Source organism: Syzygium oleosum, unplaced genomic scaffold (assembly GCF_021117445.2).
Source record: "Syzygium oleosum isolate NSW1041296 unplaced genomic scaffold, Sole_v2.1 Sole_v2.09, whole genome shotgun sequence".
In the NCBI taxonomy this organism is placed as follows: Eukaryota; Viridiplantae; Streptophyta; class Magnoliopsida; order Myrtales; family Myrtaceae; genus Syzygium; species Syzygium oleosum.
The window spans coordinates 4636202-4703685 of record NW_026607493.1 but is presented as its reverse complement, the minus strand read 5'-3'; the positions used below and the strand labels follow the sequence as shown (position 1 = coordinate 4703685).

The 67484-nt window shown below is 41.5% G+C and overlaps 13 protein-coding genes and 1 non-coding gene across 17 annotated transcripts; 6 read left to right on the top strand and 8 right to left on the bottom strand.

Annotated features, from left to right (window-relative positions):
- Positions 1–3165: 3165 nt before the first annotated feature.
- On the bottom strand, positions 3166–4721 carry LOC115673590 (NAC domain-containing protein 48-like). The gene is made up of 2 exons (XM_030595803.1): positions 4305–4721; positions 3166–3873 (listed from the first exon to the last, which is right to left on the bottom strand). Exons 1-2 carry the CDS (start codon positions 4719–4721, stop codon positions 3166–3168), a joined length of 1125 nt encoding a protein of 374 aa, XP_030451663.1.
- A 4208-nt stretch (positions 4722–8929) lies between these two features.
- LOC115673688 (pentatricopeptide repeat-containing protein At4g02820, mitochondrial) lies at positions 8930–11346 on the top strand. Its single transcript, XM_056314816.1, has 2 exons — positions 8930–9343; positions 9619–11346. The coding sequence occupies exons 1-2, from the start codon at positions 8954–8956 to the stop codon at positions 10846–10848; spliced, it is 1620 nt and encodes a 539-aa protein (XP_056170791.1). The 5' UTR covers positions 8930–8953; the 3' UTR covers positions 10849–11346.
- A 2000-nt stretch (positions 11347–13346) lies between these two features.
- LOC115673660 (uncharacterized) lies at positions 13347–16672 on the top strand. Its single transcript, XM_030595887.2, has 5 exons — positions 13347–13778; positions 13901–13984; positions 15197–15374; positions 16260–16349; positions 16466–16672. Exons 1-5 carry the CDS (start codon positions 13692–13694, stop codon positions 16627–16629), a joined length of 603 nt encoding a protein of 200 aa, XP_030451747.2. The 5' UTR covers positions 13347–13691; the 3' UTR covers positions 16630–16672.
- Positions 16673–17618: 946 nt separating this feature from the next.
- On the top strand, positions 17619–26022 carry LOC115673659 (preprotein translocase subunit SCY2, chloroplastic). 2 transcript variants are annotated; one of them, XM_030595886.2, is made up of 14 exons: positions 17619–17778; positions 18569–19087; positions 19373–19461; positions 20205–20284; positions 20387–20476; positions 20633–20724; positions 21714–21797; positions 22472–22613; positions 22952–23068; positions 23436–23565; positions 24341–24464; positions 24595–24701; positions 25163–25284; positions 25379–26022. In XM_030595886.2, exons 1-13 carry the CDS (start codon positions 17706–17708, stop codon positions 25250–25252), a joined length of 1737 nt encoding a protein of 578 aa, XP_030451746.1. In that variant the 5' UTR covers positions 17619–17705; the 3' UTR covers positions 25253–25284; positions 25379–26022. The 2 variants fall into 2 exon arrangements, with proteins under 2 accessions (XP_030451746.1, XP_056170905.1); XM_056314930.1 differs by having other exon boundaries at positions 25163–26022.
- A 608-nt stretch (positions 26023–26630) lies between these two features.
- On the top strand, positions 26631–32810 carry LOC115673693 (general transcription and DNA repair factor IIH helicase subunit XPD). 2 transcript variants are annotated; one of them, XM_030595941.2, is made up of 12 exons: positions 26631–27289; positions 27981–28261; positions 28911–28993; positions 29086–29489; positions 29930–30123; positions 30256–30436; positions 30565–30689; positions 30894–30983; positions 31082–31160; positions 31245–31321; positions 31690–31798; positions 32212–32810. In XM_030595941.2, the coding sequence occupies exons 1-12, from the start codon at positions 26756–26758 to the stop codon at positions 32329–32331; spliced, it is 2277 nt and encodes a 758-aa protein (XP_030451801.1). In that variant the 5' UTR covers positions 26631–26755; the 3' UTR covers positions 32332–32810. The 2 variants fall into 2 exon arrangements, with proteins under 2 accessions (XP_030451801.1, XP_056170614.1); XM_056314639.1 differs by lacking the exons at positions 31082–31160; positions 31245–31321.
- A 916-nt stretch (positions 32811–33726) lies between these two features.
- On the bottom strand, positions 33727–34149 carry LOC115673589 (antifungal protein ginkbilobin-like protein). The gene has a single exon (XM_030595801.2). The coding sequence runs from the start codon at positions 34147–34149 to the stop codon at positions 33727–33729; it is 423 nt and encodes a 140-aa protein (XP_030451661.2).
- An 805-nt stretch (positions 34150–34954) lies between these two features.
- Positions 34955–35027, bottom strand: TRNAF-GAA (transfer RNA phenylalanine (anticodon GAA)). The gene has a single exon. It is a non-coding gene; the product is annotated as a tRNA-Phe (tRNA).
- A 756-nt stretch (positions 35028–35783) lies between these two features.
- Positions 35784–38928, bottom strand: LOC115673695 (F-box protein At2g27310-like). 2 transcript variants are annotated; one of them, XM_030595943.2, is made up of 2 exons: positions 38667–38928; positions 35784–37070 (listed from the first exon to the last, which is right to left on the bottom strand). In XM_030595943.2, exon 2 carries the CDS (start codon positions 37054–37056, stop codon positions 35923–35925), a length of 1134 nt encoding a protein of 377 aa, XP_030451803.1. In that variant the 5' UTR covers positions 37057–37070; positions 38667–38928; the 3' UTR covers positions 35784–35922. The 2 variants fall into 2 exon arrangements, with proteins under 2 accessions (XP_030451803.1, XP_056170897.1); XM_056314922.1 differs by lacking the exon at positions 38667–38928 and adding an exon at positions 38630–38644.
- Positions 38929–42653: 3725 nt separating this feature from the next.
- LOC115673697 (outer envelope membrane protein 7-like) lies at positions 42654–43106 on the bottom strand. Its single transcript, XM_030595946.2, has one exon. The coding sequence runs from the start codon at positions 42987–42989 to the stop codon at positions 42774–42776; it is 216 nt and encodes a 71-aa protein (XP_030451806.1). The 5' UTR covers positions 42990–43106; the 3' UTR covers positions 42654–42773.
- A 693-nt stretch (positions 43107–43799) lies between these two features.
- Positions 43800–47541, bottom strand: LOC115673696 (small nuclear ribonucleoprotein SmD1a-like). Its single transcript, XM_030595945.2, has 4 exons — positions 47190–47541; positions 47006–47082; positions 44189–44380; positions 43800–44079 (listed from the first exon to the last, which is right to left on the bottom strand). Exons 1-4 carry the CDS (start codon positions 47201–47203, stop codon positions 44018–44020), a joined length of 345 nt encoding a protein of 114 aa, XP_030451805.1. The 5' UTR covers positions 47204–47541; the 3' UTR covers positions 43800–44017.
- A 728-nt stretch (positions 47542–48269) lies between these two features.
- On the bottom strand, positions 48270–49855 carry LOC115673694 (probable aspartic proteinase GIP2). The gene has a single exon (XM_030595942.2). It carries the CDS (start codon positions 49814–49816, stop codon positions 48497–48499), a length of 1320 nt encoding a protein of 439 aa, XP_030451802.2. The 5' UTR covers positions 49817–49855; the 3' UTR covers positions 48270–48496.
- A 2391-nt stretch (positions 49856–52246) lies between these two features.
- On the bottom strand, positions 52247–54301 carry LOC115673415 (gluconokinase). The gene is made up of 5 exons (XM_030595577.2): positions 54277–54301; positions 53764–53876; positions 53573–53615; positions 52949–53028; positions 52247–52870 (listed from the first exon to the last, which is right to left on the bottom strand). The coding sequence occupies exons 2-5, from the start codon at positions 53780–53782 to the stop codon at positions 52461–52463; spliced, it is 552 nt and encodes a 183-aa protein (XP_030451437.2). The 5' UTR covers positions 53783–53876; positions 54277–54301; the 3' UTR covers positions 52247–52460.
- Positions 54302–56813: 2512 nt separating this feature from the next.
- On the top strand, positions 56814–61009 carry LOC115673529 (uncharacterized). The gene is made up of 7 exons (XM_030595730.2): positions 56814–57121; positions 57257–57327; positions 58125–58233; positions 58881–58963; positions 59603–59761; positions 60237–60338; positions 60592–61009. The coding sequence occupies exons 1-7, from the start codon at positions 56842–56844 to the stop codon at positions 60742–60744; spliced, it is 957 nt and encodes a 318-aa protein (XP_030451590.2). The 5' UTR covers positions 56814–56841; the 3' UTR covers positions 60745–61009.
- Positions 61010–65156: 4147 nt separating this feature from the next.
- Positions 65157–66907, top strand: LOC115673528 (adenylate isopentenyltransferase 3, chloroplastic). The gene has a single exon (XM_030595728.2). It carries the CDS (start codon positions 65621–65623, stop codon positions 66632–66634), a length of 1014 nt encoding a protein of 337 aa, XP_030451588.1. The 5' UTR covers positions 65157–65620; the 3' UTR covers positions 66635–66907.
- Positions 66908–67484: the final 577 nt, after the last annotated feature.

Genomic DNA, 67484 nt, shown 5'->3' with positions numbered 1-67484 from the left:
TAGACTATGAAGCAACTTTTTCTCCAGTCTCTTCGAAAGATTCTTTCAGAGTGATCATGGCATTGGTAGCTCATTTCGATATGGAGTTACACCAGATGGATGTTAAAACTGCATTTCTCAATGGAGACCTTAATGAAGAAGTCTATATGATGCAACCCGAAGGTTTTGCGGCAAATGATTCAGGTACGCTTGTATGTAGACTGAAAAAGTCTATTTATGGTCTCAAGCAAGCTTCTAGACAATGGTACTTGAAGTTTCATAGTGTTGTCGCTTCATTTGGTTTTGTTGAGAACAGAGTAGATCAGTGTATATACTGCAAGGTCAGTGGGAGGAAATTCATTTTCCTTATACTCTATGTTGATGATATTGTGCTTGCAAGCAGTGACCTTGGTTTACTGCATGAGACAAAGTGGATGTTGTTAAAGAACTTTGATATGAAAGACCTTGGTGAGGCGTCTTTTGTCCTTGGTATTGAGATTCATAGGAATCGTTCTCGCCGACGATTGGGCTTATCTCAGAGGGCATATGTTGATCGTATCTTAGAAAGATTCAACATGCAACAATGCAAGCCAGGAATTGCTCCTGTCAGTAAGGGTGATAAGTTGAGTCTGTCACAATGTCCTCATTCAGATTTTGAGAAAGCCCAAATGAAGAATATACCTTATGCTAGTGCACTTGGGAGTATTATGTATGCTCAAGTATGTACTAGACCAGATATTGCTTTTGCAACAGGACTTCTAGGCAGATATCAGTCAAATCCAGGACACGATTATTGGGTTGCTGCCAAGAAGGTTTTGAGGTACTTAAAGAGGACAAAAGACTATATGCTGATTTACAAACATGTTCAGGACCTACAGCTAGTTGGGTATTCGGATTCAGACTTTGCTGGCTGTCAAGATGAAAAGAAGTCGACAACAGTTACATCTTTAAGTTAGCGGGAGGTACAAGATCATGGAAAAGTGAGAAACAGAAATCAATGACATCCTCTACCATGCAAGCAGAGTTTGTAACATGCTTTTCGGCCGCTACTCAAGCAATTTGGCTCCGGAACCTCATTAAGGAGTTGATCGTATTTGATTTTGTGGATAGGCCCATACAGCTGTATTGTGACAATAACTCTGCAGTGTTGTTCATTAACAACAACAGAGGTCTCAAGGGGTCTAAGCATATGGAGGTCAAGTACTTGACTATAAAGGAAAAAGTTCAGGATGGTGACATTGCAGTAGAGCACATTTCAACAGATGATATGATTGCAGATCCGCTAACTAAAGGCCTTCGCCCTTGTGTATTTGATCGACATATCATTAACATGGGCTTAGGAGTATCATGGGATACTGTTGATTAGTGGGAGCTGTTTAGTTTTATGTTGCTCTTATGAAGTTTGTATCTGATTTTGTTACATTTTGTAATATTTGAATATGTATCAACTCTTTTGCATTCAATGAGGTATTTGTGAATGTAGATTTATCAAGTTGAGTATACATATTTGATGAAAATCTCGAGGCATTGTGTAAACCTTGAGTACAGGCTATGGGGCATTCTTAGTATTAGCCTTAACGATATGTCTTGTTACACATAAAGTACAGTTAACTATCAAGGTAAGACATATGAAGGTTCGTTGGAACCATGAAGGATATTCTCTGGTGACACATTAGGTTTTGTGACACTTAAGGAGAGAGAATTTGGACTAACAAAGTGGACAACACATAAAGTATCACTCATTATGAGGTATTGTCCATTTGACACACTACCATATTGAATCCATATCAGTAAAGTTGAAAGCACTCGTGACCATGGAAGGCTCTGCGTGAGTACATGCAGTTACCGCCATGATTCGGTGTTCGAGATTTTATGGGATCGGATTGACTATTAAGAATAATCTCTAGACCAATATAAGGGTGCGCACACAGTTCTGTTTCAATTAATATCGCCCAAGTGGGAGAATGTAAGAATTTCCTAATGTGGGCTTCATTAATTGAAATTAACTGAATTAGTTTGGTCTAATAAAGGTAAGATATATGGGTTCTTAATAAGTCTAATATGGGGCTGGCTGGTGTGGGCCGAGTACGGCCCGGCCCGTAATGAGAGGGCCCGTGGTCGAAGACTACATAAATAGCGCTCAAGTCCCTCCCCTAACCCGATGATGCACAATTTGACTCACATACGGATTTAGAGAGAACTTTCTTCTCGTGAGTGGCAATCTCATTAGGCCAGTGCTCTAACGAAGGGATAGGGGAGAAGCATTTGAGTTCGTGTTCGGAAACCGTCGCAAATTCCGCGTCAAGTTCGATGGATTCCAAACCAGGTACACAAATCTACAATTTCTCCATTATCGTGTTTCGGTTTCTGATTATGGTGATCCTGGGCGTGCCATTTTCGTGGCCAACAAAGCATTCATGGAGATTAGTTAAGACTTCAGTCTCAAATTTCGAATATCCATTTTATATATAAAATACTTTAATTTGCAAACAAACTAGATTGAAAACCGTTAGCTACAAGAATAATTGGAGGTACATACGAAGATCGAGCCATTCACTCAGCCCTTAATTAATTCGGTTCTATAGGACTAAAGTCGCATTCGATCCAATCACCAAATTACATCATAGTAATTATTATAGGCAGACCATAAGCCTAATGCTATTTTATATACTTGGTCAATCATACATGTTAACCTAATTTTTTATCCTATGACAAAATATCCTGCAGGATGACCATAGTTCAAGCATCCCGCAGGATGACCATAGCTCAAGCATAAATGACAAATAAATTGTGCGATTCAGGTTTTTGGTTACATTATAGTAATTAATGTTAATCAGAAACAATAGCATACTTAATATCATATGCAGACGATAAGCTGTGAATATACTTGGTCAATCATACATGTTAACCTAATTTTTTCGATTGACAAATATCATGCAGGATCCATCATAGATTAAAGCATACGACACATAAGTTGCCTGATTCGGGGTATTTGATTTCAAAGTTAATCAGAAACAATAGCAAAGTTAAGTAAACACTCTTTAATACAATAACTTGCAAACCATCGTTTTCACATCACGACTAGTCAAAAAAGAATATTTACAAGGAACGCTCTACGGTAAACATCACTGATTATATTAAACCTAAAATTTGTATCTCTATAAGAAATTAGCACTGAATCACGATTCAGTATGTTAAAAGCTTTTCCAATTCATCATATAGATCGGACAATGCTAATTCTGGTCCGGTCGCCCATGGTTGTGCGGGAGTTGATGCCCCCACCGCCGGCATCAGAGGCGAGCCATAAAAACCAGCATCGTTAATGTTATCGTCTCGAGCATCGGCAGCTTGTGTCGATGAAGATGGAGGCACATCGACCTCTGTTGCGTTTTCTTCGAAGGTTATCTCGTAATGCATCGTCGGATCATCTTTATCGCCGATGCCGTCATGATTATTGTCTTGAGCATCAGCAGCTTGGATTGATGAAGACGGAGACGCATGTACCTTTGCCGTGCTTCCTTCAAAGGTTATCACATACGGCGTCCCCGGATAATCTTGACAAATGACCTCGTTCGGTGGTTGACGCATCGGCTCATTCCGGATTTGGTTCGATGGGGTACTACTAACCACAGATATAGGCATTGGCGGTGCGTACGACATTTGACGATGTGCGGCGTTGTCGAAGTGGACGGGATAATCGCACAATGCTAAATTCACGATTGGTGGCTTCAAACTACAGGCTCCGGAAACGACGGATGAATGTTGAGGGGAAATATAATCTTCCATTATTTTTACCTTTTTCCCTCGGCGATGTTCTTCAGTCGATCCGATCGTGATCACGTCCGAACCTTTTTTCTCCGCCATTTCGAGGTTTGTGATTGCACACACGACCAACTGCAAAAGGAAGATAAAAGTGAGAAAAGGTCAATTCAGATGTAAACAGAAATAGAGAAATTAATTAAACAAAATTTAGGGGAGGAAAGAGCTTAATGAAGAATCGTAATATGACAATAGTTGTGACCAAGATTGAAATAACAGAAAGAACAACGCCTAAAGAAAACGAAAAAGGGGTACAAGATCATTATATGAATGATTGTGTGGCAAAGCTTGAGTAAGTAATAACAGAAAATAACATGCAAAGGACGCACAGAAAACGGTATGAACAGGCAGTAATTGTTGACATTCTATGGTAATAATCCTCAAGAACAACATCATTCAACTCTATTTTCTGCCGAAAGGCATTCTTGAAAGTCTTGGAAAAAATTCATTCGATAAGTTCGTTAAATCCATTAACTACAGAAGATGAATCCGAGAAATTTATTTACCTCTTGACCCTTCATAGAGTACTCGTGCATGGTCCAATGTCCGTTCTTCGTCTTCTCGCTTCCGGTCGACGACTTAAAAGTGAACAGCTTGTTGTAACCGACGGTGTAGCCTCGATCGTCCACGATTTCTCGCTTATTCCCATTGCTCCAAGTCCCGGAACCGGCAGTCCTCTTCACCCTGGACTTGATCATCTTTAACCTAGTGAAGACGTAGAAACTTTCCTTCGAATTCGCGTCGAAGATCTCCCAAGGATCTTCGTCGCCGTAAATGTCGACCTCGGGCATGAATGGAGGAATGGCCTCCGATTGCCCTTCCACCTTCTTCGCGAGGTAATGGAAGAAGAGGTCGTCCTCGGACGGGCGAAACCGGTAACCGATCGGATACCCATCCATCGGTTTTATCTTCTTTCTCTCCATCTCCCTTCTCTCTCAAGAACTCTCTATACTCTGAATGACTGCGAATTGATTTGTGTGTGTATGTGATTGTTCTCGGCTTAGACCGGTAATGCTGATGCACTTAAATACACATGTGAGTTTCAATGGTGTATAAGATGGATACACGTAATGGATCTTGGACTTGAACCATCAAATATGTTGTATAATCTTTTTTCTTTCTTGTAAATCAATATTTTGAAAGGTGACGTGGCGCTTCTAGAGCACCGTTTCTACAATAATCTGCTTCGCAAGTTTGTTTGCGGTTGCCAATCCTAGAAAAAGAGGGATTCCTAATGCACTAGGCTTAAAAAACGTGCATTTAAATTTCAAAAATTAAAAAAGAAAGAACAGTGGCGGTGCATCCATCTTATGCACCATCAAAACTCTCATGTGTATTTAAGCGCATCAACATTACCGGTCTAAGCCAAAACCAATCACATACACACACAAATCAATTCGCAGTAATCCAGGGTATAGAGAGTTCTTGAGAGAGAGGAGAGATGGAGAGAAGGAAGATAAAGCCGATGGATGGGTATCCGATCGGTTACCGGTTTCGCCCGTCCGAGGACGACCTCTTATTCCATTACCTCGCGAAGAAGGTGGAAGGGCAATCGGAGGCCATCCCTCCATTCATGCCCGAGGTCGACATTTACGGCGACGATGATCCTTTGGGAGATCTTCGACGTGAATTCAAAGGAAAGCTTCTACATCTTCACTAGGTTGAAGATGATTAAGTCCAGGGTGAAGAGGACTGCCGGTTCCGGGACCTGGAGCAACGGGAATAAGCGAAAAATCGCGGACAATTGAGGCTACACCGTGGGTTACAACAAGCTGTTCACCTTTAAGTCATCGATCGACCGGGTGCGAGAAGACGAAGGACGGACATTGGATTACGCACGAGTACTCTATGAAGGGTCAAGAGGTATTCTAATTTCTCCGGTTAATCTTCTATAGTTAATGGCTTTAAGAGGGGATGTTAAAATAGGCCACGGCACTTGTCGGGTGGGATAGTCGTCTTTCGCATGTTATTTTGCATTGTTATTTTCTCAACCTTTGCCACACAACTGTTCATATAATAATTCTGTAACCCTTTTCACCTTTTCTTGGTTTATTTTCGCTATTTCAATTTCGATCTCAATGACGTTTTCTCTATTCATCTTTTGCATCGTTGTTTTGTGTTGTTTCAATCTTTGTCATAATTATTATCATACTACGAATCTTCATTAATCTCTTTGCTCCCCTAAATTTTTGTTAATTAATTTCTCTGTTTTTGGATCCATCTCAATGACCTTTTCTCACTTTCATCCTCTTTTTGCAGTTAGTCTTGTCTGTAATCACTAACCAAGAAAAGGCGGAGAAGAAGAGTTCGGATGTGATTGTGATCGGATCGACCGGAGAACATAGCCGAGCGAAAAAGATAATGACCGTCGACAATCATATTTCCCTTCAACAATCAGCCACTGTTTCCAAAGCCTCTACTTCGAAGCCGTCGGTCGTGAATTTATGGCCGTGCGACTGCCCCGTCCATATTGACAACTTAGCCCATCATCAAATGTCGTACGTGCTGCCGATGCCTATGTCAGTGGTTAGTAGCACCCCATCAAACCAAACCCGGAATTAATGCGCCAATGCGTCAACCACCGAACAAGATCATTCATCATGATTATCCGGTGACGCCATACGTGATATCCTTTGAAGGAAGCCCGACAAAGGTATATGCGCCTCCAGCTTCATCAATCCAAGCCGATGATGCTCAAGGCAATAATCATGACGGCATTGGCGATGAAGATAATCCGGTGATGCATTACGAGATAACCTTCGAAGAAAACGCAGCAGAGGTCGATGTGCCTCCGTCTTGGTCAGCACAAGCTGCCGATGCTCGAGACGATAACATTAACGATGTTGGTTTTTATGGCTCGCCTCTGACGGCGGCAACGGGGGCATCAACTCTGGTGCAACCATGGACGACCGGACTAGAATTAGCACCATCCGACCCATACGATGAATTGGGAAAGCTTTTAAGATTCTGATCATCAAGGGCGAGTTTCTTATGGAAGTACAAACTTTAGGTTTTAGATAATCAGTGATGTTTATTGTAGAATGTTCCTTGTAAATATTTTTATGACTAATCGGTGATATGAAGTAGACAGTTCGCAAGTTATCTTATTTAAGAGCGTACATTCAATTATATTATTTTTTTCTGATTAAATTTTATTATTATGATCTAAATAAAAACATGAACCAGACAATTTATTTGTCATATATGCTTGAACTATGGTGGTCCTGCTGAATATTTTGTCATAGGAAAAGAATTAGGTTAACATGCATGGTTGGCCAAGTATATAAATATCGTTAGGCTTATGGTGTGTTTATGATAATTACTATGATGTAATTTGGTGATTGGATCGGTAATTCTGTAAAACCGAATTTGACTACGAGCTGAGTGAACGACTCGATCTGCATATGTACCTCCAATTATTCTTCTAGTTAATGGTTTTCAATTTAGTTTGTTTGCAAATTAAACTATTTTATATATAAAACGGATATCCGAAATTCGAGACCGAAGTCCTGACTAATCTCCATAGATACTTGTCCTTTTGCGTGAATTGCATAAGCATTTAACTATAGGTGGCTGTCGTGGCCCTTAAGATTACTTTGAATTGTAAACGTTGTAATTTGTATGGAGGATCTCCTAGATCCATACTTAGGGCTTAATAAACTCGACAAACTCTTAGGGGTTGATTAACTTTTGAATTATACATTGGAAAGTTTCAAATCGATCCCGACACTGGTGTTTCATCTATAATATGGACTAAGTAGAAGAAGGAAATTAAGGACATGTATTATATTATATTAAAGATATTTAAGTTAAAGTCACAGTTTGTCTCACTTTTTGCTTTCTGGAATTACCCTGGCTATGTATGATAAAAATTCATCGATTAATCGCCACTTTCTTTCATGCGTATATAACCACTCCTTTTTCTCAATATTTTAACAAGTTCAATATGAATTTAGGGATATTTACTATATAAGTTTTTAAGCTATATTTCACATTCGACAGTTTTCATCTTATCCTTAAAATGGTGTCACTAACTAAATTTAACAAATAGAATTGATAATAGGGTGGTGTTATTTCCACCCCTTACTAAATCAACCTAATTTTCACCAAAAATACGAAATTGTCATTAATCATTTCAATTGCAATTTAAAGTGATGGTCTCGAATTATTTACATTTGTTTCTTTTTCTAAATTTTTTTTTTATTTCTACGTGTATCTAGTTGCCATTATTATGAATTTCATGTGTTTTATTTTTTTTTATTGTGGGTATCTTGTGTATATTAAAGGCACTATAATTTCTTTTATCTTTTCAAATTTTACTTCTCTAGAAATTTATTTTATGGAAAAGAGAAATTCTCAAGAAACCTAATGCTTTTCTATATTGTCGAGCAAATTTGTAAATGAATTATCAAGTAGAATCTATGAAAAGAATTATCATAGACAATTTTTTTAACACAATCACATGTTTATAAATTTTTACTTATGATGTGCACACCATCATCAAATCCTTTCTTATCATAATGTGTTTTCGTAAACACTTTATGTATGATATTGATTTTTGTCAATAAAAAATGATTGAGATTTCACTGGCACGTGAAATGTTTGATTATGACAACTAAATAATAAATAGAAATAGAAAAAATTGGAAAAAAAAAAGACGGAAGTACATAAATTTAGGCCACTACTTTAAATTTCAATTGAATGATTGAGGATAAATTTGTTCTTCAAATTTGATTTCGATACATCAATGTTCAATGAGTATCCATCTATAGGGAATTAAATTCAGACGAACTTTGTGTGTGTATCTATATGGTTTCTTTTTTGTTAATGATTTGGGTCCATGAGCGTTGAAACCTATCTACTTATTTTTTGTAATTTCTCCAAAATTTTTTGTATTTTATTTTCAAAATGAAAAGGGGCAGTCGCGGCCGAAGAATAAAAGTTAGAAGCATAATTTAAGTTGACCTCGAATTCGGATTGATACGCGAGAGATATTTTATTTTATTTTTTTTAAATCATGGAGGTAGACCTCGGGATTCGGGAACGGATCAAACCCGACCCGGTAATGGGGGTCCATTTCGATGACAGGATCCGATCCAAATGTACAAACACCACCGGACCCTTCCCAAACCCCAGAGAGCACAGAGCAGGAAGTATGCTGCTGCGCTCCATTCGCGCTTCGCTCCCCACCATCGTCCGCCGCTTCTCGGCGGAGGCGGCGGCGGCGGAGATCCCGGAGACCGCGTCTGCATCCGCCACAGCGGACACGACGGTCGCTCCGGAGGCGGCCTCCGCATCCGCCGCGGTGGACACGGCGGTGGTTCCGGTGGCGGAGTTTCCGGTGGAGGCCTCGGCGTCCACGGCCACGGACAAGGCGGCTGATAGCCCTGCGACCACGGTTGCCTCGGCCTCCACGGCGGCGAAGGTGTCGGAGGGGGCGGTTATTCGCCAACGGGATGAGGGAGGGCGCACGGACGACGAAACCCAGCTCCGTCGCACCATCTCAATGCTTCGCAAATTCAAGCGCTACGAGCGCGCTCTAGAGGTATGTGCTCTTCGTGTTCTCACTCTGCCTAATAGTGCTCTCTGATCTAACTCGGGCGAAAGTGAAAGTTCCTTAAGAGTTTTCAGGATCTTCTGCTACATATAGGACATGTAGATGTTTACGTCCTGGTATGGCTTCACAAAGTTGAGACTTGTCGAGCCTCTCAACCACGAATTCAAGCGCACAAATTTGATGTCGCAAGATGTGAATGCTCGTGTGCGTGTCTGTGTGTGTTATACGTACGCTTAATGTTTTCTATATTGTTCCCTTCGCAGTTATGTAAATGCATGACACTGCGGCAAGATGTGAAGTTGTTCCCGAGAGACTATACGGTCCACTTAGAATTAATTGATAAAGTTCACGGTCTAAGCAGTGCGGAGAAGTTCTTTGAGGATCTCCCTGCTGAGGAGAGATGTCCAAGTACCTGCAATGCTCTGCTCGGTCTCTACGCCCAGAAGCTTTTGCCTGACAAAGCTGAGGCCTTAATGGCAAGAATGTCAACTTGGGGTTTCTTGAAGAGCCCCGTTCCCTATAACCACATGATATCGCTGTATACCTCCAATGGACAACTGGAGAAGGTCCCTGGAGTGATTGAGGAGTTGAAAAGGACCGCTTCACCAGACACCATGACGTTTAATCTGTGGCTGAATGCGTGCAAGGAGCGAAATGATGTTGGAGCTGCTGAAAAGGTTTTCCGGGAGATGGAGAGTTCACAAATGCGTCCTAACTGGGTGACCTACAGTATTCTCGCCAAACTTTATATAAAGAATGCCGCTCTGGAAAAAGCATCACTCACGGTGAAGAAGATGGAGAGAAGGATTTCACTCGGAGATCGGGCTGCGTACTCATCCCTCCTTACTTTGCTCGCAGACATGGGAGCTAAAGACGGGGTTCATCGGATATGGAATAGGATGAGATCATGCATTCCAAAATTGAATGACAATGAATATGCTTGCATGATATCTGCGGTTGCAAAGTTTGGGGAAATGGAAGAAGCTGAGAAGCTGTACACCGAATGGGAGCGGGTTTCTAAACCTCGCAATCCTAGCATGGCAGACATACTTGTTGCTGCTTACGTAAACAATGGCGCAATGGAGAGAGCAGAGAACATCTACAAACGAGTTGTAAAGAATGGGGTCACTCCTCGTTACACTACTTGGAGGCATCTGACACGGGGTTATCTGAAAGAGAAGCAATTGGATAAAGCTCTTTATTATCTGTACATGGCTATTGCCGGTGTAGAAAAATGCGTTTTTGACCGAGAGTTAATTGTAGAAGTATTTAAGAACCTAGAGGAAAGTGGAAACGTCGTAGGTGCAGAGGAACTTCTTGTTGTTATGCGGAATGCTGGCCATGTCAATACCGAGGTCTATAATTCGCTTCTCCGGACTTATGCCAAAGCCAGTCTAAGGCCACTCTTTGTTGCGGAGCGGATGGAGAAAGATAATGTTCGGATGGATGATGAGACGTCAAAGCTTCTGTTAGGAGCTAGCAAATTGCACTGACCGCATCGAAAGTTTTCCTGAGACAGTTTGAGGATTATTCTGGAACGAATGGAGGAAATGTCCTCGTGTGTGAAGGTGGATGATCAAGGACCTTGATTATCATGGCAAATTGGATCGCATTTGCCATGTGATCGAATGTATATACAACCATTTCTTGGAATTACAAGAAATGTCTGGTCATCCGGCCTTTCGATTGCAAATAATCAAGGCAATGAACTGAGTTTCTCGGTTCAGAATCAAATATCACTTGGGTGAGCACCTTCATTTCAAAGTCGTCTTTCTATCGAGTCCTCTCCGATCTTTTAGAGCCTCCATCCATCCCTCGCGAGCAGCCCCGGTCACTGCTAGCCATATTTGCATTTTGCTTAGATTGACAAAAGCATTGGGAAGTTTTCTTTCTTTTTCTCTTTTCCTCCCTCTGTACCGGCCTCGAAGAAGAGAAAGGAGATAAACTTCAAATTTCATTAAATGCCAAACGAGACAGAGATCATTTGAATATGAACAGTTTATAGAGTGTCTGCAGATGGGCAAATTTCGGTAGACACTAGACGAAATAGCTCGAGTTGTTAGCTTTGTCGACCAGACGATCAAACTTAGGTATGTGTACTCAGTCGCGGACTGGTGGGGTCTTGCATTGGTTTTCTCTGCCCCACCTCTGTTTTTCAATATGCTGACTAGGTAAATGCCTCTGAAATCACGGTTGAGACGAGGGCCTCAGTTTCCGAGTTTTCCTGTGCAGATTGGGGTTTTAGCGGTGATATCGGCATTAAACAAACACCGAGATTCAAGAATCAGACATGGTACGATCATAAAACAAAGGACTACGTGTGATCAAGAAATCCGGTGAAAGTTCAAATCCTGAAAATCAATAAGTGTCCGAATATTTGAAGGAAAATTATTTTCGGAAATAATTTTCGGATGTGCTGAAAATAACAAGTTTAGATTGGGGGAAAATAACTTTCCTTGTTGACAGGCAGTTTGTTCTTCATTTAAATTGATCAAGCACCGGCCATTCATCATCCCTGGTCCCCTCCGGTTACTCAAGTGGTTACTAGCATTGGACGCAATGGACAGGCCTGTGTGCATCATCGGATTCCATATCGAACATCATCTTCATCTGTGAAACAAATGGAGGAAAGAGAGAGACCCTTGCAAGTATCAGCCTCAAACTTACTTCGAATCCCAATAATTGAATGTCGCAACTCACAAGAATCATAGGTATCGTAGTGGGATTAATAGGTGCGGTGTATTTTTGCAGTTAGTGTTTGCCAAGGCCACCTCTGTTTTCACATGCTTATATTATCTAAGTTTGAGAATAGTTTAGTGTGTTCTTTTCTACTTTCGCTTGCATATTCTGAAGCTACTTGATTCGGCAGAGTGGTTTGATGTAGAATCAGTTGATGAATGAAGACATTAGGTGAGTAACATTCCTTCTGGAACCAAAACTGAACAAAGTTTTCAGAGTGATTGCATAGACAGTAGACTAGCATCACCATTATATTCGGTTAAAGACAAGTCATTCACATTCGAATTAGGGTTATTTACATAGCATGATTTCCTAGTGGCACACCCTTTAGGAGGTTGCACTCGATAGAATTCAAGCTAGACATCTCATGGTTCACGGGGTAAATTGGTCGATAGTTTAATTCAAAATGCTACAAATAGGTTATTCGATTCTAGGGGATGGTTGATTTGATTGATAACTATAGCGAAATTGAAATTCACCTCACCAAACATGGGTTCTATCCACCTTTCAGATTCGGAGTCTTTCTTGTCTTCAGACAATTAGGTTGGGAGCCAAATGAGGGTACTGGGTCACCTTACTTTAGCAAAGAACGATAGGCTAGGTCCTTGAATATTTCATCATTCACCTCTATGAAACCTTCGAAGATCGAGGTTGGTGAGGCCGGTGAACGGTTAACACAAGAAGTTTTTCTATTTCAAGTCATGTTAGAAATTCAAGAATAATGGTAACCGCAGATTAATGTACAAGGGCTTACTTCAATGATTGAAAGTAGAAAAATCTATCTTCTGCAGGACACGTGTAGAAAACATATGAGATCTGAGGCACCCACTTCTCTCCTAAACTTGCTTAATGTGGTGAGCGCTGGTGGGGTGGTTAAGAAGAAAAGAGGCATTTATCAATGAATGCATCATCTCTCTGCGTACATCACATCTGCATCACCAAACCACTTTTCTATGATTATGAACCCCCCAACTAATAAATTCAAGTGAATGGATCTGCGCATGTGAGTTAGCAGACTACACGTTCGATTCTCGACACTATCGAGCACATACAATTCCATGTTTCAATCGTTCATTCAAAGTTAGCTCACGTCGTGATTTCTCCACGCGACGGGATGTATCATACATGCGCGGCTTAGCTCTTATGGCGAGTCCCTTGTCAGATAAAACAAGAAATATTCCCACATAAAAGAACGTACAGATGTAGAACTGGGTTGATGTTATTTGGAGTAGCCAAGGGCTCACGCGAAGAAGAGTAGGAGGGAGAATTGATACGAAGGGGTTTACCGAACCCAACCTCTCAACCCAACCCAATCCGACGAGAATGTAAAATTAATCACATGATATCTTTCTTTGTCGTTAACTACTCTTATGTGGTTGTGTGCTTTTGTCTTTTTGAAGTCGAATTCTAAAACCTCGTAGAAAGAAGCCTCTAAGTAGAAAGACATGTTTAGTTAAGTTGCAGGTTAGACATTGGAGGGGCCTTTAAAAACAGGACTCTTTCCTTTCTCAAACATCTTCGTGAAGAAACCAGTCGCCTCTCTCTCTCTCTCTCTCGCGCACGCGCGGAGACACGCACACAGTCTTGTGAAATATATATGGCTGAAGATGGCGGAGTCGTGTTCGAAGACGAACGCATGACTTGGCTTCCATCTCATGTCCTAGACGAAACCTGCCAAGCCAAGGTCTCATCCGGTTAACTCATTTTCTCCCCTCTCTCTCTCTCTGAAGCTCCATTTTTCTCCTTTTAGGTAAGTCAAGAATGAAAAGCATAAAAGGGAAGGTTCACACTTTTACTTTCTTGCAGATATATTTGACGAATCAACAGAACCAGCAACGACACAGTCCTCCTGTCCAAGTGCAAGCGGTGGAGCCGGAGCCTCTTCGACGGGTACGTGGTAAAATCCTTCTGTGTTCTGCGGATGTTCAGTTCATCAAACTCCTTCCTTTTGTTACTCTTTTTCGGTTCAAATGAATATTTAGTGCAGCATTGTAGCTCACCATCATCATTGCTGTATAACCCAGCACTTGTTTCAGTCGCTTGGTGTGATTTTCTCCCTTCTTTATCACTGCAAAACTCATTCTACATATTGAAATGAACATGTATATATAGGAATCTGTTTTCTTATCAAAAATCAAAATAATGTTATAGAATGATCGGTGCTCTTCAAAATGTCTTAGCTCTTGATCATATCTGGGTTCAGCTTTCCACTGTCCTTAGCTGCCTTATCCCATCAACATTTGCTAAATCTAATACAAAGTGAAGCCTGCAAATTATTTACAGATTGAGGTAATCGATAGAAAGGTTCAGTTAATTCAGTTAGAATAAACTAACAATAGCGTATTTGCATTTCTTATCAATGCATTGAATTTACCAATTTTTTTAGAAATTACCGACCTTAATTAGATAGACTTGCTAACTTTTCTCGAATTAAATTTACCCACTAGTTTTTCGTTACCGACTTTTATACAAGTTACTTAGAAAACCTAGTTCTCTTCTATTTGACAATATTTTTTTTAATTTTTTACCGACTTTTTATTTACCCTTCTTAACAAAACATAAATTGAAAGATTCTTCTATGAAATTACTAGCTTCGATTTAAGTGATTTATCAACTTTTCTCGGTATATTATCAATCAATTATGAGTTGTCAACTCCTGCTTGAGTTAGTTACCGACGTTTATTTGATTTTCTTTGTAATTACCATAAAACTAATAAGTAGTTGCTTGGTGTCTTACCTTGATGGCTAGTATGGTAAGTGGGATTTGCTTATTGTGTTACTTTGATTTAGGTTAGAGTTAATAAATTCGAGACGTTACTATGTAGCTTATATAAATAAAACTAGGTAAGTTAGAAGGAAAATTGTTATTTTGTAAACTATAAGAAAAAATTCGGTAATTAAATATAAAAGTATCGGTAAGTTACCAACAAGTTGTCTGAAAAAAAAAAAAAAAAAGTTTACTCGTTTGTTTTCTTAACAATTATTGAATAATTACGACCACTAATTGAAATTTCCCTTCTGCTCCTTTGTTAACTTGCGATAATTTATCAAACTAGTAACTTGATGATTGAAATAAAGAAAGTTATTCTGATTAATTATCAGAAAACGAAGCATACAGCGAGGTCTCATATTAGGCCCAAATATCTGTGTTCAAATTGGGTTCCTGGAGGACATGGGATGCAAGCAATCTTCCTGGATTCGGGTCGGAGGTCCGAGGGCACCGGCGTTTTCCTTCCACAAACACCAAGTGCGAATACCCGGCCCGGCTGCAAGAAGCCAGGTAAAACATATTTGAAATTTCAAGAATTTCAAGATCACACACACATGTATATAATTATATATAACTTATATATGTCGATAAATACGTCTATTTATCTAAACCAGAACACCCCTTTGACTCACTTTTGTATTCGCACATAGCCCTTATGGACAGTAATTTCTAATTGTAAAGTAAAGATGAAAGATGGGTGCAATTTATCCCAAGATAAAGAAATTAACTACTCACTTTCTACGAAGAAATCGCACTTTGTAAAGCTACTTAATTGTCATTTGTAAGTATGTGCACGTGTTGCGTGTGATCAAGAAATGAGCATTTACAAGAGCATATAAAACCATCTTATCATGAGATATAATAGAAGGATGGTATCGATCGATGACAATGTGTTGAATTTATGGCTCAAAGTTGTAAAATTTGGAGGTTGGGTTGAGCCTAGAGAGAGACGAGACGAGACGAGTTGAAGACGTGGTCGGAGGTGCCCATGGGGTGAGGAGGTAGGGGACCGACCACCCGGGCTTCCACCCAGGTGCGCCCGGTAGCTTGTAGCATTGGGCATCGAGTGGCCTCCCGTACATTCAAGGTCGGGAGCTTGGCTAGGCTGGGTGGGTTTCTTGAATAATTAAGTTATTGTAATGCCGTGATTCTCCGAATACATTGGTGAGTTTCTTTAAGACCGGCTCTCCTTACGGAGTAGGTACCTATACTCAGATCGATTCCCATAAATATATAGTGTTCTTTATCGTTCATCCTCGATTCTTTTGATTATTTCTTCTTCGTATCGCGTTAGAGTTGAACGTATGATCCGTTAGCTCCCACGTTATTAAAATTGAAAACAGACTAAACGATCTCTGGTAACAAAGTTCAATGCATTGCAATCCACCATTGCAGCTTGTGCGCCGGTCCTCCTACCTCCTCGAGTCATTCAAGCGCTCAACCTCAACGTGCAAGCCCTTGGCTTGCAAATTTCTCGAAGACCAGGTTTTAATTTTGCGCTATTTTTTTTTTCCTTTGGAAGAATTTTAAACTTTTTTTTCTGTTTTTTTGCTATGTGTCATTTTTATTTTTTTTGTCTGAAAATTTTCATTTATTGTCAGATACCAAAGAAAAACCCAACAGCGTGGAATGCAGCCTGGTGAAGAATCAAGATGGAAAGGATGCAACCCAACGTTGTCTTGTATTACAGAGCCAAAGCTCCTCCTCCTCCTCCTCCTCCTCCTCCTCAGAAGATTTACTTCTTCCCAAAGAATGGACCTACTGATAGATCTCTCGTGAAACTTCGAAGAAGATTCATTTTTTTTTTGTTACCTCCAAATCGATCATAAAAGAGATGGCCCGTGGCTTCGTTTGAGATTTTTTGGCGCAATTATCTGTAGTTCATAAGAGGTTCCGAAGCACGGTGCACCGCAAAATTTGATTATCTCGAGGATGTGGCTTTCTGTACGACCTTAACTCGACATCACCTTCCTTTCCAAGAGCATGAGTTGAGACATGGAATAGTTTGGATCGACACGGGGTGTACACGACTTATTATGTGTGTGTGTGGCACAACTGACTTTGCATTTGGATCGCTTTCTTTTGTTTGTTGATATGTGATTGAAAACGTTTTGCGGCGTTTGGATCTCATTTGAGAAAATGAGAAAATGACAATCTTCTCGCTCCGTCCATGAACACGCTAGTGACTCGGCCCTCTCGGCTCAGCCATGACTCACCTCCCCGCTCAGCCCAAAACCTCCGCTCCGTCCAGCGGAAACCTACCTCCGACACTCGAGAATTGAATCCAATTCTTTTCATTATTTTCGTATCTATAATAGTGCTCCTTCACCAGGAAATAGCCAATATGTTTAACATGTTATTTAAGGACGTGTTTGTTTCGACGAAAAAAATCATTTTTCAGAAAAATATTTTCCTCTTTTTAGATTAGATAATTTATTTTCCTAATTTTAAGCATGTAAAATTTTTTTGACCGTAAATAGATAATTTTCAGTTAGCCAAACACGTGAAAGTCTATAAAACTAATTCGCAAAAACAAAAAATTCACTCAAACAAACACACCTTAAGGCTTAAGTGTGAAACATCCCCATTTCAATGATATGTAAAATCGGATATAATCTTTTTCATGATAGTTGGAGACTTACACTATTTCTCTTTAATTGACAAAGTTCGAATTGGAAGTCATAAACAAAAATAATAAAATAACTTATTGAGTATCGAGTAAGAAAACACGAAACGGCATCGTATATGTGACTATCCTTTCTTTGCCTCGCGGGTTTTTCTTCTTTCATGAGCACGAACTGCGAAGTGTGTCCGCCGAGTAAAAGCTAAAGCTCGCCGGCCATGGAGGCAACGCTTCTCAGCCCGAGCTTCTTCCATTGCGGACCTTTCGCCGTCAGACGCAGTTTCTCCCGAGGTTCGTCTCTCGCTCACGGCCTCTCACGAGGCTTGGGAGTTTTCCATTTATGGTGATTGGTGATTTAGTTTCGCGCGTGCCTCCAAGGCAGTGTTGTGCGTTTTGCATTGCTGTTTTTCTGGAATTCGACCATTTGGTCATCGTAATTTGTTCATTGAGATGACTGATTGATACCCTTTTCTGGGATTGGGATGTTTTTTTTTCTTCTGTTGTTTACCTTTCGTGAGTGATTTTTGCGGTTGAGATACATGATGGAAATGGTACTTGATGTAGTCGAATCAGGATGTTCGGCTCTGTAATTGTAGCTGCAAGATTGAGCCACTTCATATATCGTGGTATTGGTGAGACCTGTTTCCTCAATTTCAAAGAAAATTTTCGTTTTGTACCGGGACAAATTCTCCTACTGAGAGGAACCGTGTGATTCGAGGGCCATGTGTTAAAATAAGATTTACTGCCGAGGTGATTTTACGTGGTTAATCTGCAAGAGTTTTCGTGTTTATATTGTGTCTCAAGTAAGAGCAGTAATGGGGAAAGCAGTGATCATAGGACTAAAGAGGCTCAGAATATTCGTTTTCATGTTCTCGTCTTTCAACAAGTTTCACCGGAAGCTTACACTGTGTCTGTTGTTTGGAAATCTTGGGTATATAATTCACTTCTTTTGCTTGTTCGTTGCACGCATGCTCATTGTCATGTGTTTGTCGTACATTAAGCTTTTCTTTTTCTTTTCCAATTAACTTGATAAAAGAGAAAAAAACAAGCTTTATTGGTCAGTCTCTTACCTGATACTCAGGTCCGGAGAGGGAAGGAATTCTATCTAATAGTACTCTGTGTGAGGGAACTCGGTTATCCCTGAAGACAACTTATTCGCAACCCGGCAGTGGACACCTGCTGCTGAACAACCGGCATTTTCCCTCGAGAGCAAAGCAAAAGTTCTCCGTTTACTGTTCAACTAGTAATAAAAACGAGTACCTGAATGACCAGGCTGCATCTTTGCACTCTCTGACCCTTGAAGCTGTTCCAGTGCGATCGGAAGCAGGAGAAGAGTCTCCCAATCTTCACGATCTGAGTAGCTCCAGGATTCTTCAAACAAAACCTAAAGCATTTAGAAATAGATTTTTGAACTTCGTCCGTCTAAGTTCTGTCCTCAATAATGCTGCTGAATATTTTTTTAAGAGCGAGATGCGAAGAAGATTATTTGTGACGGCAGCATTGCTTATAATAAGTCGTGTCGGCTATTTCATTCCTTTGCCCGGATTTGACAGACGAGCGATGCCTCAAGATTATCTCAGCTTTGTGTCAGGATCCGTTGGTAAGCTGCACGACTATTATGATGCTTTTTCACATTAAATTTTTTCTTTAATGCTTATTCCACGGGTAATTGCAGGGAGATTCATATATTGGTACAGAGTAATATTTCTTGCTTATACATTGATAATGCAAGGTCCCGTCCTTTTATTCACTTACAAAAACTTACAAAAAGCTTATAGTGCCTTGTAGGCATAGTAAAACTTGTATCATGGTCTCATATTTCTTACCAATGAGGAAATCTTATGGTTTGAGCAGTCCATGATGGGTGTCATTTTGTTGTTGGCAGATGAACTTGGTGATTTGACAACCGAGCTTAAGTTGTCATTTTTCCAGCTTGGGATCAGTCCCCAGATAGTAGCATCCATTCTTATGCAGGTGCACCAATTTCCTAAAGCTCTTCTTCATTCTTTTGCTTCATGACGCATTAAGTACATTGTATGCATTCTTTAGTTGATAGAGCATCTATTCAAATGTGTTATCACAAAGCCTTCTCTAAGCGTTGCCTCTATGTGTGTCATCTAGGATTGTAAATTGCTAAAATCGGACTCTTCTCAGTGCAAGAACATGATTTTGTGCTTTCTCCACAAAAGAAGCAAAACATATGTGCATTAATTTATAGTCCAATTTAAATATTTAAGAAATATTTTTTGTTTTAGCATAATAACACAATTTAAAGTGTTATCCATATTAGTTAGTAGACTAAAGTATTTTTTATGCATTTCAGAGATAGTATAATATTTATGATGTATAGTATATTATATTTGTATTATCCTTGTGAACTTTTATTTTTACACTAATCGGTTGATTTGTACTTTCATGCTCAATTTTAATTATATTTTAATATGACAATCCGCGCAAAGTTCAGGTAAATGTCTAGTTTTTATGGCATGAATCCACATCCCTCTTGAGAGGAGAAAATCTTTTCTTATTCTTTCTTCGTTTTCTTCGTTTTTTTAAAGTGTAAGAGAAAATAACTACGGAACAGTTTCTTGGTTAGAGCTTCTATGTATAGATGGTCGGCTGATTGTTACCTCACATATAATAGGTCATGCGCATATATGTTCTAAATACATATATGAACACATATATCTCCATGCTAAGCTATAGCGAATTTGCAGGTGCTATGTCATGTTGTTCCCTCCTTGGTAAAGCTGCGGAAAGAAGGCTTAGATGGCCACGAGAAGATTAAGAGTTATATGTGAGTCTAGTTATTCGTTTTTGCAGTGAGACAAGTTCTTGATAAATTGTTCTAAGCGGTCTCTTTTTACTTGGAGTCTTCTTCTTCATTTCTCTGTTACAGATGGTGGATCTCCCTTGGTTTTGCAATACTGGAGGGTATCATTGTGTCTTGTTATTCTCTGCCATATTCAATTTATGCAACCACTAGCAGGTTAGGTTATGAGATAGCACAGAATATATCTCTTCCTCTCTTATTCGTTGTGAAAATTTTTTGCATGCTATTGGCATTAAGAATTTCAGTGAAAGGTGATAGGATATTATCTATCAATGTGACTTCCCTCACAAAAATAAATAATGGTCTTCGCAGGGTCAAGCATGTTATGGTGACTACTCTTTTATTGGTCTGCGGTGCAATGACCATGACTTGGATATGTGACACTGTATCAGAGTCGGGATTTGGTACTGTTTTTCTTGCTGAGCCATATTTTTCTACTTTCACTACTTCTGTCTTGGCCTTTCTCTTTTCGAATCAAACTGTTTATGATGCTGTTGTAGTCAAAAGAATTACTAATTTCTCTAATCATGTGTCTATTTATTCAAATCTTGTGGTGTTCCTCTGTATATGTTTTCTCTAACTCCATATTTTGTATCGAATTCTTATGTATCGTTTTGATAAATGGTCAAACCATGCACTTTGAACTTTTAGGCAAGGAAATTTGTGTGGTTAGGAAGGCTCTGAAATTCAAGTCTCAAAGCTTGGATTTGGAGACAAAAATAGGATCTGAATTCAGCACTGGTGAAATGAAAATTTTAAAAAATCGGACTCATCATGCTATCCAGGTGCTGGGGGAGCATCTGATATAAACAGGAGAGGCAAATTGTGTCATCCGGGAAAGTTGAAGAGGATATAATCTGAGCCTACCATGGATAGAGAAATTCCGCCTGATTTATGACCAATAACAAGTTGTCTTGAAAACCATCTCCACTAAATGCAAAGGAACCTATGTTCACCTCTTCTATTATAGTTACCCCACTTGATACCGAACATCTGTTCTTCCTTCTAGGTAGAACAAGTCATTGGTTTCATCTATTTCTTTTTTGCTCCCTCTTTCAAGATAGCAACAATGAAAATGCCTAGATGAACTACTATTAGTTCCCTCAAAGGAGCAACTAGTCGGGCAAGTCCCGAGGCCTTATATCATAAGAGATTTGACCACTTCCAGATTTCTTCAGTCATTCTTTCTCTAAAACAACTTTCTGCACATTTTTATGGAGTTTCCCAACACCACACTAAGTCATGCTCTCCGTCTAATATGTGCTCGTGTCTAGAGAAATTTGCAGATATAGATCATTGTGATGACATGTTGGCAGATGGATGACTATTTACATTGTTTTTAGAACAGCAGTTGTTTTTGTGTTCTGCAACTAATAGGTTATGCATGCTTCAGGTCAAGGATCATCTCTGATTATATGCTTGGGAATATTAACTGGTTACAAAGACACCTTGCTCAAGGTGTTATCTAAGCTCTCAGGTATACTATAGCTCAAGGATCTGCTGCTCATTATGTGGTGCAATTCTGTTGAATCCTCATTTTTTCACTCTTGCAGTAGAAATGTGCCTTCTAATTTTAAGAGCTTTGTGCCATGAGAATTTCCTCAGTATGTCTCGTGTCTGCTTTGGACTTTCTTTCTGAAGCAGTTGAGTTCTGGACAAGTTTATACTGGCTTTGCATTTTTTCCCTTCGAATCACCTGATATTTCCAGAGACTGCTTGACCCTCATTCGACAAACTTGCTTTGAACAAAATAGATTTATCCCGTTGTTATAATCATATTAAAAGTATGCAGATGGGACAGCAAAAGTAGTTAACATGGGAAAAGGTGAAGTAACCTTGCAAGTTTACTTTAGCTTGTTCAGAGGCATTTCCTTCCAAAGAAATATAAAGTTCCCACCCCCAAGGATGTAAAAGCAATTAAGTAACTTCTAGAAATGTAACCTTGTTTAGTATGCTAATGAATAATCTAGATTCAAATTTGTTTATTGCATGTCATATCTAGGTTAAAATGTTGGTAAAAGTAGGATACAGGAAATTCAATAGAACCTTCGCCTTTGGTGAAGCTCTAAGTGAGCAGTTAGAAGTCACATTGACGTTTTTTTTACTGTTACCGCAGTGCAGCTTTCTGAAAACTCAATTTGATCATTGTAGGAAGTGCTGTGAGTTGGTGGCCTTATGTGCTCGCAGTTTTGGGTGTTTTCACTACAGTCACTATGTGGGCAGTTGTTGTGACAGAGGGCTGCAGAAAGATTAAGCTGCAGTACTATGGTTTTAAACTTGCATCCTCAGCAAGGTATTGCATTGCAGATGTTTTGCTTCCTTATCTGATATCTTCTTGTATGCACTCAAGACACAAAATAATGGAAACATGCATCTCCACAAGTAAACACACTCACTGCTCGTGAGGTTATGCTCCCATTGTGCTATTTAAGGTGATCATCAGTGCTGTACTTATATAGGCTGGGGGATGTAATTCAATAGCATTTTTTATCCTGACATTTATTAACATTTGGTCCAGGTGACCTTTCATATAAGAATTCCTAGTTTTTATTTTTGTCATCACTTTTTTTTAAGTTCAACTGGTCACAAGATTGAGATGGTTTGGTCTTTTCGTTTTCCTGTTTTAAGCAGAGGTGAATCACCGATCACAGAAGTGGAGCCCTATATCCCCTTCAACATCAATCCATCCGGAATGCAGCCTGTTCTGACCACTTCATATCTCTTGGCATTTCCCAGCATTCTTGCAAGGTTATAAAATGATTGCAAGTTCTCATTTATGTAATTGCCTAGTTCTGATTACCACTGTTTGACATCAAGATAGCCGAACTATTGTCTTCCTCTGGTTTTATTCTTCATCCATTGTGGAATAGTCAAGACTGAAGGGGAAAGATTGGGGCTTCTGTTTATGTTTGGTTTCCTATTTTAGGGGGTGATGGCGGTGGAAGAGATTGTGCTGTATTTCTCTTTGCCAAATGTTCTTGGGGCGGTTAAACTTTTTTTTATGAATTTACTTTCATACCTACAATGACCGATTGAATACACTTATCTCTGGGGCAGATGACTTGTTTTTATACAATTCATGGAAATTGTTTCTTACATGGAGCCTGATTTACAGTATCCTGGGTTCACCTTTCTGGGAGCGTGTCAAGCAGATTTTGAACCCTGAAAATTCAATTGGTGCTGAGCCGTGGGTTTACTATTCGATATATGCTTTTTTCGTCTTCTTGTTCAACATATTTGACATTGTAAGTATCATGCACTTTTGTGTTTTCAGTCGAATATTTTGCATATCCGCTTCCTTGTTCTCTCCTTTAATCTTTCAGTTCTTGCTATTTTTCTGTTCCAGTCTTGAGTAAGACAAGATGCGGTAGTTCATATTGTGTGCTTGGAGGATCTATCGCGTCCTTTTCTTCATTGGAAAAAGGAGGAATTAACTGAGTCAAGATACTTGCTAGCTACTTGGGCTCGAAGAATTATTTACATTTATTATATAAATGATAGAGGCTGTTTTGTCAATATAGTTTTCTCTCACTCAACTCAAGCAGAAGGCTACATTTTAAACTTTTGATATATAATATGCTTAAATGTCAGATGAGTAGTCATCTGAACAAGTTAAATCTCATCATGGATTGACCAATTTAAGCTCAAGAAAAAAATTAAATTGGTTACTGACTGAAACATTTAATGATGTAGGTTAATTGGAAAGAAGATATCATTTTGATTGGATGGGTAGACCTTATGGCTACTTCTTATATTTGGTGTATGTGTATAAAGTTAATTACACTGTAAAAGTTTTGACTTGCAAGGATGAGTCTGTTTCGTACCCTGGATACACTGCACAGTCTGAAAAGGGAAGACGAAGAACTTACGCTTTTTGATATTGTCTGTAAATTGTATATGTATTCTTTGCGTGTATTGGGCCGATATGATTTTTCGAAACCGGCACTCTGTGTTATTACATAAGTATATGATTGTTTTCTTTATTGGGGACAAGTGTTGGTAACAAAATAACTTCTGCAGGCCAACTTGCCAAAGGAAATCGCTGATTACTTAAATAAGATGGGTGCTCGAATACCAAATATTAAGCCTGGGAAGGCTACCATTGAATACCTTACAAAGATCCAAGCATCGTCTCGTTTTTGGGGTATGAACTAATTTTGTCTCAATTTCTTTTAGCTGACCTTGGTCTCCTGCAGATATTAGTGCTAACTATAGAAATCACTTCTGCGTACTTCTGTTTGTTTGACCTTTGAGTTAATTCTCATGGCTTGCAGGTGGTTTATTGTTATGTATTCTAGCAACTACATCCAGCATTTTGGATCACTACTTACGCCGTATCAATGAAGGATTCGCAATCGGGTTGACATCTGTGTTAATCATTGTAAGTAGAAAACTTTCTCGAAGCCGGACCGTAGTAACTATAGTTTTGTTTAGTATGTGGCATTCCTACCTTTTCATTTTATTATTGTCAGATCAAACCAATGCTTCTCTTCCATTTTAGTCCTCCCTGTGCATTAGCAGACTTGCTTAGCTTCATTAGAAAGGGCCAGCTAATATATTGACTTTATTCAATGGAACCTTATAAATTTTGTTCCACTCATCTAGTTGTTGCATACGTAACTTGGTGCTTCAAGCAATATAGTGAAAATAAGACTTGTACCGTCACAACTTGAAGAGATTAAGCTGCTATCTTTGGCACCCTAAGTCCGTTGGTAAATGACCTACTGCTTTATGAAGCTTCTGGATTCTCAATTTTCTATGTTCTCGTTTCTTTTAGCTAGTAGCTGATATGTCCATTGTGTTTCATTGTTATGGATCCCTGATGTAACTTAATCGGTATAGGTGGGTTCGATCATTGAGTTAAGAAGGTCCTACCAGGCATACAACGTAATGCCCAGTTTAAGCAAAGCTCTTAGACGATATGGTGTATGACATTATCAGAGGAGAGGAAGTCTCTGTTTCAAGTTAGTGACGGTGTTCTTTCTGTCAATTTAACATCCTGGACTCTGGCATAATGTACCCCTTGATGCCTTGTGATCATTAAATCTCTTAATGCAGCACGGAGGGAACGTCGCAAGTTTTCTCATGAATATGGAAGAACCAACTACTTGGCTCTAATCATCCTATGTTCCCCTGTGTGTTCCGCTTGCTAATGATAAGGAGAAGGCTCCTGCAATGAGCGAAGTGCCGGTGCCCATTGAACCAACCGGCCTGCAAGAAACTGAAGATTGAAAACCAACCAAGCCTCATAATATTTATGAAGAGGGCATTGTCTTCAAGATGGTTTGATGACCCCCAAGCTTGTCAGTCTGGATGATTCCCCGGTCTGTGGTAACCCTGCATAGTTAGAGGTCGCTGCTCACCCCGTGTAAGGTCAAGCATCCAGAATCTTGTCGACGATAATCATCTGAGTGCTGTATAAGTGAGGGGCCTTCGGTACCTGGGGCGGTACTCTGATTTGCTTAGAGGTGTATATAACTGGACGTGTTGCTTGGTGCTTTCCCGCATCTTGCCTTCCTGCGAAAGGAAGTTGCATATTAACTTTTTGGTCGGCCTCTGTAGATGTTATCATCGGGTGTTTTGGCAATGTAATTCGTAAATTTATGTTTTATCATGGCTCATGAGCTAAAACTCCTCTCATCCCAATCACATGTGTAATCAACTCAATACTCTCCCTAAGTTGGTAGGTACATTCATGGTCTTGCTTGGTTCTCATTATGTCACGGCAGTATGTACTATGTAGGCTTTAAGCACATAATTATAGTAATCAATATATTGGAACGGCTTGCTCATAAAATTCTTTTAAAGAGTGTAAGTCAAACTCTATTATCTTGATTTTTTTTTTTTTTGATTATGTGAAAACTCTTTCCTCATATCCCCGATGTTAAGAAAATTATGAGGTGCAAATTCATAAAATAAAATAAAAACCATTAAAAAAAATACATATCCAATTTCTAACATGTCGCGTCGACAAAATTGATTGAGCGGTCGTCGATAGGAATTGATTGCAGCGATTTTAGAATCTCTAAAATTTAATAGCACTTTTGAATGCATATCCGGCCAAAACATTTAGGACTTTCGGTACAATTTTTTGATAATTATACTTTTTTTTACTTTAACTACTCGAAAGATTGTCTCAAAACCATAATAGAATCCATAAATAATCTCTTTCAGGGGGGGGCGATCGGGTCAAGGCATAAACAACGCCCGGGTCGGGCCCTCAGAAACGGGCTTTCGGGCCTGCTGGACGAGCAGGAGAACCATAAAGACGACACCTTTCCAGTTTCGCTCACTCTCTCTCCCTCTCGCCACCCTCCTCCTCGCCGGCGGCGACGCTCCGTCCGGCGAATCCCTCCGCATCCCGGCGCCGCAGAACCGAGGGCGTCCCGAGGAGGACCTCGAGAACGATCGGAGCGGACGGAAGAGGGAGAAGAAATGAAGTTCGAGATGGAGGACGTGACGGTCTACTTCCCGTACGACAACATCTACCCGGAGCAGTACTCGTACATGGTGGAGCTCAAGCGCGCCCTCGACGCCCGCGGCCACTGCCTCCTCGAGATGCCCACCGGCACCGGCAAGACCATCGCCCTCCTCTCCCTCATCACCAGCTACGTCCTGTCCAAGCCCCAGTCCCCTCTCAAGCTCATCTACTGCACCCGCACCGTCCACGAGATGGAGAAGACCCTCGCCGAGCTGAAGAAGCTCCACGACTACCAGGTCCAGCGCCTCGGCCCCGCCGCCAGGATCCTCGCCGTCGGGCTGTCGTCGCGGAAGAACCTGTGCGTGAACCCGAGGGTCCTGTCGGCGGAGAATCGCGACTCGGTGGACGCCGGGTGCAGGAAGCTCACCGCCAGCTGGGTTAGGGCTCTGGCCGAGAGGAACCCCAGCGTGCCCACCTGCGAGTTCTTCGAGGATTACGAGAGGGCCGGGTCCGGGGCGGTGTTGCCACCCGGAGTTTATACACTGCAGGTCTGCTCCTTGATCGGTTGGTTGGTTCCTGTCATTTGTGTTGAGATTGGCATTTTGTGATCTCGATTCTGGAATGATTGTAATTACGATTCTCTTGGCGTTTCTCTAGTGCTTTAGGATGTTTCTTGGTACCGGAGGTTGTGTTAAGCTTTTGTGTCTGACAAATGAGGAGGGCATTAGACTTTGAACTGACTGCGCGCCGATACCTCTTTAGATTTTAAGGAATCAAATTTTCATTTTGACGTGTTTATAATAGTTCAAGGTACAATTTTGGTATTAGGCCATTGTCTTTAGATGGTTCGTGCATTATGTCATAGGAAAATTGTTGAGGACAGTAACCGATTAATTAGTTGTTTCTTGTTTCATGAACAGAATATTGCGAATGCTTAATTCTTATCAACTTTTGCATTTTGTAATTTGTACTCTTTTTTTATTTGTCTGACAAATGCTCTGTAGACTTTGTTAACGGGTTTCATTTGATTTTTGCATCACGCACATATATTGAAATTGGCAATGAAAAGAAACCTTTTTTTCCCTATAGTCCTAGGAGATATAATTGGTATTGCTGGGAAAATGGAACAGGTGCCTTTCTGGTATTTGGCCTGCCTGCTATCTAATAATCTCCCCTAACTCTTACTTTATATATTGCGACATTGAGTTGAAGCTAAGCCGCATGCTGCTCTTGTGGCAGGATCTAAGGGCCTTTGGTAAACAGAAAGGATGGTGTCCATACTTCTTGGCACGGCATATGGTGCAATTTGCAAACGTTGTCGTGTATAGTTATCAGTACTTGCTTGACCCAAAGGTGGCTGGCATAATATCAAAGGAAATGCAGAGAGAATGTGTTGTGGTGTTTGATGAGGCACATAATATTGATAATGTATGTATTGAAGCTCTTAGTGTTTGTGTGAGGCGACAAACACTCGAAGGAGCTACAAGGAATCTTCATCGAATGGAGCAGGAGATTGACAGGTATGCACAACTTCTAGTATGTCAGGAGTAGTAGTAAATGTCTTTCCTTCAGTGGAATGTTAATAATTACAATCAGCTTTTAAAAGTTAAATCATCCATCTGGTTTCTCTCTCTCTCTCTGTCTCCTCCTCATTGTACATCATGAACAACTGGTTTCTGTGTGCTTATTTAAAGGATAAAAGATGTGTATTTTGACTGTTAGATTTATCGCCTTTGTGAAGAATATTGGTTGTTCTTGTTCACCTGCTAATAATTTGATGCATTGGTAGTCACAACTTTTGAAGTTTCACCATATCGTCACAATACTTTTTAATTACCCCCATCCACCTGAACTACTACAAAAATTCTCTTTGAGCACGTTATGATTTATGTTACGATTTTGAATAGCGATAATGAATAGATGGTGACAATTGATTGTCTATGCTCTGTGCAGTAGCAGTTGAGCTCTAGTTCTTGCATAAATTGCATATCTGTGAAAATATTGATAATTGGCTTTAGCTCAAAGTATTTATCTTGAGGGGGTTACTGCACTCATACAATGGGATCAATGTTGTTTTATTTATATGACAATTGTGTCCTTCACTGGAACTTTTAGCCTGATGATGCAATTAACTTTGGTTTCTCTTGAACTGTTTGATATGGTAGAAAGGTTCAAGGCCACAGATGAAAGTAGGTTGAGAGCAGAATATCAGAGGCTGGTTGAGGGTTTGGCATTGAGAGGAGACTTGCGAGGTACATGAGGATGCTAATCTATAAAGTGTAATTACAACCTCATTATTCAGCAATGATCTTGTTGTTTACGGCTTTTCCCTCCTTTTATGTAGTTAATGATACCTGGCTTGCAAATCCTGCCTTGCCTGATGATATTTTAAAGGAAGCAGTGCCAGGGAACATTCGTCGAGCAGATTTTTTCCTACGCGTCTTACGTAGATTTGTCCAATATCTGAAAGGTCGTCTAGAAACTGAGAATGTTGAGAAGGAAAGCCCTGTTACTTTTGTTGCCTCTGTTGCTAATCAAGCCGGAATCGACCAGAAAGCGTTAAAGTTTTGTTATGATCGCCTCCATTCTCTCATGCTGACTCTAGAAATAACTGATACAGATGAGTTTTTGCATATACAAACGATATGTGATTTTGCAACACTTGTGGGAACATATGCCCGTGGCTTTTCTATTATAATCGAGCCTTTTGACGAGAGAATGCCAGATGTCCGGGATCCTGTGCTGCAGGTTGGTTCTGTTCTTTTAATTTTCACCTTTCTTTTTCTTTTATGGGAGCGCAATTCTTGGCCAACTGCTATCATCCTGAAATAATGGTATTTGTTTACCCTTCCATGATACGTGAAATGTGTTGCTCAAAAGCCCTTTCAATTGTTTGAAGTTAAGTCAATTGCATGAGGCATCTTGGATGAACGATGTTTAATGACCATTTGTCTTCTAATTTGTCCTTTTTTACTAATGCATGACCTGCTAAGATGCCTTTTCTTCTTGGTGATTCGACATTATCGTTTTAGTAGGTTCTCAACCTTCTGGGCTGCTGCATATTTTGTCGTATATGACATGTTCTGCAGGATATTCTTGTGTTTTATGCAAGCACTTAATGATTCTTGCTCTCTTTTCTTTCTGCATATGTTAATCACATGGAAAATGTATTCTCTGTGCAATTGCAGCTTAGCTGCCATGATGCTTCTCTTGCCATAAAGCCTGTATTTGATCGATTCCAGACAGTCGTTATCACATCTGGAACTCTCAGCCCTATTGATCTATATCCTCGTCTTCTGAATTTTAATCCAGTTGTTAGTCGGAGTTTCACAATGTCCTTGACAAGAGACTGCATATGCCCGATGGTTCTTACTCGTGGAAGGTAGATGTGCCCTAATTTTAGTATTCATGTAATTCAGCGTAAAGGTTGAATGTACAAGTCTTTTGCCACTTTTCAATTTCAATTGATTTCTTTTATTCGCAGCATGTTTAATATTGTTCGATTATCTTTCAGTGATCAGTTACCAGTCAGCACAAAATTTGACATGAGAAGTGATCTTGGTGTTGTAAGAAACTACGGGAGGCTTTTACTGGAAATGGTCTCTGTTGTTCCCGATGGGATTGTGTGCTTTTTCGTTAGTTACTCATACATGGATGAAATTGTCAATAGTTGGAATGAAAGTGGGATTTTGAAGGTGAGTATATTGGTTACTTTCTTTTTTCTTGCTCCTGTTTCTCCAATTGTTATTTCTTATCCCATCCCTATTTGTTATATTGTGCTAAATCAGGTGAAATCTATAATCGTCTGTTCTGATGGTGGCAGGATATAATGCAACATAAGCTTGTCTTTATTGAGACACAGGATGTGGTGGAAACTACATTGGCTCTGGACAACTATCGCAGGGCTTGTGATTGCGGGAGAGGTGCTGTCTTTTTCTCTGTGGCCAGGTATTAGCCTCAGCAGAAGACAAGAGCATCAAATTTGACTATATTAGACGACCACAATCTCTGTTTGTTTGGCATTAACTTGAGGTTCCCTCTTTCGTGTGTTGGTTTTGCCTGCCTATTCACTGGCCTAGAAGGAGGTTGTTGGTGAAGTGTTACTAAAGTAGATTATCCTTTTCCTAAATACTGTTTTTCCCTATATTGCAGGGGAAAGGTAGCTGAAGGAATTGATTTTGATCGACATTATGGTAGATTAGTGATCATGTTTGGTGTTCCCTTCCAATACACACTGAGCAAGTGAGTTTCATTGTGATCCTTTTTTATTGTGACAAAATGCCTTTAACATCCATGGTCTAGTTGATGAATTGTATCATGAACTCTTAATGGTATTACAGAATTTTGCTAGCACGGTTGGAGTACCTTCGTGATACATTTCAAATAAAGGAGGGAGATTTTTTAACTTTCGATGCTTTGGTAAATCTCTTTATATTCTTATTCATTGAATCCTTCTTTGGTTGCAAAAATGCCATGTTAACCACTGATAACTGATTGAAACAGAGGCAAGCTGCTCAATGTGTGGGCCGAGTTATCCGGTCAAAGGCTGACTATGGCATGATGATTTTTGCCGACAAAAGGTTTTATAATCTTGTATCTCTTCTGGCTATGTAGTTTTAGTCTTTTATGAAGCTGGAGCTAGGCTTTAGGTTGTCTCTGTGTGATTGAGTCTTTAGAGTTTAGAGTAACCCGTAGCCTGTAGCTAATGGAGATTGTATTGCGTTCATCTTTTGCTTCTGCTGTTCTTTGCATTTTGATTTGATGGTAGTTACTAATTCTATCATCTTTCTCCGGCCTGGAAATTGAAACCTGTCAATTCTTGCAAAGCTCTCCTGTTTTTTGGCTCACTTTGATGTTAGCTGCGAGCGCGGAAATGCAAGGACATTTGAGCGTGATGCAACTAGCTCAGTGACACACCCATTTGATGACATTTATTTGAATCACGCAGGTATAGCCGTCATGACAAGCGCTCTAAATTGCCTGGGTGGATATTGTCCCATCTACGTGACGCCCATCTCAATTTGAGCACTGACATGGCTGTGTATATAGCAAGGGAGGTACAACTTCATTATTACTGGCACTCCTTTCTCGTGTCTCAAATGTGCACTTATCGTGCTTATTCCCCCCACCCCCATCCCAAAGACATAATAAATAAAAAGAGCAAATGAGAGATTGGCGACTCTGATGGATGAATTGTGTGCACCGGCTTACTCTCCTTGGTAAAAGGAAATTCAACCTGCAATAACAGCATCTTGCTTATTCCCTGGGGAAGCTCTAGGTTGTGTCAGATATAGATCATTAATTTATCTTGTTGCCAGCCGCCATGAACTTGGAGGATGCATTATGAAAGGATGTTAAAATGGATTGAAATCTTTAAAAGTTGGATGGAAAGTAGTTTCAATGTGCACTGTGCTTAATCCTACTTGACAGGGCGTTGCGTTGAGAGTATCTTCTTCATGTGTTATTGCAGTTCCTTCGGAAAATGGCACAACCATATGATAAAGCTGGGAGTGGTGGTAAGAAAACCCTTCTGTCGCAGGAAGACATAGAGAAGATGGGTGATGGCAGCTTGAACGAAATGTTGTATTGAGAGGTTATCGTCACCTGCTTTTTCGTTCCATGCATTCATTCCCTGTGATGGCAATCTTTGTTGAAGCATGTGGCCGTTGATGGTAATTTTTGAAGTCAATAGCATAAGTAACAGTTTGGAGAGAAATGAATTAACGGAGCTTCATTGCGCCTAAGAGATGGTTGAATGCTTTGGTGTCGAGGCAGAGATAGTCTTAGAGTTGCTTTTGTGTTCACCAGAGAGCATGGAAATATGTTGCGACTTGTTCTTGTGAGTTGCTAGGCTCACAAGATGTTTTTGCGTTTTCTGCCCGACTTGCTGGATCCGGGCACGTATCTTTTTTTTTTTCCTTTTTTGGGGCTGGGTCCGATGACTGCTTTTGTAGTCCAAACTTAAGGACGTTCACCAATTTGAATAGATAACTCGTATCTGCTTTGAATGACCAACTGGCTTATTTCTTTGCACAGGGATATTGCATTGCTTTTTATTTGCGTGTAAAATGTTACTTTCACACGAATTGGGAATGTGGACTTAATTGAGTTTGCAAAAGCTAGTCAGAGCATACCACTTCACCTCAATATCGAAAGCTAAACCAACAGGTTATTCATCGACACAATCCTTTCATTTTAACTGTGCTATATCATCGACAAGCACTTGAAAGAACTAACAGCAACATGGGTATCATCCGATTTCTATCTTGATTTCGCGTAGTGTAGTGATATAAAAACGTGATCGAGATCGAGATTTATCTCTTCATGATAGAACGACTATTAATTTTCGAAGAAGTCTGGATTGGCCATATGCTTGTTTTGGCATTTGAAGATTACAAAAATGGGCTGGTCGTTGCTCACAAATAGTCAACTGGACGTCGACATGGGGTGTATCTTGCCATTATTAGCACAGCGTTCGCTACAAATCTCTGAAGCGGAGCCATGAAAGTAGGGAAAATGGAAAGCCAAGAATAGTTAAAAAAACAAGTGCCGATGTAACAGACAGGATCGAATCTCGGATCATTGATAGGTTACTAATACTTACATCACTCGTGTGTAAATTTAACTAAAAATAAACTTAGATAACATTCATATTTATGATACACCGGCTAATGGGATGAAGGAAAACATACCAATTATGAAAATGTTAAACAGGTGAAAAAATAAACTTAGATAAGGTTTTAACGTTAAATGAGTATCTAAAGTTCAGACTTTAAAAGTTCAATAGAAGAAGCCAAAACCAACACATCCACTTGGCAAGGAAAGAAAAGAACACAGAAAACAAGGAAAGTTAAACTGAGAAAGATTGGTCACGGATGATCAATTCAAGCGCTACTGCTGCAACACGTGGCAAACACCCACTTCGCTCCCACCTCCCAGCTAACATGATCAACGGTTCTGATTGAGCTAAGCTCAGCTCAATCACTCACTGAAAAGGGTACTGCTCGTACCTCATCCCGCAGTCTCCCAGCACCGCCCGAGCTCCGATCCGGCTCGCGCACGTCCCGAGCATCGCCCCCTTCGCCGCCCCCAAGCACGTCCCGCAGTCGGACCTGGTCAGCTTCCGGCTGCACGTGGCGTGGCCGTAGGCGAACGCGTTCGGGTACGGCGAGATGTTGGCGTAGTCGTATCCCTCCCGGGCCGGCGTCGCCGCCACCAGGTCCGCCACGACGTACGCGACGCTGGCGGCGAAGGGGTCGCCGGCGGTGTATCCGGCGACGTTGCACAGCACCTGCTTCACCGTCGTGTCCGGCGCGCCCCGAGCGGCGGCGACGCCGAGAAGAAGAAGAAGCAGCAACGACGCGGCGACGATGGTGGGGGTCGGTTTTTTCAGCGGAGAGATCGCCATTTCCCAGCAATCTTTTACTGTTTCACGTCGATGGAAAGTAGCGGTGCTCGAGCTTTAACATTGGGCTCTCAGAAATTTCATTTGTTTGTTTTATTCGATCTTCACTTTTGTATTGGTCGGTTTTGTCTCGTCTGCTGTTCTAGAGGTTATGGCACATGTTTTCCTGTTGGACGCATCGGAAGATCCGCATCAGGTCACATCGTTCCTTCAAGAAGAAGAAGGCCAAAAGAAGAGGTGATCATCATGCCATTAACGAGCCCCTCGTTCTCTTTCAAAGAATTCATCAAATTCCGGATCGTAAATTTCGTGCGAGTGACAAGAGAGACGTGGGCCGGGAGCCGGTTTTGATTGACTTGTTTCCCCACGTCTTTTGTCGAGCACCGGACTCGAGTTCAATTTTTGGATGACTGCCTTCTAACTTCAACCATTAAGAAGTTTTATTAAGTGAAAACTGGGGTTAGACGCGGTGAATCTCGTGTTCGAATCATGGTCTTCTACTCAATGCAATCTTGATGGACGGGCCCCATCGCTCTAATGGGGGGAGAGTCTTACAGGATATATGCCTGCGGAGCAGCTTGTGGGCGCTCGTGGCAATTGGTCAAAATAGAAAAATTTTAGATATTCGTGTTTGTTTGTATTTTTTACAAAGGGGGGAAAATTAACATTTTGAGAGTGCATAAATTTACCGAGTAGGCACTACGAATACGAAGGTAAATTTGGTATACGTGGAATTTACACATATTGCATTGCAATGAAACGAAATGATATCCAGGCCAAAAAAAAAAAAAAAAATTGGACGTAAAAATGCGGTGAGCGTGGATCGAACACGCGACCTTCAGATCTTCAGTCTGACGCTCTCCCAACTGAGCTATCCCCGCAACTTTGTCATTGACTCTCCCCACAATTAAATTTATATACCATAATACGCATTACTTTATGTACTAAAGTTGCAGACCAATCTTGTAAAGTTGTAATGTAGTTACTTCTTATTGGGTGGTGAAGACATTTCTTGTTGGTCTTCTACTTGTACTGTGGGAAAACAATACTAAAAGTGCCCCCCAAATGTTTCCATGCCTAGAGAGTGGAACCTACGAGTCTCAATACTTTTTAATGTCGTGCTTAGCCACAATTAGGTTTAATTAGGAAGCAGCGCTCGGTCTAAATCAAACACTCTTTGGTCGTAAAATTCACTACTTGGAAAGTTCAACTTATCTCTCACGAAACTGAAGCAGACATGTCGACCAACCCCATCCAACCCCATAATCCTAGGCTATTTACTTAGATCCTGGCTGAGATCGCGACAGAGACTGACCAACAACTAGCCACTTCAGGTGGTTGGCACCGTAAAGTCCTAAAGTTCGTTTGTTTATGCACACCTCGGTTGACCCAAAAGAGAAGGATGGCGTAAGAAGAGAGAGGGTACAATAACGACAGCGAATGCTAGTATTATCTGAAGAAAAAGAGGCATAGAACACGAGGGACGAGTAAAATGCAGGTGCCCACCGAGGGATTTGCTGGGCATTAGGATAGCCCATGTTCTCAGATCAGACGAGGGAAAAGTGCCCATTAAAGAAGGAATTCAATTTTCACATTACATGGAGTAGTACCAAGTCGACATTGGTTTGAAAATTCAATGAGTACAAAACTTGGGTCCATTCGCATTAGTAAGAATACGATATAGGGAGTTGTTAGAGGATCAAAGAGTACAAAATTTTGAATGTCCGTTAAGAGACTCGAGACATCCCGCTAAAAAGAACGAAAAGACTTGTTCATTCACAAGATGTAGTAGTACCAGAGTGTAGCGAATGCGGTGATGCCGCTCAAGATACAAAGCCTATCTAACCTGTTCTCATTTCTCATCTTCTCCTCTTTCAACTCGCTCTGCACTTTCGAGTACAGGCGACACGACTCGAGAACTTCGCTGTAATTTTTGCTTCGGCGACAGCTCAGTGCTGCCTTCAGAATAAGCAAACTGTTTCTTCCATTGACGTGAGCGCTTTCCATGTCCTCCAGCTGCATGCTCAGCTCGGTCAACTTGAGTGTTGTGTGGACGCCTTCTCCTTCCATACGAGTCATCCTGAACTTCATAATCAGGACGCACTCGACCACCTGACAGGGAAGAATATCCTTTGCGGAAAGGACTGATCCAAAGCGAATCACGAAATCTTTGTCTGTGGGCCAGTGCCTTTGCCCGCCAAGTGGGCTCCAACTCGCAAGATTAGCAGCTTGCTTAGCTTTTCTGTTGACGATGATCCAACTGAGCCGGAGTCCATCACGAAGTTCTCGCCATAGCTTTCCATCTTTCCTCTCTCTCTCCATGGATGTAACCGGGGGTAGACCATCCAAAACCGAAAGAGTAACTTCATCATCACAATCATTGTCTCTAGATGATGGATAGGTGAGAAGATCGACCCGGAATGGACAATTGTAGAACCACCCATCGAAACCATTCGCATTAGGAATTCCCCACAGCACTTTCGAGCATACCGGTCGGTCTTTATACCTGATATCCACTAGAGAGACAAAATCCGAGGGTGATATACTCTCAGATTCATCCATATCCCCATAATATTCAGCCTCGGTCCATTCTTCAGGGTCCCCGAGATATTCATTCCGCTGATACTCAGTGACTTCTTTATTTACAATGAGGGGGAAACAATCCGCATAGAATTTCTTGAACCCTCCAATAGATGATATCAAGCTTTTGACATCCTCCTTATTGGTTGATGGCCACATGGATGAGCATACATTTTCCCATAATCTCTCTTCTCTTGAGATAGAACAAAATGCAGCACAAGCACATGCAGCACTAGCTAAGGTTGGACCATCGAGGCGCCTCAGTATGTCATAGAAAAGATCACTGCTCAAAGACGTCATACTCTCCGCTTGTGCAGTTGAAATCGCCATAACAGTTCTATTGTCTGATAACAAAAACACGTGTAAGTAATATGTAAACCCCACCCTTCTTTTATAAGTAAAAGCAATTCATACAGTGGCATCAAGGGGATGCCAACACATTAACAATATCATTTACTAGGTCAAGGAAAAACTACGCCACTGATGTACCCAAAATTCAAATTAACAAGAGAAGAATCCCTAATTTTTATAAAATCTTTCAGAAATATAAAAAGATCTCCAATTTCTCATCTTCCGGATCAGCAAATAATTTGCTAGAGGTCGCAAATCTGTCATCTTACTCTTCTCTTTACTAGCGCAAGCAACCAACCGTGCTCTTAGGTCTTTTTCCAGAGACTTTTGAAGTTACCCAACGAACACCCACTACTGACGAGATCAGATCCCGAAGCATCCTAGACCAGCCATATTGAATATCTACGCCAACTTTCTCAATTGAAAAGTTGAGCATTTACTTTCTACTGGCCCCTCACCAATAACTGTTCCATGAAGATAGCTGGTTATGACTCAAAAAGAATGGTACATTTATTCCGTTTGTGAACACATATAAAGGCATGAACAGTCAAAATTTGACTTTTTGGAACCGCCGGGAGGAAAAGAATTTTTACTTTTTCCGCTTTCAAATGTCAATCATTCATCCATGGCACCGACATAGTAGGACAAACATAGATGGACGATAGCTTCTTCAAAGCCCAATTCCAAAACTCTTAAGCATGTCTCGGCAAATAATAACTAAGTTATCAGTTCACACTAGTGAGGGAACTATTTCCTGCCACCCCTCATTCTACTATCATTTTTAGATCAAGTGCAAGCGCGCGCAGAATGCTAAGAGACTCTCCAAAGAAAGAAGAAGTCGATACTTTCCTCAAACCCCAATCTGAATCCGGGTACCTTGTTCAGTTTACTACTTCCACATCCCAAGTCACCAGATTAGTGATCCAGATAGCAAAAGCACAATTACTTAGCTTTACTCTAGAAGAAAAAATTTATGCGAACATAACGAAATTCCTCAAACTAAAGGACATAGAAAGATTCATATATGTATTCGAGCCAAATTTCCGGCAAAGAAACAAAGGCCACTACGCTACAAGCATGAATTGACCTGTAGAGAGTGATCAACTACCTTACTCAGTTCTCAACAAATGGTAAAATCCAGAAGAAAAAGGTGAGAATTACTATCGCTCTGAAGACTACCTAAGAACAAGAGGATGATCGGACAATGATTAATCAATCAGCAACAGCGAAATCAGCAACCATGTGAAGGCGACAGAGCGCTTCGGCCGCCGGCTCGGTCAGACCGGACCTCTATCGATCCAACCACAAGGATCAGAGCATTTCAACGACACGGCGATCACAACACAAGATACCAACACGACCCGCCTCCAGCAATTAGAACCAATTCAGGGCAAATCGGCAGATATAAATCCATCGAGCACGAAACCCAAATCGCAATTCACCATGCCAAATCCAGCAACACGACAATCCGACATACCAAATGGACCAAACGCGCAGAAAAATAAGAATAACACCGAAAAATAAGACCACCCATTTGCAAAAAAACTCGCACTTCAGACCGACAAACCACGGGACATCAACGAACGAACCTCACGACGAAGAAGAAGTAGAAGAAGCTCCTCTTCCCTGGTTCATGGCGCGCGCCCGCGAGGAACGACGGCAACCGGAAGACCGCCCGGCTACAAGCAGGCCTCGAAGGCGAAGAATCTCCCACAGATTTCCGATGCAATTGCCCAAGAAGAAGGAGAGGATGGCGTGACAGGGAATTTCGGGGCGAGGATATGTTGATCGGTTCGTGAGTCACTCTCTTCTTCTTCTTCTTCTTCTTCTCTGGGTGGTGCGATGCCAAGTCCGCATCTTTCCCAACTTCACTCCAAGATTTCGGATTATAATATAAGCCGGGCAATTTTCACTGCTGCCCCTTTCATTTTGTAGTTTGTACCCCCCACCTTTTCTTTTCTTTTCTTTTCGAGTCCCCAAGAAAGCTCCATACCTCATTTTCAGCCCCCTTGAATTTACTGTTTGTTTGTCGATTCCCACCCCTCCCTTTGAGCTCCCCCATCACGGATGGAGATTTAGCTCAAGATCTTAACCAGACGTACTTTATCGGTTAATTTATACGCCGCATTGGTATTCTCGAGTGCAAAAAAGAAAAAAATCATATGGGGAACTCATCTTTTTACGTGTCTAAATGGGTCGCTTTCTCTGTTTTCCCATAACTAGCTCGTCAAATTCGCCGCTTACCTAGTTTATTAATTTATGAAGAACATGCTTATGTATCTCGCTCAAAAACGAGCATGCGAGTGGCGCATCGCCATTTCGAGAGGTGGAAACAGTGAATGTGATCACGCAAGACGATGCGAATCCGACTATTTAGATTATGGAGGCCACGTGGGATTCGGCTAACCTCGGATAGATTCATTGCATCATCTATTGTCTCGATGCGGACACGTGGAAGGAAATGGTAGTACGCTAACCAATATTACGTACCAGTTGTTGGCTTACCTGCTACTATTATCACTCCCCAGGTCAACCGGCAAACACGAAGAAATGAAGAAAGGGATGTAAACAATTAAAACAAAAAATTAATGTCACGAAATACCCTAAACTGATGTAATTATGATAAATTTATCTCGAACCACCAAAAATCCCAAATCGATATACTTATAAAAAATTTACTCAAAATTAATTTTTTAACTACAAAAAATCACAAATTAGTGCACTTGTAATGAATTTACTCTTCGTTAAATTGGATTAATATCACGAAAAATAAAAAAAAATGGTAAATCTGTGACAAACAGAAGAGTAAAACCCCAAATTAGTATACCTGTCAACTACCACGTGTCATCTAACTTAGCAATTTGACAGTAAAATTTAACGGAAACTAACGGAGAGAGAATTTGTCACAGTTGTACCAGTTTGTGATTTTTTGTGGTCAAAACATTAGTTTGGGGTAAATTTATCACAGGTGTACTAATTTGAAACTTTTCGTGGTATTAACCCTTAAAAAAAATTAATTTCATGATAATCAATATGCTTCTTCTTTTTTTTTTTTTTGAAAGACAAGTAAAAATTTGGGGCGGACTTAGGTGACCTAGTCAAAGCATAGGAGGGCATTGTCACATGTCACCGCAGCTGCAACGTATGGAACAAATTGGTGGATGTGCAATCTGACCGATTCGTTTAGTCAGAAGATATTGTTTCTATAGGGTGATTGCTTGATTGCTAATAGACCCTTTTTCGTAACAATTTGCCAACTATATCATTGATTTAGTTATGCTGATAATATATACTTGATATTAATGCTGCGTTTGGTCGTCTGAATTTCTAGTCAGGATAGGACTAGATAGGATAGGATAAGAAATCCATGGATTTTGTTGTATCCTATCTACTGTTTGGTGAACTACGGATTTAAAGTCGGATATTTTTATATCATATCCTATTTATTATTTGGTAGAAATTGGATATCAATATAAAAACAGCATGAACATAAATCCAGCAAATTTAAGTCACAAACAGCATATTAAAAACATACACAGCATTCTTAGCCAAGAATCCAGCATATTCTGACTTATACAACACTCACAGCAAGAAATCAACATATTTTTGAACATGTACAGCAAGAACAACAATGAATCCAGTAAATTTGAGCCATATACAGTCATATTCCGCGAGCATACAATGCAGCGGGTGTACAAATTGAACAAGTAGCACATCCTGAAATGAATATTTTTGCAAGCTAATAGTGATAACTGAAATAAACCACCATGTACTTGCACGTACATTGTGAGCACAATATAAACGATACTCAGAACATATCCATCGCATGTGAAGTGGATTCTCAATCCGAATCAGAGCAGCAATTAGTATTCGGAAAAAAAAAAAAGCTACAACTCCACATGTGAACAATTTGCGATTATAAAAGATTTCTCTACATCAACACCTAAACAATAGTGATACGAGCAATTTGAACACCTCAAGCTCAAAAATATATCCAGAGGCTCTCGGTTTAGACCACAATTCAGTCACATAACCAAATGAGTATTTAATTTGCTGAGAACAAAGTAAACCGAAGCATTGAGGGAAAGAGAACTCTCATGAACATTTCATCGAATAGGTTATGTGACTATCTCAAATTCAAATTCGCAACCTCAATCCATCTAGATCAGTACATGACGTTTGCAATCGAAGCAATAAACTTAGACGTAACATAATCACTGAGTGACAGCAATCTCATTCAAAGCCTTTATATTGATTGAATCTTTCCTTCGGATTGCTTCGATCGATACCTTACTTCCCTCGTTGTAAATCCAATCCAATCCTTTGCCGATCATCGCGTGTTGCAGAGAGGAAGACTATGAGGACAGGAAAGTCCTGGAAGACGACATGGAATTTGAAGAAGTGGAGGAAGACTGTGGCAAAACTAGCATTGGCAAGAAGCAGAGGAGATCGGACTTCATAGACGACGTCATGGATGAGGACACTGAGGAGGAAGAGGAAGACAACGAGGACGATGATTTCAATGGCGGCGACAGGGGAAGAGGCAGCGCGCGAAGAGGAGATCGGGATTAGAGTTCTTCAATCTCGAGCCTTAGGTTGACAGCGATGAGGAAGAGGATGAGGACGATGTTGAGGTCAATATGTAAAAGAGCGTTTCTTCACGAGAAATCCTATCCGGATCTATCCCACCTCTCCCTTAGAATTTTTTTATTCGGGCTATATCCCCTTCATATCCCTCTTCGTCCTATCCTGAACAGCCACCAAACACAGGATAAGATAAAACATATCATATCCTGACTTTTATCCGGACGACCAAACGCAGCCTAAAGGTATAATCGGGGTTGGGTTAAGTTCGTACGGTCCATTTTTCACATCGTGCTCGACCTTGATCGAACTTAATTTCTCAAGCTCGAGCTCGATTCGGATGAATTTTCGAATAGGTCAAAGCTCAACTCGGTACGACCCGATTAATCAAAAACCTTTTCGATCGGAGGGCTGAACTCGAAGTCCAGCTTGAATTATGGTAATATAAAATAGTTTGAATTTTTTTGTAACTTCATGTGCTTATTTATCGCGATAGGTGGTGTGCGTGTACATAGTAATAATATCAACTGAAATACTTGATCATTCGTGCGAGTCGAGTATTTTCAAGCTTGAATTGATTTGAGTACTCACGCCATTCAAACTCGACCCGAAATCGGGAAAAGATCATCGAGTCGAAGATCGAAGCAATCTACAAGTCGAACTCGAGCAGCTCACAAATCAATCAGCTACGCTTCCCTCCATTAGCGTAAAGAGGCAAGAAGTGAAATTTGAACCTCTGTACCTATGCAATCTCGCAAAACTCGAATAGGTCAAAGCTCACACATCAATCTAACCAGCAGCAGCAACCGCATGTTCGATGTTTTCTAACAGGAATTCCATCGCACACATCGCATGGTCAAAAGATCGATCTCGACATGAACATACGAACGCTTCACTTTTACTCGACTCCATTTACGCAGATTCAACGGAGAGAAGATTCAGGAACAGGAACAGATGAATCGACTCCGTAACAAACCCCCCCCCCAAGAAGATTTACTCCCCCTCTTCCCCCCTTTCGATACCGATGGCTAACCTCTAACCGGTAGCGCTAAAAGAGAGCAAGCTATTGAAATTCATAAAAAGACAGAAGAAGAAGAGATTCCTTATGCCATTCAGAGGTCGGCGGTGGCCCCGGGAGGCTTCGCCGGAGAGGAGGCGGCGGCGGAGGCGCCGGAGTCGTCGCCGTCGTCGGGATCGCGGGCCGGGTCGGACTTGTCCATGGCGGCGCGGGCCCAGTCGAGGAGCGGCTTCAGGGCCAGCTCGACGGCGAGCCACCCGACGGCTAGGGCTCCAAACACCACGGCCGCTTGCTTCGTCCCCTTCCCCATGTCGCCTTGTCGATCTTCCTTTTCTCCTTTCGGCTTCGCGAGGTCCAATTTCTTCTATTACCCACCGGCAAGACGTTCTGAATTCTTAGCTCTTAAGAGTCATGTGGGTTCCTTTCAATTGACAAGACGCCAGAGCCACCTCCCTTCCTCAGGAAATTTATCTCTTTTCTTTCTTTCGATTAATGCCATTTGATTTTTTTTGATATTATAATTTTAAAAAAGGGTTTTTTTTTTTTATAGGAAACGAAGTTTATGGATATATTTTTATTTATTAAAGTTCACTGCCGATATTATTTATCTATTAATTGTTGTATGCACGAGTGAGGTCGTATCCGATTCTTTCTTTCTTTTACTAATCACCACCGTATCAAAGGGCAATTCGCTAGCGAGTGACGACGGAATGCGCCTTTGATCGTCTTCTAAATTCGGCTAAACCATGGGCACAAATGCACCAGGCAATCCATACCGAGATACCGGCTTCCGGGCAACGAATCATTCTAGTCTGGATACTCACTCGATCATCATTTGCCATGCTACTCCTTTGCAGATCGCTCACGACATAGCATTATTCTACATGGAATGCTCCCGCTTTGCCATCGATAAGAAGAAAAATTCCTGACTATAGACAAAACAATCAACAGGAACACATGCCGTTCAGATTTTCTGTCGATGCGATACATAGCATATGAGCAAGCAGCCGATATTTGCAACTTAATTTGATGATCACCCGGAATAACTGCTAATCTTGGCAAACTTCTTTACCGGAGGCAATTATTCTGGAAATGAATGCACCGATAGGCATCGCTAGAATACCATTAAAAGTTCGTCAATTTGATCAACAATACCAGACTGATAATTGCAAGTAACTTCAGGCGCAGTTTAAGAATTCTACCATAAAACTCCGACTAGAGTACAGTGTCGCCAATCTTTTTCAAGTCCAGAGAACCGACACGTCTTTCATGCAACACCCTCGGTTTCTACACAACCTCAGAGATGATACAAAAATTTTGAAACAGCGAACAGCAAACTTAACGCCCGCGTCCACGTCCGCGACCGCGTCCACGGCCCCGACCTCGTCCCAGAGCCCTCCCTGCATTAAGCAATCCATGTCAATGCTCAACAATTCTTATCAATGTTCCACTCCATATCAGAATTTAAGACAATTAGAAAAGGGGAAGTAAGCGAAAATTGTGGGGTACCAGCAGTTGGCTTCTTCGGTTTGACCCGAGGCGTCTCTTCCACCAATAAAGTTTCAAGATTTATACTGTCTGGAAGAATGTAGTAACGGATATTATTCCCCCTCACACTCAGGTGATCCAGAGTCACTGGGTTTTTCCCTTTCAATGTGAGCTTCACAGTCTTGAGATGTGTGTTCATACTAATATCAACACCTACAAAATCATGCAACACACATCAAGTTCTACACACATAAGCTATACATGCATCGCGCACGCACAAAGTTTCAACCCAAATTTCTCAAAAGCAAATTGCAGTTGTCAGTAACGATGTTGACGCACAAAGATGTTGCTCAAGGGAGCTGCATAAATAGCATGCATCAGAGGTACAGGCATGGAGTTGAAGATGTACATGCCCAGAGTTCGTGTCTAGGTAAGCTCATGTGTTTTTCGCAAAATGATTTTCAGGTTGAATTAAGAGAAAAAAAATCAGCACATTATAGATGAGAATGCAGTTTGGCTGAGAGATGTGGCGCCTCTATTGGCTTCCATGAGGTGTCTGGGCGTAATCCTGGCCTTTATGTTCTCCTTCCAATGTCCAGAAGGCATGAACCAATTCAACCTGGTTGAACGGATCCCTGGTTTACCTTTTAAACCATGGTCCAACCCGGTTTCATGTTGAGCTATCTACAAAACCAGATAGTACACTGGTCCGGTTCCGGATTCAACCAATGATCAGACCAGTCTGGTCAGGGTTTGAAAACACTGCTTAAGTATGATCCCTAAGTGCCCATATAAATTATGAAATGGACAAGATGTGTAAAAAAACCTCTCAATCAAACAAATGTATAGCTGCAGTAAATGCATGCTCAGCCATATCAGTATGTCAGAAAGAGGGGGAGCGAAACCTGAAAATTGTTTACTGTCGAAAGAGTGTCAAATAAGCAAAGAAAAGTTCATAGCATATTCAGAGCATCTATTAATCAACAGGAGTTCGGATAGGTCGACAGCAGTAATTCCATGCAAATAACCAAATTATGTCAACCTTTGCAGACCTTTCCCAGGAGTGAAGCTTCTTTCCACATGCATTTGGGCAGGAAGACACACAGTTTTAGATTCTACCCAGCATAACTTACAAAACCCCTAAATGGTAAAAAAACTTCAACTACATCCAGAACGGTCCTTGGTTTATATAAAAGCCAGTGGCCAATGACCACTTGTAGTTCGCATGGATGTTCAAACCATACAGTTGGAGATCAACCTTTTCTACTTCCGATCAACCTTAAACTATCAACATCAAGAGCAATGAAACTGAAACTTTAATCTTGGTTCCAAATTAAACATTCCTACAATTACATTTAGTACAACTCATTAATACGTGAGATCAGTTTCCTGGATTTGACACTACAGAATCTTAGAAAGAGTCACAACTACATAAAAGCTTCGAACAAGAAAATTCGACATCATTGTGAACAGACTACTCAGTGTCTCTATCTATATCAAGGTGAATTATTGTCAAGACACAGTAGAGTTCCATCCCTCAAGGCACTGCCACCGCGTATGTGGAAAAGCTGTATAGAAGCAATGAATTCAGGCCATAAGCATCCGGAATCACATTAATGGTTCACCTAACAGACTCTGATTTTTCTTTTATTGCAATGCGACTCTCTATTGATGTTTTAAAAGCATTTCAAGAAATATGGAGAAAGAATTTCTAATCGAAATGCCCCACAACATATTGACTAGATTTGCCTTGAACCTCATAAGCAAAAACCAGCTTATTCTGCTACAGTTTTCATTTTGCCATCCAGAATATGCAGCAAAATAGTAGAAGCTGCCCCCAAACAGCCAAACCACCAAAGCCCATGCTCACTCTCTTGTCCATTGTGTACCAAAGTTGTGTAACTCAGAAGTCAATGCTTTTCAGACTCTCTTACCATTTCTCCAGTCACAGTTTTCCCATCACTAAATTAGATCTTGCTTTCTTTTATTCTTGAAAGAGGCACACTAAGCGCTATCATACTCTATTCAACCAAAAGAAAAACGATATCATACTCTATTCAACCAAAAAAAAAAAAAAAGCGCTATCGTACTCTACATCGATCACTTTCAATCTCTGACAAAGCCATGATGGTTCGTGCTTTGCTTTGACACCATCTCAAAGATAACTTGAAGTTGATTATCTAGGTTTGGAACAACGCTATGTCCAATTTGAAGTGCTCCCCACCTTCCATCGCCCCAGTTCAAACAAGCCTTTACACAAACCATTCACATCCGAGGTTCATTCCCCTCTGGCGCTAGAATTTAAAGCAAGCAAAGGTTATCTACATGATGCCTATCAGGGGAAGAACACAAGGTCAACCCACATCCGTCACAATGTCATCAAACCAAGACAATTTTGTCCAACCAGAGTAATCCCTACTCCACAACTGATGCATCCAAGAACCCTGATCTACGTGACAACTGTAATACTGAATAAATGCGCTCAGGATTACATAATCTGGCAGCCAAAATCTATCAAGGGCAGACAGGAATCAGACCGCAGAAAGTTGCTTGCCCTACTGGTGATGGGCCACCCTCCAAATTTCCAACACACCATTATATGGGTCAGATTAATTCAAACTGTGCACCGAGACAATAACACCTTGTAACAGAGAGAGCGTAATTTCCAGCTAAACCTCCCGTAGCATCTTTTCAAGGAGCCGATTCAATAGAAACCAAACTTTAGCACAGCCAAGGCGACAACGTGAATAGAGGGTAGGGTTTAACAAAACCCTAAAAACACCCCAATCAGATGGCTAGGAACTGGCAGGCAAAGTGCGGGGAAAGAGAAAGGTAAACCTGTGATGGTGCCGTGAACCACAGTCCCATTCTTGAGCTCGATGGAGACGGTCTCGTTGTTCAGCTTCATCAAAAACCTGCTCATTTTTCAAATCGAAACCACGAAACAAAACCTCAGAGACACAAAAAAAAAAAAAAAAAAAAAAAACCAAGAAGTGGAGCAGAAAACGAAAGGAAGACCGACCTGACGAGCTTCATCGCCGCGAAGAAGACGAACGCTAGGGCTCCTTGGCCAAGAGCGAAGACGGAGGCGAAGCACAGACAGAGAGAGAAAGAGGACTCTGTTCGAGCGGGCGAAGAACGCTGCTGCTGCTGCTGCTGCTGATCTTTACACGGTTCGATCCGACCGCTCTCGCTCTAGGGCTCGCTGCTCGCCCTCGCGAGCGCTAAATGCCTTTTTCCTCTCGACTCTTCAAAGGCGAGCAAATAGGCGGGCCGGGCCGGGCCGATCAGGGCTCGGACCGGGTTTCAGGAATATGGCCCGGATGCCCATCGACTGCCAAATCAAATTGGATGGCTCAGATCTGTCTTTGCCCGCGAAGGTCGCCACCGCCGAGCGTCGATTGAGGAATGGGAGGCGGAGCACGCGACCGGGGCCGACGTCCGCGAGCTAGAAGGTGGCGGGCGACAGGACGAGGCGGGGGGCTGGTGATGGAGAGCCATGGCGGGGTCGACCGGCACGGATGCATTTATTGGTGGAGAAAATATCCGTAAAACGCGGGGATATTTTGATCAAAGTCAATAACTTTATCATTTGAAGTTACCTTTAATCTTACCGGATTCCAATCCGATAGAAATAAATTCCGTCATATTTATAAAAAGAAAATAGTGAAAAGTAATAAATAACGCGTTGAACTGGTTAAACTATGTATAGACAACTCATCTTCTAATTAAGGTTTTATATGTTCACATTGTAGTGATATATTTCGCAATACCTTAGATATTTCTCTATATAAATATCTTAAAAGAATAGGGAAAAAAAACAAATAAACAGATGTATTAATTCAAAGGGGTTCGAGCTCAAGTTCAGTTCAAAATTAGACGAGCCGACCTCGAATCAAGTCATGCTTGAGATACTTAGGAGTAAATTTGCCCGAGCTACTTGCGAGTAATTCGACTCGGTTTCGTTTAAGTCAAGGACCGTGATATTTAAATCCTTGCATCACTTTCCAAATTCTATTTTCTAACAAAAAAACACAATCACGATCTCGTATTCTTTAAAGAGAGAAATTTGCAATGTATCGAATGACATTGATAAAATTAATTTTGGTACATCAAGCATTATTCATATTATAAAATTTTCATTCTTCGATGTTCAAGCATCTTTACAAGGGCGATCTCACCCATTTAAGAAAAAAAAAAAAGAAACCCAGAAACATTTTCGGCTCAATTTATTGCAAATTATATATCCCGAGGCCACTTATTATTCCAAGTAGAAAATTTAAATCACGTGCAACATAATGCACGAGCTAATACAACTCATAGTAATTTTCATGCACTGCTGGTGAAGTTGAAGTTGGCGCACGTAGTCTGCCTTCCGAGCAGCGTCGAGCTGAACCCTAGCCTCGAACTCGCCAGGTCGAACTGAACCAGATTGTCCTGCAGCTGGTACCCTCCGATCACGACCGAGGTCCTCGGCCTCGACCCTCCGTCCACGAACCCTAGGCACAGCACATCCTCGCTCACCTCCACCATCGAGTTCGACCCGGTGATCGTCCACACGGCCTCCTCGCCCTGCAAGACCAAGAAGATGTACGGTACCCCCGGCCCGACACGCGTGCTCGTCACGCCCGCCGAGCTGAAGCAGTACTCGAACGGCGATACGGCCGATACCCTAGTGATGTTCATCGACGCGGCTTGCTGGACAAAGGCCTCTGTGAGCGCGGCATATATGGAGGACTCGAGGACAGTGTAGGGATTGACGGTGCTGATCTTGGTGCCGCCATAGCCATCGCTGTCGATCGAGAGGAGGGTGGAGTTTAGGGATAGATTTTTGTCGCCGACCGTGATGGAGGTCACTTTGATGAAGTACTCGGACGAGGGCTCGCCCTGAGAGTACGCCGAGGCCGTGCTCACGGGATTGACGTATAGCGGCGTGTACGCGAGGGATTGCGAAGCGTTGATGTTTGGGAGGAAATTGTAGGAGCTGTCGCCAAAGAAGATCACACCGTTGGCCGTGGCCGACGACGAGAGGCAGATGGCGAATTTCCGGCTGAAGGTGAAGGCAGAGGCAAACTGCGAGGGCAGCGCGATCCTGGTCCTTCCTAGGCCAGCCATTCCTTGGACGCCGCTAGCGAGGCCATCCAAGAGAAAGCTCGGGGCGCAGGCAAAGACGAACTGGGTAACATCGTAAGCCCCGCCCGGGTTGGACCCATCGGTGGAGTTTACTGACACGACATCGGTCGCGACCTCACCGCCCGTGGCGGTGTGCGTGACTGTGTTATCCGGGGTGACGACGCACGTGTTGTTGTTGCAGCCGGGCCTGGCGGCGGAGAAGCAGTCGCCACACCCGCTGGCGCGGGCCAGGGTGCACGCGGCCGAGCCACAACGGGCAGGGCGGTACGTCGAGGAGACGTAGTTCTGCTCGCAGTCGACCCAGAGGAACTGGCCGCCGAGGTCGACGACGAGGTCGACGGGGATGAGAGGGGTCCTTTGCGAAATCCGGGTTACGTACTGGAGGGTCGAAGCATCTTTCGAGACCGGGAGCACGAGGGCCACGGGGTGAAAGGGCTGCTGGAAAGAGGGAGCGACGGCGGCGGCAAAGAAGAGGAGGAGGGAGAAGAGAAGAGAGCACTGGATGGAGGAAGCCATTGTTGAGGGGATGAGGAAGAAATGCTTGGTAGAGATGTGAAGTTGGTCATGGGGTATTTATAGCTGTCGCGTATGTTGCTTGTAGCGGTGAAGTCTCCGTCGTTGCACAACAAAATCGTTAATTAATCGAAAGAAAAAATGGTTTCACGCGGCGGACGAAAGAAAATTGATGCCAAGAACTTTCAACCCTTTTGATTTGAAACGTCTTTACGTATAATTATATTTATATCACGCGATATACTGATATGATATCGTTTAGTTAATTAAGTATTTTCGTTCATTGTAATTCGTTTCAAATTATGAATGAAAGCAAGGATCGCTCGTCGAGTTTACAGTACGTTGACGGCGATTCGCTTGATCGAGTAAGCTCCTTCGTAAAATGCTTCTTCCGTCATCGGCGAGATAACGGCGGTGTGTTGGGGCGGAGCCACCGCGAGAGGGGCTGATGTCAAAGGTGGCACCTCGAACCCACTTGATCCGGAAGACTGGATTGGTGGACTTTGACCGTGATGATTTCGTCCATTGTTTTATCCGATTTTTTGGAAAAGATCGTCCAGGTTGTGCTGTCCCTCGTTTTCTTCATGATGGGCTCGTCAAAACATTATCTGTTCACTGCATTTATGTGACATACATGGAGAAATGATAGAGAGGCCGCATCTAGAATGTCTGGAAGGACATACCCATGTTCTCACTATCAAGACAGCTCGAGAGAATTTCCCCGATTTTAGGATCGATTGCCGTTCTTTCGATGGTGTTTGCAGGTGAACTTGGTCCGATGTGCGACCATAATTAACTTGAAAACACGGCATGATTGCGATACAACTCGAGAACAAGGAAGTTAAAACATGAATCCATAACATGTAAATTGCGCGGAGCGATGTCAGATGGCCTCGTCGATGAATTGGGAAGACCTCTCGATCCTTTTAGGTCGTGCCGGAGATATTGTTGTTTACACGTTGATCAATCTATATGTGTCTATCCGATTAGTTAGTGCCAAAGGAAAATTGTGGTTTATACGACATATTTTAACTTCCATTTGAATCCACTTTGATATACAATAGAAGATCACATTAAAAAAGACAGAGAGAGAACGAGGAACGGTCAGGTGATCCATGGGGGTTTATTCCTTTGCGTGTGCTGTCAACATATCCACGTGTCGGGAACCCAATAATTGACAAGTCATACGTGACACTTCATCTATAGGATGTGCCGACCTTGGATGTAATCTCTGATGAATATGAACGATTCTATCTCCATTTTTTGGAAAATTGAATAAGATGAGATTGACTAAAGTAGGGTCGATTTATAAAATATTGACTGAATTTACTTTAATTAGATACGTGCCAAATCTTTTTATGTGGGTCGGGGCTAACCGGCAAAGGGTTTGAAAAACAAGCCTTCGTTTTTATTCTTGGAGAATGATCCCGGGTTTTATATGGGGGGATAAGGATTGATCTTCCCGAGAATAGTCAAACCCCAAATCTGATTGCGTGATAACGAAATTGATCTAATCAATCATACCGTAATTGTTTATACAGTTATATATGATGTTTGAATCCTTGTCACAATTTGCAAACGCCACAGTCAACAGGGCGTTTCGAGCGGATGCGTTGTTTTTGAAAGTCAACTAAAATCACTAGGATAGTATAATCTAGAAGTTCATTTGTCAAGTAATTTCCATTGCAATGGGCCACTTTATGTATGATCAAGTGCTGACAAGGAAAGCCTGGTCTAACAAGGTAACAAATCCATGTTGAAACGTTAGCCGGCCTCTACAGCTAAAGCATTATGTGCATTTTCAGTTGTGTTGTGCCGTGTGATGGGTGTGTCTTGGCTTCCAGTGTCTGCAGAAGCCAAGCTTGAACCGGAACTCCAGTTCCGGCACAGCGTGCATGCTAAAAAGGTCGAGAATTCGTGTTCTCTGTCCGCAAGAGTTCTGCTGGGACTTGTCCAGTCTAAGAGCAAGCATAACCGAGTTATCCCCATTTCGACTAAAAATAAAGCTGTTCAATCGAAATTGAGCAGCAAATGTAACTAAGGATCATACAATTACTCCATCTAAATGCAGGCAGCTTATTCCATTCCTTATGCTGCCCATGCTGTGGAATTACTCATTGTTCAATCTATGCGCTGCGTCTGACTTATGAAATGCACACCACCTTCACTACAATAAGCCACTGGTTCGATGATGCAGACTTTGTGCGCATGCATACCGAACATTCTCATCAAAGGTCATGAGAACATACTGGTGTGAGAGAGGGTGTGCGCGCAAGAGAGAGCTAGAAATGCACTCTTAGTTATGTAGCTATTCTTCATAAGCAGCTAGTTAATGAAAATAAGTGTTTTCTCAAGCAGCATACCATTGCTTTTCGAGTTCATATTAGCCATATCCACAATAGCCGCCAACCTAGCCGATTAAGTAGACAACAATTCCAGAGGCACTGCAGAAGCTCTTTTCTATGCTTCCTTATTCGAAATTATCTCTTTCAAATTTCCCAATCAATCGGGAGAGATTCAGTAATATGTTGGTTTTAACACATCTCCCTTCCAACTCAATGTATAAAGCATATCGAACCACCCCTCAATTCGATGGCCCAGGGTAATCCTTAGCATTACAAAGTACAGAATCAACTCGACGGTTACCTCAGGACTGTAAAATCAAAGCTTGAATGTTGCCCACAATCGCTTGCGGACTCAAAGAAGCATCAACCTTCCAAATGCCTTCCGCTTCATCCACCTGGAGCAACTCCAGCTGAGACTCCAAAAGCGAAAGCGGCATAAAATGCTTCCCTTCTGTAGCTCTTATCTGCAGTCGGGCAGTGAGAACTTTGGCCTCCACATCCAACAATACAAACTTCACTGAACTAGAGAAGCTGCCTGACCGATACTTTGGGTCAGCGGATCTCAGAATTTCCCTATAATGCTTCTGCAGAGCAGAACAGCCAAGAACCACAGTTTTTCCGTCTAGCAAGCTCTCACGCAAGGTGTCCCGTAGCGTTTCGAGCCACGGGATTCGATCTTCCTCGGAGAGAGGGATTCCTTTACGCATCTTTTCTGCCAAAAAAATTGAACAGGTTTAAATCGAAGAGCTTATGCACTCAAATCAAACCAAAGGGGGGCACAAGTTCCCACCTTTATTCGATGTTGGATGGAAGTCGTCAGCGTCGAGAAAGCTGCACTCCATGACCTCTGCTAGCATATGTCCTATTGTGCTGTCCAAACCACATATATGACATTCAAGCATCGTAACAAAGCAGGAATTTAGGCAAAAGCATTTCAGTTTTCTCCCTTCTATCAAAAGGGTATTTATACTCGACTGAAGCATCGGCTGAAGTGATGCCTTGACACATTGTCAAATGGGTAAGTAAGGGCCCCTAGCACACACAAACTTAACTGATTATATTTTCGAAGATGATCACGTAGCATTGGCAAAGAACTTTACAAAAATGGTTAAGATCAGACATTTGCCATCACGGAGTACTTCTACAGGTAGCTTGCTGGAATTAACTGACAATAGAAAGGCGAAATGCTGAAATTCATTCATCCCTGATGTGGTAAATCAACACGGCAACTCAAAAAACAGAGTCTCTCAATCAATTTGCTAGCAAAAACATCCTCATTCTCCAATCCAGCTATTTAAACTCTTCTCAATTAATTAGATCACAAATATGTCACTGAAATGGCCACAATGGTTGAAAAATTTCTCTATTTTCAACCCCAGAAAGGTAAAGAAGAAGAGGTTTTTTCACTACTTACGATTTCCCAGAACCGCTCACGCCCATGATCGCAATAACACTCCCTGTAAACAGAGAAACAGAGGGTATTCAGTAAAATTTCAAAACGCAAACCGCACGATAAGACGGCAAGAATTCGCGCAGATCATTTCACGCACGAGTGGATCAATGGAGGGATGCTCAAAATAAAGACACAAAAACCAAAAATCGAACCTTTCTGAACGGAGGCCATTCTTGGTCGGAGGAATGATCGTCCCTTTGAAGCCCTTGCTCACGCTCAGCACATATTCCCGTGAATTGGGGAGTCAGAGTCGAAGGGTTCCATCCTAATTTCCAACTATAAGTAGGAATTTAATACTTGGATGTGAAACCAAACATTTTCTTAAGACAACCAACTGTGTACAAGTGTCAAATGATTAACATATAATCCCATAGCTAAGCCGGTGAGGATCACGAGGCAATCTCTTTGGTTGTTGCTTGTTATTAGGCGTACCAACTCTTCTTTGGTTGACACGGCGATGGTTGACATTGCGGCTCAAACAACGTCATTTTATATGAGGCTGAATAATACACGTCAGTCTCAAACTTTCAAGAACGAATTTCACTATGATTTCAATCGCCAAATCTGAGTTGAGGAAGGGGTTTGAGGTTTTATTTAAATCGAAACTCCACATAAACGTTAAGGAAACCACGAGAAGATGAATGGCCAATCGTATAAACATCTACCTGGACGAAGATGATGAGTTCACGAAGTTTAAAGGAGCACGACGAAGTTGGGAAAGGCAGAGAGCAAGCGGCCACCGGAGAGGGAACGACGCCGAAATAAAAAATTTGAAAATAAAAAATTCACGCAGGAGATGGGATAGACTCGAATAGAATATGGAGTAAAAGAAAAATAAAAAGCCAAAGGTAGATTAACGGAGAGAAAACGGGCGTGGGAGCTTCCCGATCCTCTGTAATGTTGCCCATTGGACCCATCAGACCATTGCCTGCCTGTCGGTGGCGAATCCTCCACTCGCCGTCGAGGATGCTCACCTAGATCTGCCGCCCAAAAATATAGAGAGTACCCTTTGTTCGCAGTGGGCCATTTAAACCTTCTTCGACCTTTTTTCCCGATAAGGCTTCGACATAGTGATCGATCAGCATGGAGGGGTCATATAACCCACCAGCATTTTCAATTTTTGGATGAAATTCATCGGTGAATTTGACATTGCCGTCGCGACATTATGTGAGAAAGAAATACAGACGGGGAAGAGAAGCCCCCTGACGGGTGTGTTGTCTTTGCAGGTGAAGAGTCTTCGAGGGAGAATCATGAACAGAGTTGCGTGGGTCATGTGTTAGCAATCAATAAAAAGACCTAAGGTTTTAAAGCAATTTCCTCTTCTTTTCCAAAATCTTTAGACGAAAGGCTGTTTGGAGATGAAGAAAAGTGATGGCCGGTGAGAGAAGTGAATAGAAGCCAAATGGAGGGAACTCGTAACTGGGGGTGAGGGTGATGATCGTGATGAGGCAACCATTCCGGCGGCAAGCACGGGGCGGCCATCGCGTCCCTGATCACGTGACATGAGAGAACAGACACTCGGTCCAGGATATCCATATCCATCTTATATCTGGGCATTTACAAAATATAGTATAAGATATTACAAATCCCATCGTTATCTTATCTGACCTACACCCTATCCGACAAAAAAATGCAGACGATCAAACGCAGCCCAAAAGAATAACATGAGATTTCTTTGAGGGTTATGTGCCATTGTGCCATTTGATGAGATCACGATCGTGAGAAGTGTGAACTTAAGTGAATAGATCATGGGGTGCCAAGTGTCATGCTCTAAATGGTTGACCCAGTCTTGAGGCTTCATGGGTCAAAATTTCTTCAATCGAATCCGATTTCTCTCAATATCATTGTCTCTAAATCAAAATATTTAGAAGAAGTCAAATCTAAGAAAAATGGGATAAGTGCATTAGAAATCCTAAAATTTGTCATAAAAGTACAATTGATTCTTAAAAAGTGTAATCAAATTCCAAAACTTGTCAAATTGGTCTAATCAAGTCCTTCTATTGATTGCACTTTTTGAAAGTTTTAGGATTTAATTGCACATTCGTGACAAGTTTTGGGATTTGATTGTTCTTTTTTAAAGTTTTAGGACTTAATTGCACTTTCATGACAAGTTTCAGGACTTTCAATACCTTTTTAAAAAAAAATGATAAGAAGACAATGAAATGCTAATTTTTCGATTTAATCGAAAAAATTAACATTTAACCATTTTATGAAAATTTGCAATTCAAAGTCCAAATTCTACATGCCTACATTGAATTGACACCTATGTGCAATTTTTACACGTTTTTGTTGAGCTTTGACTTAGGATTGACTTTTGTTAGGTTTGATCAAAAACTCAATTATTGTTTATTAAGAAAATGATACTTAATTACTGATGAAATGCAATATGCTCGTAATTTCAACATGTAATCGAGGTGCTGATGTATTCATCTAATTTGTTTTTGTCAATAAATGAGTCCCCCCATAATCGAGAATCTCAAATCTCAAATTTTCTAAGTTTGATCGGTCGAGAAAATTCATGTGCCAATAAAACCAAACTCATCTTTCACACAGAAAAATATGCGATTTTAGATAGACAAAAGGAATTTATATCCACCAAATATGTCTCATAAAGGACATTGGATGAAAAGTATTGATTAAAAATCCAAAGACCCGTTCGAGAATTCATGAAGATAATCCGAATCGCATCTATGTTGCATCTTAATTATCGATTGCACGTCAATCACGGGGTTATTTCAATTGATATCAATTAGGCAAGTCCATTGCAAGAGGATTTCATTCTTTACCCCTTTCGCGCAGAAAAGGAAGAAAGAGAAAAAGAAGAGGAACTCAGGAGACACTCGATACGAACAACTCGAGGAGAAAACTGCATTTCCACCTCCTATGAGTCTTGCCGCACGACACCCGTTTACGACAAAGTTCAAATTTAAAATTGATCATATAGATGTGAAAACAAATCTAATTTTAGGGGGGTCAATGCGCATATATATGAAATGTGGGGGGGATCAGATAGAAATTTTCCAATAAAGCGAGGGCGAGAACTCAAGGGGGCCCAAAGTTGAGCCCGACTAGAGAAAAGCGATCTCCCCGTTGCTCGCATCCCAAAAGGCCGAGCCCACGAAGGAGAAGGCCCGAGCTCCGAAATTACGATATTACCCCCCCAAGGAATTTGCGTGGCACGCACGGGGGGGAATATTCCGCTGATTCGGTCGCCGCCGTGAGACGCTTTTATGGTTCTACGCGCGTCGGGATCCCGAGCTGCTCCTTCCTGCGTCTCCCTCATCCTCGCCATCGTTCATCATCATCATCTTCTTCTTCTTCATCGTCGTCTCCTCGTCGAATCCCGTCCACGAAACTGCGATTGGCCTCGAACCGGAGGGTCGAAGCGTCGTCGCCCGGATCTTCCATTTCCGTTTCTTGAAAATCTGCCCAGCATGGCGACACCGGAGGTCCTGCAAAGCCCAGATGAGCTCCTCCTGCAGTCTCCTCTCGGCGGCCCTCGTCGCGCAGGTGATGCCTTCGAGCCTCGCGTGGATCTTCTTCTCGTGTCGATCGATCTGTTCGAGGGGTCGGATGGCTCGGCTTTTTATAAAAAAAAAATTTCCCTGATGGTTTGTCTCTGTTTGCTCTGTTTGATCCCACCAGGCGAGAATGCCAAGTCTCGGGGGCTGTCGATCGAGAAGAAGATCGAGTTTCTGGAGAGTTTGACTGGGGCGGTGAGTGCGTTAGTGATAAGTGGAAGCAGGATGTGAGCGTGAATGTGCCGTTTTTGGGTGTCTGTCATTGTTTGTTTATCGATTGGCATTCGTGGTGTGTTGAGGCTGGTCGGTGAAGTGTAGTTCAATCAAACGCTCTCGCCGAGCAGGGGAGAAGAAAACCGGGCGATTGAATGTTAAAAGATTCCAATTTTAATGCTTTTGATCCAGAATAGTGTTGACTGGCTATAAGAGTTGACCACTCTGTTTTTGATTGAGTTGTAGTGACCATGAGCCAGATCTTGCATAGAAATAATTAGGCTTTTCTTTCTACTTCAGCATGTGGTTTTATCTACTTAGGAAGCCCGTGTTCTTCATTGATGGACAAACCATTTGTTTCCTTTGTTTTCTTTCGGTTAAAGCTTACTCTTTTCGGCCCGAGTGCGTATTATTTACCTTTTCAATGGTTCAGGCCCAATAAAAGGGGGGAAAAAGAAAAAGGTTGTGAATGAAGTAGGCTGTGTATATTGATAAGTGATCGGCGATTGTCGATTAGCATGTGTCATCTTCTAATGCCACGTATATGCGATGCTCTTTTCATGGTCGAAAGGTTTTTTTGCTTGCATACTTCGGAACGACCTTATGGAACTTCTAATAATTACTATCCATCATAATCCCATTCCTGCTTTGGGGCATTCGCCTGTTTACATTAGTTCATTAACTCGTGCAAAGGTTCATATTGCAATCTTTTTGAGATGTGGACGGAACAGGATTTGTCGCAGAGTATGTATGAGAAAACCTTATGATGATGTATGTAGGTGAGCAACCGGAGGTCTCGAAGATGGTTAAATGACCGTTTGTTAATGGAGCTTGTTCCTCCTTTAAATGCCAAGGAAATCAGAGGGCTCTTTGCTCCTCCGCCTTGGGGTACTGAATTTCTAAAACATAATATTTTTCCTTTTTCATTTGGAGTTACTGATGATTGCACATTTCTCTTCAGAATTTTGGATGGGTGCTAAACTTACTCCATAGTCTCAGATCAACTCTTTGGTTCAACTAGCTCGCCTGTGAATTTTTTGAAGTGAAATAAGCAGATTGCATTACCTACAGCTAGTTGTTAGTTCCACTCAGTTGGTTGATTGTGCGATTGATGTGAAATGTGAGTTACAATATCAATCGCTCTAGTGGTGTGATAGTTCCAATCATTGCAGATTTTGGGCCTGAGGTTAAGGGCCAGTGGAACAAGACTATTAATTTTTAAATTATAATATGTACATTTGCATGACTGAATGAACTTAATGTGTGACAGTTGCTTCCATAGAGTATGACCTTCTTTTGGCCAAAACCCTGAAGGAAATGGACAGTGAGAGTTGCTTATCAGAATAATGTTAGGATGTTGTAAGGGTGGCACAATCTGCAGTTCTGGTCCTTTTGGGGGCAGATCTAGAGGTAGATTTATCTAGTAATGTGATGCGGAAACTAAGCGATTTTACTGGACAAATACGATTTAATGATGTGAGCACGTAATTTTCTTTAAAAGGACTCATGGTGATATACCTTTGGTTCATTTTCAGGCGATGATGTCCCACCATCCCCCTTTTGCATGGCAAATGCTCGAGAGTGGGACAAACTTAGGAATATAGACATGGACAAAGAGGTTTGCTTTTTTCATTTCTTTTGAATGTGTTCTTGCAAAATTTCAACTATCATTTTTCTCATGTCATTGATGTTAATATTTTTTTACCAATATAGTATTGTCATCATATCTGATAGTTGTGGTTGCACAATCAAACGACTGATATGTATGTGCAATTAATGTTCTTGTATTGAAAGGCCGTGTGATGGGGCCATGAAGAATATATAGCTCATGCATTTTAATTTGAAGTGCTTTGAGATTGATTGACAATTCTGTTCTGTACCTTCAGGATAAAATAACATGGCGTACAGTTTTAGTGTTTGCATCTTTACGGGGTTGTAGTGTCCTGCTCGACAAAAGTGGATATGCGCGAATCTTCTAGTCTATTTCATGGCATATTTCACCTTCTAATCTTGTTGCACATGTCCTAGTATATGAAGGGCAAGTGTCCTCCACATATTGTGAGGAAGAATTGGTTTTGATTTCATGGGTATTTGTAGTTTTATGTTTTCTTTTTTCTATGCTTTTTCCTGTTGTAGATTTTTCTTACTAGGTTTACATCTCTCCACATTTATGATGATAATGCAGCAGTTGCATCATACCTGTATTATGATAGGACATGAGATGATGTTTGATCTATTTCTTTCTATTGAATTCCAGGCCAATATGATTGACAATATTAAAGCATCATCCAGAAGGCACAGAGCTCGTATGGACACTGATAAGGTGGCTGTCTTGAGTTCATGGCGCAGAGTTGATTGTCGGACTAGAGAGGCTCTTCGCCGTAGCTTTCTTTTTGAGCTCATTGAAAGCTATGAGGTATAATCTAGTTTGAAACTTTTATGTTGCCTAGATATTGGACAGGTCTTGTCTTGTGCATGTGAGAGTCCGTGTCATTGCGGCTTAGTTTTTTTTGTATATACGGGCGAAGGGAACTGATATATCTTTCAATCACTTATTGCTCCTCACTCTTAATGTGGTTATTGTCTGTAGTATAAAGGATATATGATTGGTAAAGCTGTTAAGTCATGGTGATATAGTGTAAAGTCTGCGAAAGACCAGTTAATTTACACTCTTTTGAAATAAGGTTAACGTAGGAGTGAATAGGAAACATTGGAATAACTGAGCTGCAGGAGTACCTGTGATAAGATGAAGAGGAATAGCCTTGCTCTTCCCAATTCCCGTGTCTGTATAAGGAACCTTATTCTTAAAGCAACTCCTTTTTCACATTACAAGTGGGAACCCCTCTTAATCTTCCAGTTAGCACATGTATAAAAGATGCCTTTGTCTTTAGGCATGTGTACGGGCCTTCATCCTGGAGAGGGGAGCTGAAGATGTTCTCGAGCTCCAGGTTCAAGATCCTTTCCATAGGCTTCTGCTGCATGGTGTTTGTGAGGTAATTTTTGCTTGAATTTTAACATTATACCTTTACTTTCTGTGCTGAAAAGACTAAATAAAACAATCCTTGGAGGAGCTGGAATTCTGGATCTTGGTCTTCTCATTGATCATTAGTTAGTAGGGTTTGTACCATCTATAAGTACATTAAAACTGGATTGCTGGTCTTATCTTTGTTCTACGGTAGAGTTTTCGGTGCTTTTATTCCTAGATAATAGAGGTTCCTAGCTAAGAGAGAAATCCTCCGTGAACAGTTCTACAACTTGGCTTCGGTCACGGTTACCCAATCAAAGGATGCAGGGTCCCTGAAGGTCACAAGGATAACTAGGAAGAAAGCAGGGTCTACCGAGCTCCCTAGCATCACCTTGTCCCAGTTCCTGAGAATGTCCAAGGAAGGGATTTGGTAACATTATGTGGGAGCCTCCCGTGCTTGTCAAATGTAAAATAAAAACTGTAATGCTGTACTTTATTGAAACTGTTAGGTGCTTAGCAGGGAAAAGAAATCTGCTTAGGTAGTACTCTAATCTCCTGCAAGGGATGTCAGTTATTTTCCAACCTCCATCTCTCATGGAGATTGTGATTTCTTAGGGTTTAGCATGTGCTGTTCGTCCGGACCTTTATTCATTTATTATTCTCCGTTTGGTACATAAATAAAGGAGAATATGTTTCCTAGATCCTGCATGGAATTATCATGGACTTGTGATAAAGTTAGGGATACTGCTGAAATACTGGACATTGTTGTGGCTCTTGTGAGTACCAAGTAGTTTATGTCCCGAGCACATTATTTTGTCATTAGAACAATCTCGATAAAGTATCTGTAAAGGCATGGGAACATTTTGGAAATGGCTATTTAAAGAAATGAACTCATTCTCCAGGAGAACCGCACTTCGCAGTACCTCAGTCACCATTCCTGGGTGGTACATACTACATACCCGAAACAGCCTGGGCGTTCTTTGCATTGGTAAATCAATGATAGCCTTCTATCAAACGGTGAATGAGCGCTCTTCCTTGTTTGGCTTGAGGAAACACTCTTCAAAAGACCTAGGAAACCGATTTTCATCTCGGGTACGCATGCGTGGCAAACCTAACCGGACAAGTCATTATGCGTATATAACTCGTGATTCTTTAGGGGAGTGTTGTGGTATGTCACATGCACTTGAATCAGATTTCCTTTCTTTCCCTGGATCGACCAACATGTATCAAGAATTCCTCGGCGATGGTAAATTCAGTATGTCGAACTCATCGCTTTACAAGCTAGAACAGTGATCATACCTCTATCCATTCCCCGTGCCACCGTGGGTAAGTCTTAAATTTCGGACCTTTCACTTCTCAAGATTACAGCCGACTCAAAACTGTGTAACCAACCCCGGCTTCACACTAGTGTACTATGAGTTTGCTTTATCCTTCTCTTAACAATGGTGATACGACTGAAAAGACTCCAATATTAACAAATTTGGAACGACTTGCATCCCTTGAGGTGATCGGACAATTATCTTGATAGATAGAAAACTTCACACCACACAACTATATCTATCTTCTTCTCCGAATCCTAGTCTTCACACGCATATATATCACCGAAGCCTATGCTACCCATAGCTTGGATTCACATAGCCCACTCAAAACCTTTAAATTCCATCGTTTTCTTCTTTTCAATCCGAAAAACGGGTTATTTTATCGTGAAATGATAGAATGGAATGATATGGACCAAAGCCATGGAAGTTGTCTTTATGTTAACTACAACGGCACATTTTCCGTCAAAAGTTTCGGAAGTTCTTTTCAGACCTCAGACACGCGTGTTTGGTCGTGTTCATGAATTGACGGGCCTCTCGTCTTGTTCATGAACCTCGTAAGTAATGGTGATTGCAAATGATGATACCCTGAAAGTCGCCAACTTGTGCAATGCCAATTCTTTCAATCAAACTACAGCCAAAAGGCATAAAGAGAGAGGTTGCTGTGTGACACCAATAGCTCTCCATGATATTTCGGTCAATAACTAATCACGGTTGAAGATTTCAGCGATTAATGGACCTGTTAGGAGCTGAAAATCTGATGAGGTGAAGAACTTGCCTCCGTGTATTCATTCTGCTTCACATAAATCATGTTCTGCTAAAGAAGCTTGCTGTAAATATAAAGTTACCAAGTTCGAACTTGCTGTGGAAACCCCGATAGAGTGCATACCTGTTAAATGATTCCTAAACAAGCCGTGTGAGATAACAACTCTTAACCATTTCAAATAAAACAGCTTGAGATCAATGCTTAAGAAGCAGGTTCCAGAGAAATAATAGTAAGGCTATTGGGTCCATGCCTAGGATCTTTGCGTCAAAAGTGCTCTGATAGGATGTGATTACTACGTACTGGAAAGTAACACACCACGCGCGACAAATCTTTGAAAGAAAATAGCCGAGCTTCTGAGGACAGCGGTGACGCCACGGCTACCATTAACTGTAGGCTTCAATGAGAGTCCTACTTGTATCATAAAGAGAATCTCGTTGACGTGATTATTTGGCTGGCAGATCCCGCAAAATTTGAGCTAGTGAAGAGAACGAAGTCCTAATCTTGCTGAAGCAAGTTTTACTAGTATGCATAAAGAGAATCTCGTCGTCGTGATTATTTGCCTAGCAGATCCCGCAAGATTTGATCTAGTGAAGAAAATATAGTCCGATCTTTGCTGAGTATGCTTCAGTAGACTAGCTAAACCCATCAAATCCTTTAATCCGAATGCAGCCCTTGAGTGATATAGGTAGGACTCGCTTTCTTTCTAATCGCTTGATTACGACTTGTGGGGAATCCGCTTTCTGCCTCCACTCTGATTGACATCGCGGCATGCATGGACTACTAGCTCGTTGTTTTTGCCCGGCATAAGAGACGGATATCTACAAAATGTACGGAACAAATTTCAAAATCTGTGAGAATCCAAGTGTTAATCTTATCTTATCATGCGAGAAAACAGACCGTGTACGTCTTAAGTGTGATGAAGGATTATGAGAACACTAACTTTGAGTAGTATATACGAAAGCGATTGGCCAATAATTATCCATTGAATTTATGTCTCGAGTTTGAATCGTTTACGGATATAGATCGGTTCGTTAAAAGAAAAAAAGAAAATCTTGAAAATATGCAAGATTTGATCAAGTTGACTTCGTGGACTATAATTTACTTTACCGGGACTTCTTTGTTTGGCCATATAAGAGAAAAAGCATGTGGGGCCAAGTCAGAGTCCCAAAGGAAGTGAAAAAGGGCACACGGAAGAGAGTGGGTTTTCTTTCCTTCGGCGTGAATTGGAAAGAGACAAAAGAGCAAAGTTTTTTCTTTTCGTTTTCATACGTACCTGCTTGCTGAAGCCGCCAGGGACTCGTACAGAGAGCCGAACCGAACAGTGAATAGAGAGGTGACGCACGATCACGCTCTCTGATCGCACGAAGGAGCCGCGAGGACAGAACTTTGGAGGACGATCTTTGAATAGCGGCCGTACACACAGTGACTTGTATAGTGAGTTTATATTGTCCGATTGAGTTGTTTATTCGTACATTTCGAATTTTTGCTGGTATTTTCGTATTGACTTAATTTGCAAGATCCTGTCATTTCCGCGTTATATTTCTAGCACGAACAATCATTGTCCTGGTTTCACTTGATCGAACAACAGGATAGCCCTAAAAGGAAAATCTCTAGCTGCTCTATCATTTTGGCAGACAAATTTATTTGAGGAGCTGGCATTTTGTTCACCTCTCAATCATCTGCATATCGAATAATTTCTTTGGCTACACTGCTTTCATATGGAAATTCAGTATTTTGACACAGAATAATGCCATAGAAGTGCAACATGAGGTTCTAATTCTGTGTCTCTACACAGAACCCAAACTGCTCAATTTCTGCTACATGCATTGCATACCGCCTTTTACTTGGGTACATCGATGTCCCTTCTTGTCTAGAATTTAGCTAGAGTGAATATATCATTTAGCTACCAATTCTTGGTTCAGTTTGGATTGGGATTCTCAGATGGCTGCGAAATCGAATTGTACAGGGAGTTTACCAATTCTACAGCTTTTTGCTCTGACCTTTTAACTTATTTCTCGATTCTTCCCTTGATCATCACGATTTCGACAAAGCTAGAAGACGTATATTTCATCGTATGAGGGCCAAACTTGTCGCCGTCTCCCCCCACCGCCACTTGAACAGGAGAATCGAATGCCATCTACAGTCGTTTCCAACTAGCGGTTTCTGCAGATCAGCTGTCGCTGTGAGAATCTTGAGCTGTCGATTTGGAAGAGAAATAAAGCCTCCGTCAACTTTTACTTCACACTCCCTTCAGGGAATAAAAAAGAACGATATTTTTTTCATGATCACACCGTTCACCATCAAAATACGGCACCAATAATTTGATGAGTGCCAGTTCCATGATTGGAGATGATTGGGGTATCAGCATATATAACAACTATGAATGCAATTCCCAGAGAACAAACTTTTTCTTCTCATTTAGCTTCAGAATCCAGCAGGGTTCTGTGGTGTCTTTTTCTTCTTGGTGCACTGGCAAAGTCTAACTAGAAAGATGGCCCTTTATTCTTTATGCTGCATCCTGACATGCCCTATTTAATTTTATCTCGGGCGGTCGTCCACGTGGAACGGACATTAATCACTAAGCATGCCTAACAAAATTAGTACTCAAGGACAAAATGTACAGGACAAATGGCCCCGATCAAAATCCTGTTCTTCTGCAATTTGCATGCCATCTTCTTTTTCCTATTGGAAATATGAAATTCTGAACCACTAAGCCCACTGCTTTCCCAGAAACAGCATGCCCTACCATGTTGTTGGACGGTCCAGACACTTACTAAGAATAAGAACAACAAGCATTAAGCCTTAAAGAAAGCTGCACTCACCAGAAGAAAGATGAAAGTTGAAGAATAAAATTGTCACAGAGTTGTCTTTATTCTAGTAGTTTACTATATATTGATTAGTTGTGGCGACTAGTGACCCATTTGGAGAGATGCCTATAAATACTCACGTCCGTCTTTCTGTGACTTTGTGCTCTGCAGTCTGAACGGTCTTGGGGGAGGGAAGCTATCTGCCTTAATTTACTACTTCTCATTGGTCACAGTCAAATTGACACGATCTTGATCCATCTTTTCTATTACTAATAAGCACTTTTTTGGCTCTCATCTTTTGTGCACTGCATGTTTTTGGTTCCTTGTAAGTTGAAAGGAGCTTTCCATATTCTTGCTTCTGTCTTTTAGTTTTTCTTGTCTTCCATTCTCTTGCTAATTCTCATATACTCGGCCGGTCGTCATGAGGTTTTCCATGGTGATGTGCAAGCCGCCGGCCCAGCCCTTGCTCGACGCTGCGGGCCTGGTCCGGAGGTCGAACATGGACTTTTTGATCCCTTGGCGTCAGAAGGAGAAGGTCGTGGTGATATTAGGTGCGACCGGGACCGGTAAGTCTCGGCTCTCCATTGACATCGCCTCCCGTTTCCCCGCCGAGATTGTCAACTCCGACAAAATCCAAGTGCACAAGGGGCTCGATGTCCTCACCAACAAGATCACGGACGAGGAGCAATGCGGCATCCCCCACCATCTCCTCGGGACAATCCCTCCCGACGCAGACTTCACGGCGTCGGACTTTTGCGACTCGGCACTGCTTGCCATCGAGTCGATCAGGGCCCGCGGCAACACACCGGTCATCGTCGGAGGCTCGAATTCATACATTGAGGCCTTGATCACTAGCCATGATTACGGGTTTCGATCAAAGTACGAATGTTGCTTCCTATGGGTCGACATGGCGATGCCCGTGTTGCACTCATTCGTGTCTAAGCGGGTCGATAAGATGGTTGAGAGGGGAATGATTGAAGAGGCGAGGAACTTCTTCGATCCAAACGCGGATTACTCAAGGGGAATCCGGCGCGCGATCGGGGTTCCTGAACTGGACTTGTTCTTCCGTAACGAGAAGTCCTTGGACCGACAAGCCCGCGCGCGGTTGCTCGAAGAAGGGATAGAGGAAATCAAGAACAACACGCGCAAATTGGCATGCCGCCAGTTGGAGAAGATCGACCGGCTCCGTAACCTGAAGGGTTGGAACTTGCACAGGATGGACGTGACTGAAGTGTTCCGCAAGCACGGGAAGGCCGAAGCCGACGAGGCGTGGGAAGAGCTCGTGGCGGGACCAAGCACGTTAATCGTGGCCGAGTTTCTTTACAGCGTCACGGCGAATATGACTGCTTCCGGGGGGCTTCACAAGGCCTTCGAGGCCTTAAAAAATGGAGTGCCAACCATGGAAGCTGCCATTGCAGCAGCAAACTATCTCTGAAGTTTTGCTCAAAGAATCGACGAGAGTGAAGGGCATTGCTTTGGAATTTTCTATGCTTTTCTCTTTTTTTGGGGTAGGCCACCACATATATAGCGGATGTAACCTATGATGGAGAGATACTTACAATTACAAAGTAACATGGAATTTCGAACGTGTAATAGGGGAACTTGTGTTCTTTTATGAGAGTGATGTTTAAGGAGACTCCACTACCAAAAGTGAGATGATTTTATGGTGTCTCATCTTCATGTGTGAAGTGCAAAAACAATTACCATGCCAGATTTTTCACAATACATTCTGTAAAAGAGCGGCGTCATTTGTTAAGTTATCAAATTAGAAAAGATTACAGACTTTAAAGTATTGGCTGTTTTATCCTAGGGTTAATGTCACTGGTACATATGACAAATTTACTCCAAACTAATTTTTTTACCACCAAAAATCTCAAATTGGTACACATGTGACGAATATACCTAAAACTAATTTTTTGACTACCAAAAAATCCAAACTGGTAAATTTATGATAAATTTACCTTCAGTTAGTTTTTGTTAAATTAGATTTATACCACGAAAAATCACAAATTGGTGTACTCGTGATAAACGGAGGGTAAAACCCAAAATCGGCATATCCGTCAACTGTCGTGTGTCATCCAATTCGGCAATTTGACAGTAAAATTTAGCGAAAACTAACATAGGGTAAATTTGTCACAGATATACCAATTTAGAGTTTTTTATGATCAAAAAATTAGTTCGGGTATATTTATCACAGGTATTTTGTTCTATATGTACAATCGACTCGTTAAAAATCAAATCATTTCTTACTAATTAGCAGAAGCATATACGCTTTGCAGGTCAAA

Coding starts and splice junctions, on each gene's coding strand:
- LOC115673590 (XM_030595803.1), bottom strand. CDS start 4,721: ATGGAGAGAAAGAAGATAAAACCGATGGATGGGTATCCGATCGGTTAC. Junction 3,874..4,304: donor ACTCTATGAAGGGTCAAGAG/GTAAATAAATTT, acceptor TTCCTTTTGCAG/TTGGTCGTGTGTGCAATCAC.
- LOC115673688 (XM_056314816.1), top strand. CDS start 8,954: ATGCTGCTGCGCTCCATTCGCGCTTCGCTCCCCACCATCGTCCGCCGC. Junction 9,344..9,618: donor GCTACGAGCGCGCTCTAGAG/GTATGTGCTCTT, acceptor TTCCCTTCGCAG/TTATGTAAATGCATGACACT.
- LOC115673660 (XM_030595887.2), top strand. CDS start 13,692: ATGGCTGAAGATGGCGGAGTCGTGTTCGAAGACGAACGCATGACTTGG. Junction 13,985..15,196: donor AGCCGGAGCCTCTTCGACGG/GTACGTGGTAAA, acceptor ATTAATTATCAG/AAAACGAAGCATACAGCGAG. Junction 16,350..16,465: donor GCAAATTTCTCGAAGACCAG/GTTTTAATTTTG, acceptor ATTTATTGTCAG/ATACCAAAGAAAAACCCAAC.
- LOC115673659 (XM_030595886.2), top strand. CDS start 17,706: ATGGAGGCAACGCTTCTCAGCCCGAGCTTCTTCCATTGCGGACCTTTC. Junction 20,725..21,713: donor TGTATCAGAGTCGGGATTTG/GTACTGTTTTTC, acceptor TGCATGCTTCAG/GTCAAGGATCATCTCTGATT. Junction 23,069..23,435: donor TTTCCCAGCATTCTTGCAAG/GTTATAAAATGA, acceptor CCTGATTTACAG/TATCCTGGGTTCACCTTTCT.
- LOC115673693 (XM_030595941.2), top strand. CDS start 26,756: ATGAAGTTCGAGATGGAGGACGTGACGGTCTACTTCCCGTACGACAAC. Junction 30,437..30,564: donor ATGAAAGTGGGATTTTGAAG/GTGAGTATATTG, acceptor TGATGGTGGCAG/GATATAATGCAACATAAGCT. Junction 30,690..30,893: donor GTCTTTTTCTCTGTGGCCAG/GTATTAGCCTCA, acceptor CCTATATTGCAG/GGGAAAGGTAGCTGAAGGAA.
- LOC115673589 (XM_030595801.2), bottom strand. CDS start 34,149: ATGGCGATCTCTCCGCTGAAAAAACCGACCCCCACCATCGTCGCCGCG.
- LOC115673695 (XM_030595943.2), bottom strand. CDS start 37,056: ATGGCGATTTCAACTGCACAAGCGGAGAGTATGACGTCTTTGAGCAGT.
- LOC115673697 (XM_030595946.2), bottom strand. CDS start 42,989: ATGGGGAAGGGGACGAAGCAAGCGGCCGTGGTGTTTGGAGCCCTAGCC.
- LOC115673696 (XM_030595945.2), bottom strand. Junction 44,381..47,005: donor GGTTCACGGCACCATCACAG/GTTTACCTTTCT, acceptor ATGATTTTGTAG/GTGTTGATATTAGTATGAAC. Junction 44,080..44,188: donor ACCGAAGAAGCCAACTGCTG/GTACCCCACAAT, acceptor TGCTTAATGCAG/GGAGGGCTCTGGGACGAGGT.
- LOC115673694 (XM_030595942.2), bottom strand. CDS start 49,816: ATGGCTTCCTCCATCCAGTGCTCTCTTCTCTTCTCCCTCCTCCTCTTC.
- LOC115673415 (XM_030595577.2), bottom strand. Junction 53,029..53,572: donor GTGAGCGGTTCTGGGAAATC/GTAAGTAGTGAA, acceptor TGGTTTGGACAG/CACAATAGGACATATGCTAG. Junction 52,871..52,948: donor CCATCCAACATCGAATAAAG/GTGGGAACTTGT, acceptor TTTTTTTGGCAG/AAAAGATGCGTAAAGGAATC.
- LOC115673529 (XM_030595730.2), top strand. CDS start 56,842: ATGGTTCTACGCGCGTCGGGATCCCGAGCTGCTCCTTCCTGCGTCTCC. Junction 58,234..58,880: donor CTTTGCTCCTCCGCCTTGGG/GTACTGAATTTC, acceptor GTTCATTTTCAG/GCGATGATGTCCCACCATCC. Junction 59,762..60,236: donor AGCTCATTGAAAGCTATGAG/GTATAATCTAGT, acceptor CTTTGTCTTTAG/GCATGTGTACGGGCCTTCAT.
- LOC115673528 (XM_030595728.2), top strand. CDS start 65,621: ATGAGGTTTTCCATGGTGATGTGCAAGCCGCCGGCCCAGCCCTTGCTC.